The sequence below is a fragment of the Onychostoma macrolepis genome, chromosome 22, assembly GCF_012432095.1.
Source record: "Onychostoma macrolepis isolate SWU-2019 chromosome 22, ASM1243209v1, whole genome shotgun sequence".
Lineage (NCBI taxonomy): Eukaryota > Metazoa > Chordata > Actinopteri > Cypriniformes > Cyprinidae > Onychostoma > Onychostoma macrolepis.
In genome coordinates, this window is record NC_081176.1 from 23,764,502 (window position 1) to 23,834,844 (window position 70,343).

The window sequence follows — 70,343 nt, forward strand, 5'->3', positions numbered from 1 at the left end:
CTTGAAATTCACTATAGCATCTATAAAGACAGCCTTCATGCTTTCAATGTGGAACTAGCCACAGCTAGACAGACCTTCTTCTCAAACCTTATAAACAGTAACTTAATCAACTCTCGCACTCTTTTTGCTACTGTGGAGAAACTGACAAACCCCCCAAGTCAGATTCCCAGTGAAATGCTCTCCGACAGTAAATGCAATGAGTTTGCTTCCTTCTTTTCTGAGAAGATCAATAATATCAGAAAGGAGATTGGCACATCTACTTTTGCAGAGGTCACACAGATTCGACCGCAATTTCAAAAAGAAGTGACTATGTCTGTTTTTGAAGCAATTGATTGCAAAATTTTGAAAGAAATAGTACAGCGCCTTAAATCATCAACCTGCTATCTTGACACACTTCCCACATCTTTTTTCAAAAGTGTGCTTAACTGTTTAGAAGCAGATCTCTTAGAAGTGGTGAACGCTTCACTTCTTTCTGGGACTTTTCCAAACTCCCTGAAAACTGCAGTTGTTAAGCCCCTTCTGAAAAAGCGCAATCTTGATAACACAATGTTGAACAACTATAGACCAATATCAAATCTTCCGTTCATAGGTAAGATTATTGAAAAGGTAGTTTTTAATCAGCTGAACAACTACTTAAACTTAAATGGATACCTGGACAATTTTCAATCTGGTTTCCGAGCACATCACAGCACAAAGACAGCACTCATTAAGATAATAAATGATATTCGCTTCAATTCTGATTCAGGCAAAATATCAGTGCTGGTACTACTAGATCTTAGTGCTGCGTTTGACACTGTTGATCATAACATACTTCTAGAGAGACTGGAAAACTGGGTTGGGCTTTCTGGGATGGTACTCAAATGGTTCAGGTCATACTTAGAAGGGAGAGGTTATTATGTGAGTATAGGAGAGCATAAGTCTAAGTGGACATCCATGACATGCGGAGTCCCACAAGGCTCAATTCTTGCACCGCTCTTGTTTAACCTGTATATGCTCCCACTAAGTCAAATAATGAGAAAGAACCAAATTGCCTGTCACAGCTATGCTGATGATATGCAGATTTACCTAGCCTTATCTCCAAATGACTATAGCCCCATTGACACCCTCTGCCAATGCATTGATGAAATAAACTGTTGGATGTCCCAGAACTTTCTTCAGTTAAATAAGGAGAAAACTGAAGTCATTGCATTTGGAAACAAAGATGAAGTTATCAAGGTGAATGCATACCTTGACTCTAGGGGTCAATCAACTAAAAACCAAGTCAAAAATCTTGGGGTGTTTCTGGAGACAGACCTTAGTTTTAGTAGTCATGTCAAAGCAGTAACTAAATCAGCATACTATCATCTCAAAAACATTGCAAGAATTAGATGTTTTGTTTCCAGTCAAGACTTGGAGAAACTGGTTCATGGCTTTATCACCAGCAGGGTGGATTATTGTAATGGTCTCCTCACCGGCCTTCCAAAGAAGACCATTAGACAGCTGCAGCTCATCCAGAACGCTGCTGCCAGGATTCTGACTAGAACCAGAAAATTTGAGCATATTACACCAGTCCTCAGGTCCTTACACTGGCTTCCGATTACATTTAGGATTGATTGATTGATTTTAAAGTACTTTTACTCGTTTATAAATCTCTAAATGGCCTAGGACCTAAATACAATGGAGATATGCTCACTGAATATAAACCTAACAGACCACTCAGATCATTAGGATCGAGTCAGCTAGAAATACCAAGGGTTCACACAAAACAAGGGGAGTCTGCTTTTAGCTATTATGCCGCCCGCAGTTGGATCCAGCTTCCAGAAGAGATCAGATGTGCTAAAACATTAGCCACCTTTAAATCCAGACTCAAAACTCATCTGTTTAGCTGTGCATTTGTTGAATGAGCACTGTGCTACATCCGAACTGATTGCACTATGTATAATCACTTTCTATTCTTAAATGTTTTAAATTCTTTTAAAATCAATTTTTAAATCACTTTGTTTTTATTGTTGTGATTTTTATTATTTTTAATTTCTTATTATTTTTAATGACTATTTCACTTCCTTTTATGTAAAGCACTTTGAATTACCATTGTGTATGAAATGTGCTATATAAATAAACTTGCCTTGCCTTGCCTTGCCTTGCCTTGCCTTGCCTTGAAATGGCCAGCCTGCAGTCAGGGGCCTCATTTATAAAATGTTGCGCAGAAACCGTCCTAAATTTGATCTTACGATCGTTTCTCAGAAATGCGTACGTGCGATTCATGGAATGAACATACGAACAGAAAACAAGCATAGGCGCGTATTTCAGATGTGAAATCTATGAATTGCAAATTATCTTGAACTTGCGTGCAATTGAATGGTTTCAGCTCTCTGCCTTGTAAACGACTCCTAATTAATATCACCAATCATCATAATTTAGAACAGCGACCTGCAAGAACAGCTTACATTTGAAAAATTCTGCATTACTCCGACAATAAAAAGTGCGTACGTCTGCTCGGACCCTGACGTGACGTTAAGCACTTTTCCACGTCAAAGACCGGTTTTATAAATATGAGCGTTGGCGCGGATTTAAGCGTACGCACACTCTAAGATCAAATCTGTGCGTACGCACGCTTTATAAATGAGGCCCCAGATCTTTCACCGATAGAAAACATTTGGCGCATCATAAAGAGGAAGATGCGACAAAGAAGACCTAAGACAGTTGAGCAACTAGAAGCCTGTATTAGACAAGAATGGGACAACATTCCTATTCCTAAACTTGAGCAACTTGTCTCCTCAGTCCCCAGACGTTTGCAGACTGTTATAAAAAGAAGAGGGGATGCCACACAGTGGTAAACATGGCCTTGTCCCAACTTTTTTGAGATGTGTTGATGCCATGAAATTTAAAATCAACTTATTTTTTTTTATGTTGTATTCTGAATAAAATATTGAAATTTGAAACTTCCACATCATTGCATTCTGTTTTTGTTCACAATTTGTACAGTGTCCCAACTTTTTTGGAATCGGGTTTGTACATAGATCAATTATAATGGCAGATGTCATTAAGTCCCCACACCACGCCATCCGACGTCCAACCCAGAATTTCACGTATAAACATATAGTTTGTCTTCATTATGATGCCATATACAGTTTTGGGTGTTTCATTTCTAATTTTATAAAAGCTTCCAGTGCAGTTAATTATTTGTCATACTATAGGTGCAAACAGATGAAGACGTTGTTAAAGCCATGCTCTTTTGTTTGTCATCAAATGGTTGACCGCTGCCGTGTGTATATCCTGTCACAAAATGCTGTGAAAAGTCCTACATGACAGTAATAATGGTAATAATGTGATTAAAGTGTGTACATGTCTATACTGCATTTCAGTAATGTGACTAAAATAGGAATAATCCACATGTCTTAATTCGATTTCTGTTTACTTCAGATATGACTTTAGCCGGATTAAGGTCATCAAAAATCTCTGTTTACATGGTAGATTCTTAATCGGAGTATTGTGTTAATCGTGTTAAAATCGGATTATTGTTGTCCTTGTAAACATAATGACTCTAAGCACACAAATAGAATAGCTTAAAGACAACTGTGAATGTCCTTGAGTGGCCCAGCCAGAGCCTAGGCTTGAACCCAATCAAATTATGCCCCCATCACAATACGTCTTCCCCCATCCAACCTGACAGAGTCTGAGAGGTAAAGAGGTGAGGATAAGAATGGCAGATAATTGCCAAATGCAGATGAGCAAAGCTTGTCACATCATACACAAAAATACTTGGTTGTAATAAGGTGCTTCAGCTAAGTACTAAGTTAAGGGTATGAATACTTATGCAATGTACTTATATCAGTTTTTTATTTTTTTATGAATTCACGTAGTTGTGACAATTCTGTTTTTGCTTTGTCACTATGGTGTATGTAGATTGATGTGGGGAAAAAAGGAGGGGTATGAATATGTTCACAAGTAAAAAATCTTGTTCTATGTAAAAAAAAATAAAATAATAAAAAAATAATAATAATAAAAAAATATATATATTAGTGCTATCAAAGTTAACGCGTTACCGCAAATTCATTTTAACGGCACTAATTTTTTTAACGCGCGATTAACGCAGCGCGTATTTTCTGTTTGACCCGTGGCCCAACCCGAAGTTGGAGAAATGGAGATGCACAGTGTTGCCAACTTAGCAACATTGCAGACTCCTTTAGCGACTTTTTCCCCTTCAAAAAAGCGCCCAAACCTTAGTTAGTTTCTGAGAATCGTCTGTACTGCCGCGCGAGCGTGAGGTCTTGCTTTCCCAGCGCGCCCACACCTCTCTCTCTCTCTCTCATGTTGGTTATGTTGTCTTAATGGATCGCGTTTCAGTCACTATTTCATTTTCATTCAACAGAAACAGTAAAATATACCAATGAAAACAGCTTTATTGAGAATTTAGCTTCATCTAAATACAGTATGTGGGCACAGAGAGGGAAACAAATGTAATAATAAATAATATATGTACATTTTGCATGTTCAGAAGAAGAGCTGCCCTGTCATGCAAAAATATAAACAGGTTAGTGTATATATATATATATATATATATATATATATATATATATATATATATATATACACACACACATATATATATATATACATATATACACACACACTATAAATATATACACACACACAAAACCAGTCTTAAGTCGCTGGGGTATATTTGTAGCAATAGTCAAAAATACATTGTATGGGTCATTGATTTTTCTTTTATGCCAAAAATCACTAGGACATTAAGTAACGGTCATGTTCCATGGAGATATTTTGTAAATTTCCTACCGTAAATATATTAAAATTTATGCATGTATACACACACAACAGTACATCTGTTTAAATACTTTTCAGCTACTATGACTTAATTCTTTGGGAAAAATAGTTATTATACATCTGAAATGGATGCAGTCACCACATAACTAATGTCTATATTTTCAAAAATGTACAGTAGTCAAAGGGATTTTAAATCAGTGGATTTATTAAATACAAAATAGAAAAAATTCAATTCAGGTTAATACAGCTACAGCCAAAAATGTAAAAGAAAGCAAACAAAGCACGATTTTAGGATTTCGACATGTGATGTGTGTGAAAGTCTTATCTGTAGTACATCAATGTCCAAACACTTTCCATAGCTGAAGTTGGCTGATAGCAAATTAATAATCCCAACCTTTTGTGATGAAAACATGCCACAGCTCTCAAACACCAGACTCTTCCTAACCAGGAACAGTCAAAAATAGTCCAGACTATGGTCTCACGTCGAAAAAAACTTTAAATCCATATTCAAACCGAACCATGATGTGGTAACCTCACCAATGAAGAGTCCTTCTAAAATGCATACATACACTGTCTTAAACTCTTAGCATTAATCCAAACATAGGCCATACATACATGTACCATCTCTGCAAAAACCTTCAGCAATGTACACTTTTAAATAGGGAAAAAAAGAAAAAGAAAAAGAAAAGAAAACTCCTTTAGATTGGGCTTGAAATGACACATTTCCCAACCAGGACATAGCACAATGTTCAGCAGATGAACCATGTTAGCTACTACTGCTGCTGCTTGCTAGTTCTTCTTCTTCTCTTGGTTAATGGCGGATTGCAAACAACTTTTAGGTGCATACCGCCACCTACTGTACAAGAGTGTGTAACATCATGTCAACATAACATAGTTAGCAATAGCAACTAGCAAGCAGTTTCTTAATGACACAGGGTTAATGAGAAGAATATGAGCACAGTTAAAATGATCCATTCCAGGATCCCTGGCCTATATGAATCAACAGGTTCTGAAAAGGTCTCTTTTGGTTTGATCCATTCCAGTTCAATTGAATGACTAAAGAATGGCCAGTCAATGTTGTTTGTATTCTCCTAGTTACATTACAAGGCCACATGGGCCCAAAGGACACAAAAGTTGCTCTGGGCCCGAATGGGCTGGCCCACACTATTCTGGCCCATCATGGGAATAATGTGGACAGTCCGCTTGTGCGGGCTGCTCACAGAGAGCCTGCAGTGGGCCTCACCTGGGCAAGCCCGTACTGGGCCTGTTTAGGTTTGGTATGGGCTGGCCCTAGCCCACTGTGCCCGCAAAAAGGACATGTTTGCAGGGAAGATAGCTTCCAAATAGAAAAACGAAGATACACTGTACTACAATCGCAAACCACTCAACAGCACAGGAACCTTTCATGTGTCCTTCCTCAAACAGCATGTGCTGAAAAGAAGAACGGTCAAAAAATGTAACCTCCCCTTCATATCAGCCATTACTATTTTTTTTTCAAGGTCAAAGGTTTGTGTGGATCCCTGTGCAAGATATACAGTAAAGATGGCATTGCATTGGGTTTATTTTACTACACCAACTGACTAACAGGTATGTTTTTCTTTGAATCAGTGTTTTGCCTTTCTAGCTTTTACATGCTTTAACTATTTTAAGTCCTCAGAGGCCATTTTTACTTGACATGCACTTCGAGACTCAAGGTGGTGGTCATATCTAATTTATGCTTGAATTAAAAGAGAGAAAGTAGCACTGGTAAGAAAGAAATTGATTTCATGGATGAGTGTTCTGTATGAACAGCTATTTCAGGTGATGCTAATTCTAAGACATGGTTCTATAATTCCACAAACTATTTAGACTTGTATTCACTCGTTTAGCTTGTGTAGGTAAATGCCTTAATATTCAGTATCTGAGAGTCTTATCTAGTGTCAGGTTAGGTAGTATTTCATAGTATGTGTCCCTTGTATTATTTTTAGTGCTCTTAAAATATTATAAGAATCTGTCATTGAAAAACTCATTGTTGTATGTCCCCTCAATATCTATAGTGGTTACAACAGAAGTAGACAACAGTAGGAAATATAGGGCACCAGTTGTTAAAAAAGTTGTCATTATTCAAATTTTCAGAATGCTTATTCAGATTTATTGAAAATGAGGCATTATTTTACAGCAGAATTGTATAAGGTGCTACTGAGCCAAGAAGTGGGTTTAAGCACACTGTTCACTGCAGCGACAGGCCACATGAGCATCTGTAGTCTCGCTCAAGTCTACACTCTTCTCATAGATTCCATCAAGCATGTTGAGGTTAGAGACTGTAACACAGAATAAAAAAATGCATATGATGTTTAGAAACCAAAATGATATATTTTCTCACTCAGCCTATGTTAATCAGTTTGCTTTTTAAGATGTAAAACCAGGAGACAATCACTGAACTAGAGTCATGTCAGCCTTCACTTACGTGTGGACAGGCAGTGGTATCCAATAGTGACAGGGGTGGTTCTGATTGGTGAACAGCCTGACAGACAGCGCAGCACAGGCTCAACAGAGTAGCATTTAGATTCCTGGCCATTCAATATCACCTGCTTCTCTAACTTCACAGATTCAAGTTTCATGCGGCATTCTGATAAAGGAAACATATTTATTTTTAAAAATGTCTTTAAAACATATGATAATTTTTTGTAATAAGTAGTGTCAGACAAATCTTACGGCTGGCATCACGGCAGCTCTCAGCAGGAAGCACCCATGAGTGGGCAAAGCTGACTGAACTCTTGGTCAGGTATCCACTGGGTGTGGTGTACTCCTGTCTGATCTCTCCATCAGCCCTTCCACAGAGTCCACAAGTCTTTCCTTTCATCCAGTCTGCAACTTGGATCTATAAATGAAAAATGACATACTCAAACTCTGGATGATGGGTTTTTGTTGCAGAAACACAGTATCTGATAAATGCTTATTAACTTCCAGTCACCTTCCAATGACCACTGGCAAAGTAGACTTCCTGAAGCCCATGACCAGAAGCATAAAGTGACAAACCATCAGCCTTCTCCCGGATCTGGATGGAGCCTAAACAAGAAGGGAAATTTAATTTACAGTACATTAGCTGAACATGTTATGTGAAGTAATTCAAAGAGACCAAATGGACCTTAGAACCTACCTGAGGGATGCTGGTAGGGAAGGCTGCTGATGGGGACTTCCATTTCATTAATTTTAACCTTTGCGTGGGTGCCCAAAGCATACAGGTCGACATTGCTGTTAAATACAGGTGATCGACTCAGTGCAGTGGTAATGAAATGATAAACACAGTAAGCAAACCTGCATATTACATGGAAACCAGTTCAAAAGAGAGGGAACTTACATGTCAGCAAGTTTAATATTCAGGTGGTTTTCTTCAGACTCCTCATCCTTCTTCAAAAGAACAACAAATTTCAGCTCAGATGTGCAGTCCCAAGCCAAGACTTGGTAGCAAGAAATGGGCATTTCGTTCTTGTACCTCCTGTTGTTGAACGTAGTGATTGTGTCCTGCATCATGCTGCATCGTGCTAAAAAAAAATAAAATCAAAATCAAGTGTGGTTATGTGTGGTTTCAGAATATATTTAATATATTAATGTGTCATGTCAATGTGTCAATACATTAGCGTGTCTTGTTATATATTTGTACCTGTGGTGCAATCATAGATATAGTTCTGGACTCTGAACAGAATGTCTTGATCAATATGAATAGAAAGCGTTCCATCTGGATTGATGGGTACAGAGAAAGGGAGAGGAATAGCCATCCTTGACAGTGTCATCTAGAACAGCAGAAAATTGTTTCAGGATTTACAGTACTTTTTCTTATTTTATCTCTGAGTGAGTTAAAGTTTAAATATTACTGGCCACTCACCTCTGGAACCCTTACTATGACATTCAGGGACCTTTGACTGGGCAGGGCCACAGTCAGTTCAATCTCTTTCTTACTGTTTGTGGCTCTTTCAAACCTGATCCCTGCCTGTAATGCTGCCATAGGAATATTCTTAGACAGCCTGTTTAAAAAGTGATACATAAGGGGAAAAAACATTTAAAATATAACATTTATGCAGTTACCACAAAATAGTTCTTGATCATTGTGCTTACTTTTTGGCATAGGTGGTGATTAAAATTGGAAGCCTCTCCCATTCCCACTCTAGACGGACAGCAGGGAATTCTCCAAGGAGTCCAGCTTCAGCTTTAGTAATGACTGCATATTGTTGACACTCTGTACCCCAAGCAACCTTGGTCTGAACAAAAATGTATCTACAATTTAGACCATCAGATCATCAAGGACAAAATTAGAATTTTTTAGGAATATCAGCCACATGAGCTCTGATCTTACAGTGACTTTGTGCTTGCTCAGCAGGACACCATTAACACACAACTTCCAGTTGTCATTCTCAGCAATGGAAGAAACAATGAGCTGCACCCTTGCAGTTGGTTTGTCAAAGAAAGCTGCAAGCTGGTAACCCAACAACTTGCGATCCACTCTAACAGCACGGGCAATGATGGCAAAAACAGGTGGAACATCATTCCCAAGATATTTAGCCTGAAAGAATGAACAAGTATTTAAAATTCCATTAAAGAAGTTTTAAATTATTTTGTAGATTTTGTTATGGACAAAACAAATCACAGAAATTGATTCACCTGCTTCTGGATATGCTCAGATGCAGCGCTTCCACTGCTAACTGCCTTTGAAGATCCATGGTGTGCCATGTACTACAAAGTTTTTGTATAATATTAACTGAACTAGAAGGGACTCGGTCTCTCCAAATAAAGACACACAAAAGTAATGAGTAAACAGTATTATTTAGTAATTGCCTGATCTTTGTGGAATTTCTTGAAGGGGTCCATGGGACTGGCAGTCTAAAATCCCATAAGAAAAGAATGAGAATTAATTTTAAAAAATGTTAGCTACCAAGCAAGATCCATTGTCCTCACCTCAGTCACACGAGAGCTGGACTTGGAGAAGCTTGAACTACTGCTGCTGCTCCTGCTGGTGTTGCTGTTGCTTTCAGAAGAGATGGGATTTTTTTTATCTTCAGTCTCCAGGATTTCCCTCAATTTCAACAAGAAGGCCTTTCCATCTGGAGTCTCCTCATCAATGAGACTGATTTGCTTAAGGAGCCTCTCAGCAGCTCTAGGACCAACTTGGACTTCAAGTTCCAGTCTTTCAACTGTAGGACCTTCAGCTAAAGCCAAAACGACAAAACAAATGATCATTATCTAGAAATACATCATGCAAATTCAAGTAATTTTGTTTAAAAAAAATACCTCTTGCCACTGTTGCACGTGCTGAGTGTTGTCCAATTATGTAGAACAGAGGATCATTTCTGATAAAAGCAGCATTACGAGAGTGCACCTCAACGCATCCCTTGATTTCAATGTATGGGACAGCAAGACAGAGAGTCTTGTCAAATGGAGCAGGAGCTCTCACAGGATCCTCAGGTGACATCTCAGGATCAAGGACCTCAGAAGACTGAAAAAAAAAGAATAACCATTGTAACATCAAAAGAAGTCTTCGCGTACTTCCACATGCAGTATACATGTGTGGCTTACCAATCCAGCAAGATGTGTCTGGCAGTTTGGTAGGAACAACTCTGGTACCAATGGAACAATTCTCTCAGCAGTAGGATCTTCAATATTTCTGGCCACAGCAAGAGTCTCAAAGCTGTCAAAGCAAGAAAATATTGGAAAAAACTTTAATTTTTAGAGAAATCCAAATTAAAGTGCTGCTATGCTGGCATGACTAAGATTTTGTTACCTCACATCAGCGACATGTTCAGGAACCTCAACAGGCAGAGCCTCCACCTTGTAGTTGCCCTTGAGAATGTCTGCTCTTACAGCCACTTTTCCAGGAGCAATTATATGCATCTTTCCTCTCATCATAACAGCAGCTTGGATCAAGGCAGTGTTCACTCCCATCACAGCAAATTTCTGCACAGCAATACTGAAATAAGAATAAGAGAGGTTATGTTTTTGAAAACCATGTTTGCATACAGTATGTAATGCATTTGTAAAAGTGGTCTAGCATTTGTACCTTGCTCTAGCTTCAGCTTGGAGTTGAACATCAGTCTCTTTCAGCTGCTCAAGAGTCATAGTCTCAATCTCCTCAGGGAGAGGAGGTGTAATGGTGGCCTGAACTAGAAGGATGAACAGAACAATATAAAACTAAGAAGTGAATCCCTCATTTCTAAGGAAACATTCTAAGCGAAAAAAATCTCACCATTGATGGATGCAGCACCAACAGCAGCAGAGTACATACTGAGCTCCATGGGCAAACCAACTGCTGTTGGCAAGATACGACGCACTTCAGCTACAAGCAGGGGTTTGGCACGCTGGAAAGCAATTCCTTCCTGCAAGGCTTTAAGAGCCCCCTTCAGCAGTTCACGTGATTTGGGTCCAGTGGCAAGCTGGGGATAGTGTTAATGAAAAGACACAAAATAAATCTAAAAAGAATTTTAGAATATAATATCTGAAGGAATATGTCAGGATGAGATTGACCTTAGAGTTATGCTCATAAAAGACGATACATTAACTTAAACACAGTACCGATATTGCTTGTTCGATGATGGTCCTGTCAATTCTGGCAAAAGCCACCTCCTGTCCAAACAGTTTGACATAGGCTGAAGCCAGTGGCTGACTGGTTGGCAGAGTCTTCCAATTTATGAGCTGAAGGAGCATACAGAAATCATTGGTTTATTTTTAATGTCATGTCTTCAATTTATTAGCAAACAATAAAATACAAATAACTTACTGCTCTCAGGGTGCGCTTAATCTTTGTGATACGGTCAACACTTTCATCTGCAGCAGGAGATTTCAGAAGAGCTTCCTGGATTCCTTCAGTTCTCACTCCAATCTGTTTCAAAGTAGCAATTGAGTGAAGACTATCAAAAGATTGTAAACCAATCAATTAGATTTCAATAATAAAATTGATCAAATTGGGGAAAATAAAAAAAGTAATGATTTTTTGACAGTCCACCTCAAGAACATCAGCAGCAACTCCAGCCAGATAAGCACGTGTTTTAGCCACAACAGCTCTGGGCAGGATGGTGGCAGCATCATTGATCATGTAGGCACTGCCAGCAGCTCCAACCATAAGAGGAGCTGCATAGGAACACAGGTAAGAAAACAATGAATGGGTAGGTATTTTATGAAAAGCCCAAAGCATGCTCTCTTATGAAGGGAGACTTTACAAATGTCTTGGTTTTCAAGACTTACTCTGATAGATGTCAAACTTAAGGGCTCTGCTGAAACGGAAACTAAGCCTTTCCAGCTTGGGACTCAAAAGCTTGATAGCAACATGAGCCGCACCAGCACTAAAATGGATAAACAGCTTAACATCAGCTTCTGATCAAGTGAAGAGATGAGATAAAACATACAAATAATTATGCTTACACAGCTGCCATATCGGGAGCCGTGATTCTGGTCAAGGATTTGATGTGGGAATAGGTAAAGCTCACAACCTGCATGTTAGTTTCAGTCTTTAAAGAACCAGCAAGACTTGACATAAGAGCCGCTGAGGGCTTGGTTTCAAACAACACAATACAAGCAACCATGCGCACTTCTGGGTGGAGAGATCTATCCAATACAAGCTGCAGGGCCACTGGCTGAACCTGTGGCAAGAAACAAGGTCAGTTTACTATTGGAAGAAAATGTGCATAATCATATATTAATAATTCCTTTGATGTTGGCCTTTTACCAGTTTGGGCTCTTTCTTGGCAATGTTCCTCAGGGCCAAGATGGCATCAACATGGACTCTAAGGGGCAGAGATGTAGCTGCACTTCTCAGTCCAGGTATGAGCTTCATGATGGGTTTAAGACTAGCAGGGTGACCAGCATTGCCCAGAACTTTAAGAGCCAAAGTGATTTCAGGAATGTTATTCTTAGCAATGGCCTCTGCAGCAATCTCATGGATGGGCTGATGAATGTGATACACATATAATTAGATAACAATAAATGACAAACCCCTATCAGATATTTAAGGCTTTAATTGTTTACCCTGAGGAGGTTAGGAGAGCAAGTGGGAACTGCAACACAGTACTTGGCAATCATGGAACCATATCCAAGCATTACAACTTCACGCAGAGCTGGGATTGTGGAGATTTTCTTGTGCATAGCCAAACTCTGTTCAAAAGGACATGATAATGATTCCTTTAGTTTAGCAACATATATAAAACAGCACTTTTGAGTATAATTATATATACGCACAGCTGTCAACTGGATGGTGTCCAAATCAGCAGTGATCATTTGCAAAGCAACCACAAGAGCCTGAATGAACTCGGGAAGGGTAAGTTCACCAGCTAGGAACTTCTCCTTGATGAATTTTACAATGACTGGTGTGCTAACAGCAGGAAGAGCATCTAGAATCCAGTGCCTAACAGATTCATTGTTTAATGCACAACATTTTTAAGGATTCTCTTTAACTAAAATTTGCTTACGTTTTCCCCAAAATTCTACCTGTAAACTGGTTTATTCTTGAACTGAGCCCAGATAGACTCAATATTCTCCAGGGTGGCAGCACGCAGGAGCTGAACAAGCTGAACAAACTTAAGTGGAGCGTCATCATGGACCATGTCTACATTGTTCACAACCAAGTGCTTCAGGACCTCCACAATCTAGAAAAAGGCAATGGTCAGGCATCATATCTTGACAGTTCAATGTGGATGGATTTTCTTACAATCAAAAACTTTGATGCATTACAGGTAAATTAATCTACACCTTTACCTGCGCTGGTGCATTGCTGATCTTTATGAGTTGGATGGGGGTCTGAAGAATCTCAGTTGCAAACTCATATTGCAGGGATCCACGGGCCATGTAATCAGCTTTGTTTGGAACAACAGGTGTCTTTTCAATCTTAACAAAAGCCAAGGTTTGTCTGTAGCACACACACAATTGTCTCTGTACATTACCCAGACAGCAAGCAGTGTCGGCCCATGGATTTGGGCCAAAACTATGTTGCTGTCTGGGTAACCTTTTTTGAAAAATAAAAAATGAATTATGATCAATCATACTTTGCTTCCATCATTGGTGCACCATGGATCTCATTGAAGGGTGAAAACTGATGCACTTCCTGAACTTTTGCCTCAGTGATCAGTACACCAGTGGAAGATGGTTTCATGATGTAGCTGTAAGTTGCAATTTCAATCAGACTCTTGACCCTCTGTTGAGAGAAAGGTAAGTATCCATTTTTTGACTCTAGATAATGATTTATTGATAATCTTTTAGAAGTGCAAGATAAATCATCAACATTTTTGGTCTATGTTCTCAGAAGATAAATACTTTAAATCTTTAAGTCCATTTCTGTCTTTTTCTTTACCTTTGTGCATTCATCACACCTCTCAGTGTATGCCAAGCCAACATCCTTAATGATTCTGTCCTGGCAGAAGCTCAGGTCCTTAGACTTGGTGACAGTAATGTGGTTGGCCTTTGGATACTCACTGATGACATAGTGTGTCCTGCACACTCCCTGAGCTCCAGCCTGTGTTGACAAGCCAAGAAATAAGATTTCACAAATTAAATTACTTTAAAAAATGTACTAGGATTACTTTCTCACCTCTTGCAATTCATAGATGTTCTGGGTCTTCTTGAGGTTGAGCTGAAAGATGTTGAGGATGCCTCTGTACAAGTTCATGATTGTAGGGGAGACTCCTGCAGGGGCAAATACCTTTCCAACCACACCATTAGTATACTCAAACTTGATGGGAATCTGAAGCTGAGCAGCCAGTGCTGAGGTGAGCTTAGCGGCAGGAACAAATGGATCATTGGGCCAAATACCAGCATACTCGTGGATTAGAGGGTCCTTGAGCTGTAAGGGGACATTTTCCATTGAAATGATTGTGTCATTGCTTGTAACAGTACTGGCTAGCAGGGACTTGTGTGTGTGTGTGTGTGTGTGTGTGTGTGTGTGTGTGTGTGTGTGTGTGTGTGTGTGTGTGTGTGTGTGTGTGTGTGTGTTTTAATAGTCATTACCTTCATCAAGAAGGTGTTCTTGTTGACAGCACTGAGGTAAACCTTGCTGTTGACTTTTATACCTGCTCTGGCCAGACCTTCTTGAGGAAGACCGCCCAAGAGAAGAGCCTCATAGTTGTACACATAGGTCTTATCGAGGGCAAACTCTGGAACTGAAACATAATTTATATTGACTATATTTTATTCTGTTTTAAGACATTTATTGTGTTGTAGATGCATAATTCATTTGTCGCTTAAAAGAAAACCAAATCAATACTTACCAAGGTTAATCTGTTGACTCGCTACAAGAAACAAATAAGTTAATTAAACAAAACCCTGGAAATAAAGCTTTTCTATATAATAACATTTTTTAAACATTGAGTTCTCAAAAATCTGACTTACCCACAAAGGCTAGAGTCAAGGCAAGCACAACAGCTCTCATGGCTGGTGGTTTGTGAGGAATGCAAGAAAAGGACAGACCTTTATAGTTTTTGTTTTTGCTGACCACATAATAATTCAAAAATAATGATTAACAAATGTTTCTATGATTGCATCTTAGAACTGAGACTACGCTTTATTTGGTTAGTTGACAAATAGATATCAATTAGAGGTTATGTTACCCTGGCCTCTCATCATGTCATCCTTAGGCTAAAGTCCACACTGAAACATAGTATTTTCTAATTAAATATTTAATTATTTCATTTAATAATTCATTATTTTGTTTAACAATTTCATTATTTCATTTACAAAAATGTCCAATACAAATATTTCGGTTTCATCAAGTTTTATCGAATAACTGGCTGTCACTATTAGTGAATAAAATACAATAGCCCCTAGATATATTTTCAAGGTAATTTTAAATGGTCATTTATTTATATACTGTATGCTCACACTCATTGAGCCTATCAAATTTTGAACACTGTTCAATAAAGTTTTCAATAAATTGAAATGATGTTTAGTAGTAGATAGTTGTAAATAGATAAAAGGTGACAGGGCAATGTCGTGATGTGCATCATGCAATTTTGACTTGGAACAGCAAACAAATCAAGAAGTCATGGTAATTGTTTTTAATATTGATTAACATCAAAATCACATGATTGTCATCTAATATTCATGCATGTAAGAAGAAAAATGCTTGGAAGGGCATTATTCATGAAACACTAGAAGTATATGGACCCATAGACATCATTATTATTATTAGAATTAGAATTACATGATGTTCAGTTGTAGAAGCCATGGTGCAGTGGTTGATGCATGTTAAGCAAACTCAAACAACCAAAATGATATATACCTTTGCAGAATGCACAGCATGTAAGAATAATAATAATAATAAATAACATTTTTTATTTTTATTTTGTTTTTGTTTTAACGCACTGGACCTGTTAGACTTCAAAAATGTAACTGTTATAACAGAAAATAACTGATACATTTAAAGAACTGAATAGATTTAGCAATGCTTCAGAGGGCGAAAAAATACAAATTTGTGGCATTTTGGTAGTTTTATTTATTTATTTATTGCATAGCAATATTAGTTACAAAAGTAACCCTTTACAACTGAGCTTTGTATGTTAACATTAGTTAATGTATTAGGAATCAGAATGAACAATTAACAACATTCTTCATGGCATTTATTAATATTGGTTAATGTTAATTTATAAATGTATTATTTTTCATTGTTACTTCATAACGTATTAAGTAATTTTAACAAATACTTTCATGTGTATGATAATGCCTAGACGTCTGATATTGTTGTTTCCAAAGAATACAACAATTGTTACTAAAGAAAATATTTATTGAAATGAAAAAAAAAAAAAAAATGAAAAAACACATTTTCACAGATTTAGAATCTTTATATATATGCTGCTATTTTGCAACAGCAGTTAAACACACTCTGTACAGTGATAGGCCATGTGAGCTTCTGCTGTTTCTCTCAGATCTTCAGTCTTCTCATAGTTGCTGCTCATATTTGCAGAAGGGTTCAGTCTTAAGTCTAAAACAAAAGCATCAAAATTATACTGTAGCTATTGAACACATTGGTGAAATGTTAACTGAAAATGTGGTGGACGGAGGTCTTACTAGAAGGCAGGCAGTAGTATCCAACAGTTATATGACTAGTCCTGTTTGGCAGACAGCCAGGCAGACAACGCAACACAGGCTCAACAGAGTAGCATTTGGACGCTTGCCTATCTGACCTTTGCTTCTCCAGTTTCACAGTTTCAAACCTCATGTAACACTCTGGGGAAGATGGTATACAATAAAAGTGTTTTACTGGAGTGACTTATTGTCATAGAATGAGCAGTAAAACACTTACGGCTGGCATCACGGCAGATCTCAGCAGGAAGCACCTATGAGTGGGCAAAGCTGGCTGAACTTTTGGTCAGGTATCCACTGGGTGTGCGATACTCCTGTCTGATTTCCCCATCAGCTTTTCCACAGAGTCCGCATGTCTGCCCCTTCATCCAGTCCACAACATAAACCTGAAAAATCCAGGGAAAATATATATTATTTAGAAATATCAGCATTAAATTCTCAAAGTGTTTGTAACATCAAATGAAAATGTAAAATTGTTAACCTTCTTATACCCTAACAATTGTACTTACATTGCCTGCCATTATTTGGCAAACATTTAATTTTTTGACTTACCATCCACTGGTCATTGGCATAATAGACCTCTTGAAGACCATGGCCTGGGGCATAGAGAGCGATACCTTGACCTTTCTGTTCAATTCGTATGGTACCTACATTAAAAAAGCCTAATAAATGTACATGAAAACACTCCAAGACTCCCTTCCCAAGGCAAAGGCCAGCATCCCAGCAAAGTCATATTTAATTAAAATATCTCAAGAAACATGTCAAGACTAAAAAAGGGTAATTGCTGAGGCAAGCAACAGACTTTTATACCAAAATAATGTAGAAAGAACTACAACCTGTTGGGTGCTGGTATGAAATGTTGTTGGTTGGCATTTCAATTCCATTCATTGTAACCTTCATTGCACTCTTCTGTTGGTATGTCAACATCACTGTTGTGGAAGAAAACTGAATTTTGTAGGCTACTTTTGTATAATGGTACTAGTAAAATCAGTACGCTGGACTTACATGTCTGCCACCTTAATGTTTAGGTCTTCATGCTCAAAGTCATCATCCTTTTTCATTAGGACTATGAATTTATGCTCTGAAGTGCAGTCTTGAACTAAAACTTGGAAGCAGGAAAGAGGAATTTCATAGTTGTACTTCTTATGGTTGAATGTAGTCAGGGTGTTTCTGATCTTACTGCATTTAGCTAAATAGTGAGATAAACAAAACATTTAGTGAAAAAAAATATCAATTCATGAAAAACAAAAGGCCATCTTATTACACTTTACTAACCTGAACTAGCCTCTATATAAAGGTTTCGAATTATGTTTGTGACATCCTTTTCTGGATAGGTCTGGATAGCCTCAAACGGCAAAGCAATTGGAAGAACCACGTTTGACATTGACAAGGTCATCTGCAAATTTACAAATCTTAGAAAGTGCTTTCAAAATGGCATTGTAAACCAATCATTAGATTGTTGCTCACTGTTGGGGTCTTAATAATGATGTCCAGGGTCCTTTCAGTTGGGACAAGTATGATCAGTTCAATCTGCCTCTCAATGTTTTTTTCATTGCTAATAGCCAATCCAGTCATTTGAGCTACACCAGGAATGTAGTCAGCCACACTTGAATAGGAAAGGAAAAGAAAAATTTGTTAATATGTTGACATTTATGAAGTGGAACATTGGCGAAATTAAGAGTAACCAAACCTCTTGGCATAGGTGGTGATAATTGGGGGCAACTTCTCACACTTGACTTTAAGATAGGACATAGGGCTTGGACCTTGGTGGCCAGTCTCTGCATTGATAGTAATTGCATATTGTTGGCACTCTGCACCCCAAGCAATCCTTGCCTAGATAGAAGTACATTTTGAATGCTTTATCCTAACGCAGTGTCCAATCCTGCTCCTGTAAAGGTCACTATCATGCAGAGAATTAACACATCTGAACCAGCTAGTCAAGGTCTTCAGGATTACTAGAAACTTTTAGGCAAGTGTGTTGGGGCAGTTTGGAGCTGAACTCTGCAGGTTATTGGCCTTCCTGAAACAGGATTGGACACCACTGACATAACAGAAAACGATAACTGAAATTAATTTGATCAAATTTCTTACACCAACGTTGTGCTTGCTCAACATGACACCATCAGCGCACATCTTCCAGTTGTCCTTCACTGCAATGGAGACCACAATGATCTGCACCCTTGAGGTGGGCCTGTCCAGGTAAGCAGTGAGCTGGTACCCCAACAACAACACGTGCAATGATAGAAACCACTGAAGGAACCACTGAAGTCCCCAAGGAATCTAGACTGCAGTCACGTAAAGACATTTACCACTTAATTAAAAGTCAAACAAAAAATAGAATTAAAGGGTTTATCAAAAATCTGCTGATTGAAACTGCATTATACCTGAACAGGCTTGAAACTTTCACTGCTTTGTCCACTGGAGAGTTCCTAGAGATCCAAAATAAAAATAAAAAGTTGCAGAGGCAAATCGGTGCTTGTACACGAGTGAAGATTTCCATGATTGAATTATCAAAGAGAGACACACAGATCCATCAATGCCCAAAAGGTATTTAGCAAGTTAAATGTTTAGAAACATTCCTATTTTTATTTATTTTTGGTATTTTTCCCTTTGTTATGGTAGGACAGACAGTTGTGTAGTGTGAAAACAGCAATCCAACAACTTTCGACAGATCAACTTTTCAACTCACTTTAGACCAGGGGTGTCAAACTCAGTTCCTGGAGGGCCACAGCCCTGCACAGTTTAGATGCAACCCTAATTAAAAACACCTGATCCAGCTAATCGAGTCATTAAGGCTTATTTGAAAACTACATGGTATGTGAGTTGGAGCAGGGTTGGAACTAAATTCTGCAGGGCTGTGGACCTCCAGGAACTGAGTTTGATACCCCTGCTTTAGACAGCTGTGAGTTGGAAGAGTAAACAGAACTGCTGGAACTAAAGCTGTGGCTGCTGGTGCTTTGAGGAGAAAATAGTTTATTATGGCTGAAAAAAACTGGAGTTACTGTTCCTCTGTTCACCCTCCAAGATTTTCTCATTTTCCTTGGCCTTTACCTTGGGAGTGTTTGCATCGGCAAAGCTGATTTCTTTAAGGATCTTTTTAGCAGCTCTTAGGCCTAGTTGGACCTCTAGCTCTAGTTCCTCAACAGCAGGACCATCAGCTGTCAATAAATAAATGATAAAATAACAAAATTTTCAATAACAATTTTTCAGTACCAATTAAAAAGCGAAATTATGATGATGTGCAGATTTGATTTCAGACACTTGCCTCGAACTATGTTAATATGCACTCCATGCTGTCCAATCATGTTATAAAGGGTGGTGTTTTTTATGAAGGTGGCATCACAGGACATAACCTCCATGCATACATTAACTCCAATTTGAGGTAAAACAGAACAAAGAGTTTTGTGAACTGGAACACTAGTCTTCGGTTCAGGTTCCTCGGCAGGTGCCATAACAGTTTCACCGGTTTCAGATGACTATGTAGTGATGAATAAAGCAAATTAGATTTATTAGAAATTCATTTTTAACAGTATAGCCAATCAACAAAAATGATCCCGCACATTATCAGTCCATGCTAAATATAGAAATTTATTACAAAAGACAGCTACGTTTCGGTCCACTGACCTTCATCAAGATGAAGGTCAGTGGACTGAAACGAAGCTGTCTTTTGTAATAAATTTCTATATTTAGCATGAACTTCATCAAGCTTGATGAAGGTCAGTGGACCGAAACATAGCTGTCTTTTGTAATAAATTTCTATATTTAGCATTTCTATATTTAGCATGACCTTCATCAAGCTTGATGAAGGTCAGTGGCCCGAAACGTAGCTGTCTTTTGTAATAAATTTCTATATTTAGCATGGACTGATAGTGTGCGGGATCATTTTTATTGATTGGATTCATTGTTGGAGTGTTTTTCCTACGCACCTATCAATTTCTCAGGTGTGCTGAGTTTGTGTTGATTGAGTAACAGTATAGCCAACAAATTTCTACTTATCTTACCAAATCTCCAGGTGAAATCATTGAGGTAAGTGTTTCTTCAGAATGTTTCACAACTACCGTCTCTGGTACCACTGGTGTAATTCTCTCCGCATTAGTCTCTTTGATATTTCCAGCTGCTGCCAAAGTTTCAAAACTAGTGTGGGACAAGAATCACAGTAGCCACATTAGTAATGCGACAGACCATGGTGAAAAGATTAACAATGACTCTGTTCAAAATATTCTGTACCGTGCTGTCGAAGCATGCACTGTAAGTACAACAGGAAAAGCTTCTATCTTGACATTAGTATTTGTGATGTCAAACTTTGCTTCCACTTTTAGAGGCAAAAACGTATGGATCTTTCCTTTGGCCATGGATGCAGCTTGAACAAAACCAGTATTCAGTCCAATTACAGCAAAAGTCTGTAAGGCAATGCTTGGTGAAACTTCAGCGGTTAACTTCACAACTGTCTTCATCAGATGAGCAACACTGATGCTTTCAGTTATAGGTGGTGTAATAAGAGCCTGGACTGTACATGATGACAAATAAGAAAAAAAATGTTTCAATATTAAAGTGCATTCTCTATTAAATATTGTGCATTTGCATAAATGCCATTCCCTATTTCCAATCAATCTTTAAATAGACTGCTGTACTTTTGAGACTCTTACCCTTCAAATTAGCAGCAGCCACTGCAGCGGTGTACAAACTAAATTCCATGGGTACACCGGCTACTGATGGCAAGATGCGACGCACTTCTGTCACCAGCAGGGGTTTGGCATACTGGAAGGCAATGCCATTCTGCATTGCTTTAAGAGCTTCCCTTGCCAGCTCAGGTATATAGCCTCCAGTAGTAAGCTTTCGATCAAATTTGATGGTTAGCTTCATTTTGAACATTCTTCTCGAAGTTTAGGAGGACAATGCAAATTAGTTTGTTTTTTGGTTCATATGAAGTGTTATTACCACAATATACCTGTGTTGCCTGTTCAAGAACGGCATTGTCAACAACTGCAAAAGCAATCTCTTGTCCAAGAACTTTCACATAGATCGATCCCAGGGGCTGCTTCTTTGGCAGGACTTTGAATGTTTTAAGCTGCAATATGCCAAATAAAAAATAACCAAAAATATGTAACTGCTAAGAAACACTCCATAAATTACATTTATAATATGCCACACTTACAGCCTTAAGAATTTGTTTCATCCTGGGCAGCCTGTCCTCATTCAGAAAAGGAGATTTCAGAAGAGCCTCCTGAATTCCGTCAGATCTAATGCCAACCTGAAAGAAAGTACTTCAGTGAGTTCGGGTAGGAATTTAAGAATACAATTACTGAGTTCTCCATCTTTTCCTGTATATTATTTACTCACCTCAAGAACATCAGCAGCAGGTCCAGCCAAGTAAGCACGTGCTTTAGCTACAACAGCTCTGGGCAGGATGGTGGCAACATCATTGATGATGAAGGCACTACCAGCAGCTCCAACCATGAGAGGTACTAAATAGTGAAACTAATGGGTGAGTTTTCAGAAGAAACCATTTCCTGGCATTCAACACCATTGGAGATCAACAGAACTTTCTTACCTTCGTAACCATCAAAGAGAAATGCTTTGCTGTAACGAAAGCTAAGTTTGTCCAGTTTTGGGCTTAATATCTTGATGGCAACCCTACTGGCCGAGGCACTGAAAAAGACCAAGATAGATTGTCGACGTTAAAGTTTTAAGCATCTATATGTTGCAAAACCATTTTCGCATTTGTTAGCATAAACTCACATTAGAGCAAACTCATGGTGTGTGCTCCTTGTCAAGGCTTTCATGTGTGAGTACACAAGACTGGCCACCTGTAGATTTGCTTCCTTTTGTAGAGCATGTGCAAGAGTAATAACCAGACCCATGCTTGGCTTTGTCTCAAAAAGCACAATCCATGAAACCATGCGCAGCTCTGGGTGGAGATCTTTGTTTGCAAAAATCTGCAGAACTACATTCTGGACCTGAAATGCAAAATGAAATGCATGTAGTAAACCAGTGTTACTTAACTCCAGTCCTTGGGACTATATACCAGAACATTTTAGATTCAAAACACATGATTCAACTCATTGGTTTGTTGTTTTGTTAAACTGGGAGGTGGGTCCCAAGGACTGGAGCTAGGAAACAAAAGTTGAAGTAACTCACAATCAGTATGACAAAGCATGACTCAAAAATATCTGACTAACCAGTTTGGGTTCCTTTTTGGCAATAGTCTTCAGGGCCAAAACTGCACCCACTTGAACTCTCATGGGAAACAGAGGTATTTGGTTCCCAGATACTGGTAGAAATTTTGTAATGTATTTAATGCTAGCAGGGTGACCAGCGTTGCCCAGTACTTTCAGAAGCAAGATGACCTCTGCAATGTCAGCCTTAGCAGTCACCTCAATAACAGTCTCATGGAAGGGCTTGGAAAAAAGAGGAAGTTGTCCACACTCCACACATAGTCAAGCAAAACAATTATTGAATGATCTTCTTTACCTTCAAAAGCTCCACTGGGCATTCAAGAGATCCACTGCAGTACCTGGCAATCATTGTTCCATAGCCAAGCATTGCAACCTTACGTAGAACAGGTGTTTCTTGAACTTTGTGACTCAAAGCCAGACCCTTTGATTAAAACATTTGCAAAACAGGTTCAGAGGATATTTGGCATGCTAAATAAGTCGTTTAAGCTTTGCGTCAATCATCAAATACGCACAGAGTACATCTTAATGGTGTCCAAATTAGCAGTGACCATGTGCACGGTGGACAGAAGGACCTGAGTGAACTCAGGGATGGAAAGTTCGCCTGCCAAGAAGGTCTTCTTGATGAATTTTAATGCAGCTAAGGTGCCAACTGCAGGAACAGCATCTAAGATCCATTTCCTTAGAAGAGTAAAAAATGAATGACAATCTGCAAATAGCTGTTTCAGACTGTTAAAGTGAATATTGTGTACCTGAAATTTGGTCTTATTTTAAATTGAGACCAGATTCCTTCAATAGCATCCATTGTTGCAAAACGCAAAAGCTGGATGAGCTGAATAAATTTCAGAGGAACATCCTCATGGACTTCTTCCATTTTTTTTGTAGCCAGATGATCCAGAGCATCTACTATCTTAATGAATACCAGTAAAACAAAAACAGTTAAAACATAACTATATTAAATGTATATTACCGGTAATAATAATATGAAATATGTCCTTACTTGAGCCTGTGGATCACTGATTCTTATGAGCTGAATTGGACTCCAAAGAGTCTCAGTGCTAAATTCATAGTGTAAAGCCCCACGGGCTAAATATTCAGCACTGATTGGAATTATGGAAGATACTGTTTTGTCCAGAAAGGTCAAAGTTTGTCTAAAATATTGAAAATATACTTGGGTTACCACACACCCAAAAATGAACACAGATATAATTAATTCCATTCGAGAGTGAATAAGCAAATGTCTTGCCTAGTTTTCATCTGGGTAGCATCACGAATCTCATATAGAGGTGTAAACTGATGAAACTCTTGGACTGTTGCTTCAGTAATCATAACACCAGTTGGAGTTGGCTTCATGGTGTAGCTGTAGGTTGCAGCTCCAGAGAGACTCTTTACCTTCTGTTGGATTATATAGTTTATTGAATATTTTAGTTTTTTAAGGTCACAGACCCTCTGTAGTACCTTTACAAACCCCCAGTTGAAACCCTGGAAACAAAAGCATTAATAAGACATTTTGACCTGACCTGTTGACATTCAATGCACTTTTCAGTGTAAGTCAAGCCAACATCCTTCATTATCCTCTCAAGGCAAAGTGTAAGATCCCTAGACTTGGTGATGGTGATGAGGTCTTCATCTTCACTGATCAGATACTGAGTCTCGCAAATGCCCTGAACTCCATCCTACATTAGAATGAAGATTCAGATTTAAGATCTAGATTCATTTTATTGATAATCAAACTTCATTTCAACAAGTATCACCTCGTGAACCTCATAGATGTTCTGGGTCTTCTTGAGGTTGAGCTGAAAGATGTTCAGAATTCCCCTGTACAGGTTGATAATGGTAGTTGGGACCACAGAAGGTGCGAATACCTTTCCAACCAAACCATTGTTGTACTCAAACTTAATAGGAATCTGAAGCTGAGCAGTCAGTTCTGAGGTGAGTTTAGTTGCAACAAACATATCCGTGGGCCAGATACCACTATACTCAAACAGCTGAGGATTCGAAAGCTGAAACAAATAGGCCAACTTTGAATAATTATGTGCTTCTTTTCAATTTCAATAGCTCGGGTCAGTAACAGAGCAAAGCTCCATGTTGGCATTAAACTCTTCTGGTACCTTAAGAAGGAATGTATTTTCAGTTACAGCACTGATGGAAACCTTGCTGTTGATCTTAATGCCAGCTCTGGCCAGACCTTCCTGGTGAAGACCACTGAAGAGCAAAGCCTCATATTTGTACACATAAGTCTGAGTGCCTGCCAACTCAGGGACTAAAAGTGCATAATAGCGTTTTAGATAAGTCACATAGTAAAATCTTATTTTGTCATTGTTAAACACACTAGTAAAATAGAATAAACCACATTGCTTACCAAGTTTCACATGTTGACTTGCTGAAATATCAGAGATTGTTTAATAGTCATTTAATATAAAATTCTGCAGTGTCTATTTTGTCAAATTATGACATGCAAATGGTGACATTTAAAACAGCATTGCAGGTTACTTACCCACAAGGGCTATAGTCAAGGCCACGACAACAGTTCTCATGGTCAGCGATTGTGTGTTTTAAAGTCAAGCTTTTGCTGGCCAAATACTGATCTCAAAATGTATGATTAACCAGTTGTTTAGCAGAACCAACCGGTTGTGTTCCTACTCCTGCCAGCTCATTGGTATAACATGACAATCCAGGGTAACCTGGACCTTAGTGCTAATACTAACTACTAAAAAAAAACAATCAGATCTTATTAAATATTCATTTTAATTTAGTTAAAAAAATTTTGCAACAATGACCAGCTGACTGACATTACCCTGCCTGCTGGTTGTTTACTTACCAAAAAATAAATGAATAAATATCAAATATTGATTTGTGCTGTAATTATTTTATTATACAATTAGAAAGAGTGACACATGAGAAAACCACAGTGTAGGAAATCGGCTGCCAAGGGCAATGGTCAATTTAAACTATTTTGATATACCAAATGCAATAACATGATTAGCTCACCAGAGGCAACAGTGTGTTATTTGAACCTTACAGAGGCATAGTGCACACACTCTGTTTCTGTGGTGTCTGTTGGATATTCATCTGTGGGGATTGAAGATGAGTGTTTTGTTTTAAAACTAATGCTGGAATAATGAATGTCTTGATTGTCGGCATCTGCTTTCTGCGTGAAGTCAGAGGGTGTTGTGTGCACCGAGTCATACTGATGGGGGAGAGACAGTGAGAGAAAAGTCAGCATTTTTAAATAAGTGTATGTAAAATTAAATTTATTGTCAGCCATCTTTACCTGAACCTCCTCCTCCCCCTTTTCCATCCTGTGGGTTTTAAACAAGGTACACCTTCTCCTCCTTAAAGAAACACAGCTATTTAAATAAAGTATATAGTATAATATGTGGTCCGAGTCCACTATTTTAGATTTTCTAAATGTAATACATTTTTGTGTTGCATTTTATATTATCAGATTATATTTATCAAATTATATTTAAAAATGTCATTTCATTTGTAACATAAATAGTGCAAAATCTTAAATAGTTCTTTGTTTTATCGCATATTTTACTGTTTTTATTATTTTTTAATCCCAAAACCTAAGATACAATTTACTGACCTATACCACAGGACTCCTATGAGTGCAAGAGTCAAAAACACACACAGTATGACTGCAGTGTTTCGTAGCGCTGTGTTCTCCTTACGGTCTGTACAACAGAAATTAATAATATCTGAAATCAAGATCAGTTGGACTCACCAACAGACTGCAACAATCATTTTGCATTAAACCACATGTATCATGAGAGATGTGTTACCTCTTGCAGCACAGGAATACTGTTGAAGCTCTTCATTGCTGACTGAGTCCAGGTACAGCTTGTTGGTTTTAGTGAATCCATCTGTTACCTGTCGTCCGTTCTTGTACCAGATGTAAGTATGTTTATCGTTCAGAGTGCATTTAGTTGAACAGATTAATATGACCTTTTCTCCTCCTAAAACAGTGTCTGGGTTACTTGTCACCTGCGTATCTGAAAAACAGAACTGAAGTACTTCAAACTGAGCCTAGCATTAAATTGACTGACACAGAAAACAAAAACTCATTCATCATGATCAGTTACCTGTAACAGTAAGAATGACTCCTGGTGATCCAGAGTATTTGCCGTTCAAGTCAGTGATGAACCTGAATCGATATTCTCCAGAGTCACTGATCTTAAGATCTTTGATTCTCAGTTTGTTCCCCACATACTCCACACGACCAGCAAACTGATGCTCCTCACGCAGATCCTTGAAGTCTCCAGGCTGAACGTAATACCAGAATGTTTTATATACAGTATAACCAGAGGGATGTGAGTATGTGCTGGAAATGTCTACTGTTGAGCCCACCGAAGCACAGACTCTTCTAGAGGTGTAAGTCACATCCCAGCAGCCCCTCTGAGAAACACCTGAAAGAGACACTGATTTACATGCAAAACTCACACTTACTTGAAATGCATCTGTTTAAATATATGTATGAACAAACAGCATCACACTGTGTGTATTATATGAAACTCACAAACAGAAGAGGAGGGATGTGCATGATGTGAATAAAGAGAACAGGAAAAGCTGCCGGCATCTCTGCTGACTGACACGGACATGTCTGGGGACTGTGTATATATCAAATGCTTTCTATCCTTCATCCAGTCATACCAGACTCGAGAGGTGAAATCACAGGAAGCATCACAGCTCAGTTTAACTGTCTGATCTGTCAGGTCTATAGATGCAGGATCCATCCTCACCTGCAGGACTGAATTAAAGTAAAAATTATGAAATCTTCATCACAAGTCAAATGAAAACAGCTGAACTGACCAGAACCTAAACTCAGTTTCACCTGTGACTGTTAGACTGACGGCTGCTGAGCTGAGAAGTTTAACTCCATCCTTCATGATGAACATGAGCTGATATTCTCCAGAGTCTCTCTCTCTCACGTCTGATATTGTGAGTGTTGAAGAGCTGCTTGAGATCTGATGTTTCACTCGTCCTGAGTAATCTGAGTCTAAAGTCAAATCTTCAGGTTCATTGTTTTTTCTCCAGTTTGTACTTTGTTTCTCGCTGAACCAGAACACAGTTTTGATGTTGCTGTTGTAGTCATAAGAGCACTGCAGTGTCACTTCTGTCTCCTTCAGAGCACAAATACTCTTTTGACTACAGCTCACAGAGAGCTGGTCTAATGTTACAGGGCCTGAAGAAGAAAACATTTCATTATAGAGATGGTTTACATACAGTCAGAGTACAGATCCTCTTCTGCAACAATCCAGTGTTCATACCAGCAAATATGACTAAAATAGCTGTGCATCCAGACGAATCTGCTGGTCACACCCATTCAACCATGTTGCTTAATTTAGTTCAATTTTAAATACTGTCAAAAAGTCTGTTTTAAATGTATATATATATATGCCTATATGACGGTTCAACTGATCTTAAATTATTTTAAAGCTTGAAACTACAGAGCAATAATGATCAAAATAAATCAAGATAATCAGTCTTGGAACATGTCAAGAATAATTAGAGCCACATTTAAATGAAAACATTACAAAGAAAAAAAACACACAATAATGTTCAAACCTGGAATGAGCAGCAGCAGGATCAGCGGCGAGAGTCTGGAGTTCATCTTCTTCACTTTGTGTAAATTCACAAATACAAAGAAAGACACGGAGCTGCTTATGCTGAAAAAAAAGACACTTAGTCTCACTATGACACACTTGAAGGGTCATAACAGTCTGTTGTAGAAGCTGTTACGGACTTTCTGCTGATCTTGTTTCCTTCCCTTTTCTTACTGACTCTTACTTGGGGGATTAAGTTATTTTTAATCAAAGAAAGGAGATGCTTACTCTTCAGAAAATGTTTGCCGTCAAACTCAACTCAAGTTACATGAGCTCTTTAAATCACTTTAAACCTTGAGATATTTCCTTGTTAATATCACAATATACTCACAATATCAGACGTGAGAGAGAGAGACTCTGGAGAATATCAGCTCATGTTCATCATGAAGGATGGAGTTAAACTTCTCAGCTCAGCAGCCGTCAGTCTAACAGTCACATTTTTACATTTTTATTTTTGGGTGAAATATTGCTTTAAGTTGGCTTCTGAGCAGTGGACTTACCAGAGTCTGCTTTTATGCAAACATTACGTTTGATAATTTTTCTTGCAAAAACTTTGGTAAATGTAAAATATAAGTTCAAGGAAACACACACACACATGTTTATTTATTCATTTAATTTCAACTGCATCGTAAGATGCCATTTAATTTCTTTTTATAGGCGTATGATTATGGGATATCACAGGCAGCAACAGACACATCTTCAATAACCAACAAATAAATCTTAGAAGACAGGATGTTTCATTAAGTTGTTTTTCTCTGACATACAGTAAATATCAAAAACTAAAAGGTAATAAAATGTATTGTATTTTAGTAGCACAACACAAAGCCTCATAGTCAAAACTAAACAGAAGTACATATCTAAGACTGCTCTAGCTGGGGTTCAACACACAGTTTCTGGAAGCCAGCAGCTTTATTCACTGCTACATTCAGCTGGACCTGCAGCCGAACAGACAAACCAAGATGAGAGAGTCGAGCAAAAGAGAGAAATTTGAAGCAAACAAAAACAGTTCACTAGATGGCGCTGTCTCCAAACTCCCAGAACACTTTCAGAACATTTTATTTATTATACTGTTGTTATGAACACATTAACATATGTTTTTTTCTTGACCAATAGGTGGTGCTGCCTTTTCAGGAAATCACAGATCCATGAAGTAACTCTACCAAGTTTACAGGTGCTGGTCATATAATTAGAATAATTCCCTCCATCCTGGATATTTTCCTCACACGATGCTCCAGCAAAGCCAATAGTATCGTGAAGGACTCCACACACCCCTCCCACAGTCTCTTCCAGCTTCTACCATCAGGAAGACGGTACCGGAGCATCAGAGCCCGCTCTGCCAGACTGCTCAACAGCTTTTTCCCCCAGGCTGTGAGAGCCCTGAACTCAAATCACCCCGCCTCTCTGAACCCCATACAAACCCCTACCTCCTGTAACATGTAACGTGCAATTCGAAGTGTGCTACACACAGGTGAGTGGGCCTGTACAAACCACCTGTAGTAGCACACTCTCCTCCTCTATGCGCACTAGTCACTTTTCACACACACTGCTGTGTGTACACAAATCCCACAAAAAGAACTCCGTAATATATGTATGTTTACATGCTCATGCACTACAAATCATCCTGCACTGTTCCCCAGCCAGCTGCTTGAACTCAATGTTTCTCCTTGCACATGTACAGTACTTATCTGAAGCATTCGTATAGTTTGTATAGTTTGTATTTTTTAGTTTGTATAGGTACTTTTTTATAGATAGTATATTTATATTTATAGTCAAAATCTATCAGTAGGATAGTTGTGTATAGGTTTATATTGTTTTACTTCATTGTTGTATGCCTGTATTTATGTAGCACCGTGGTCCTGTGAGGCACGACATTTCGTTCCACTGTATGCCCCACATGTAGCGGAATGACAATAAAGCTCAACTTGACTTGACTTGATATCATCAAAAAGTTGATTTATTTCACTAATTCCATTCAAAAAGTGAAACTTGTATATTATATTCATTTATTACACACAGACTGTTATATTTCAAATGTTTATTTCTTTTAATTTTGATGATTATAACTGACAACTAAGGAAAATCCCAAATTCAGTATCTCAGAAAATTAGAATATTTACATTTGAGTTTCAATTAATGACAATCCCTACAGTATAAATTCTGGGTATCTCTTGTTCTTTGAAACCACATTAATGGGGAAGACTGCTGACTTGGCAATGATCCAGAAGACGAACATTGACGCGGTATCCCTGTTCTTAATTGGCCAGCAAACTCGCCTGACCTTAATCTTAAGAAAATCTATGGGGTATTGTGAAGAGGAAGATGCGATCTGCCAGACCCAACAATGCAGAAGAGCTGAAGACCACTATCAGAGCAACCTGGGCTCTCATAACACCTGAGCAGTGCCACAGACTGATCGACTCCATGCCACGCCGCATTGCTGTAGTAATTCAGGCAAAAGGAGCCCCAACTAAGTATTGAGTGCTGTACATGCTCATACTTTTCATGTTCATACTTTTCAGTTGGCCAAGATTTCTAAAAATCCTTTCTTTGTATTGGTCTTAAGTAATATTCAAATTTTCTGAGATACTGAATTTGGGATTTTCCTTAGTTGTCAGTTATAATCATCAAAATTAAAAGAAATAAACATTTGAAATATATCAGTCTGTGTGTAATGAATGAATATAATATACAAGTTTCACTTTTGAATGGAATTAGTGAAATAAATCAACTTTTGATGATATTCTAATTATATGACCAGCACCTGTACAAAGCAGTTCACACAGATCACATCACTGCTTGGTCCCAAACTATAAAAACACAAAAGTTTTATTGATGTTGCTGGGGGGGGGGGGGGGGGGTTTTGTTTGTTTTTTCCACACAAAAGGCCTGTTCACACCAAAAATAATAATTGTAACCATAAAATTGTAAAAACGGTTGTGATCACTTCCAGACTGTTTTGTTTTTTTCAGCTGATGAACTATAAAAACACTGAGAGCCAATCAACATCCATTTGACTACAGACAGGCACTGTCGGGTAATTCTACTGAATTATAAAATATGAGAGTGCGCAATATTACCAAAATAAAGAACCAATAATATCATTATAATCCGTGCAGGTTTCACCCCTTCATTTAAGTTGGATCCTTTCATAATCTTTACAGAATAACAATAGAATGAAAATAGTGCTTCTCATTTCAATGGTAAAAATAATAATAATAATTGCTACTACACAGTATGAATTCTGAAGAAAGACTTGTACTATAAATAAATCTGAGCATTAGATTATGCAAAACAGACAGTCATTGATGTGTCATTTTAATGTAAAGCTTAATTGAAATGAAAATATTACTGTACATACATTACATGCTGTTGTGTTACAGGCTCTCTGATGTTAGCTGCCGTTTCTACTGCCTGTTTTAAAAGATACGTTGACGCTGCTGGTGTTATTTCCTTCTTTTTGTCTAAAAGAAACTCTTTAAAATAAAGTTGCTTATTGTCTTTGCCTTTACGTATTGTGATAGCACTGAAAGTGGCAGTTCACTATTAGCTAATACTGATCCAATACTGACTATTAGAATACTGATCCAAATAATTAGTAATTCCTCTTGAAGGATGTAGTAACACTTGAATAATTACTATCCAATACTTTACAAAACCATCAAAAACGAATGATTTCAATCTTCACTAGAGAGTTATCATGTTATTCACTTTAGGACACTGATCCAAATAATTAGTAATTCCTTTATTTGGAAATAACTGAGTCATTACTAGTGGGTTACCATGACCTTTACTTAAGAATTAATTATACATTATGCATTATTCATATTAATTATGAGCCTGTATACAGTAGTTCTTAGTAGTTCTCTGTGAGGCATATGAAAAAAAATAAACCGTAGTTACTGATTAGCTAATATAGTGAACTACCACAGTCGATCAAACACTATTACTTACTAATACATGAACCAGAGTTTCTTGTTAGTTAATAGTAGTTACTAGAGTGCTAATATTGCGTTACTCCTGTGTTCCTGTGTAGTTATTAATGATGAAACAGTATTCTAAAGTGTTACCTTGAATTCTTTTCCCACAGTAATAGCCATCACTATGGTTAAAGTTAATCTGCTGAAGTATAAAACCTGGACAATCGTTTTGTTTTAGTTTTGTTCATTTATGCAGACTGGACAGTCATTGATATGTCACTGTCTTTGGCTTCACTGTATCTCTGATGATGCTGTTGACATTTCTGACTGTTGCTAGGTGATGGTGTCACAATGGAGGAACACAATGGAAGCTCTGATGGACAGACAGCAGACGTAGATGAAGACATCTGGAGCATCAGAATCTGAGACAAAAAGATGACGATAAAACAGATTTAAAACTTTTTTGTAGCCATTGTATTTCAAATATTATAGCACATTATATGTATCAATTATTTCTCACCTCTTCATTTTTTGTTTTCAGTTTGGTTATGAAAAGAGATTCTGATGAAATACCTGTTGAATCATAATTCACATTCTTATAATCTGAATTCACACTAACGGTGTCTAGTAAACACGGACGAAAAAGATGAAGTAAAATGGTCTTTAATAATCCACATAAAGGTATATCCACGGGCAGGTATTGCAAGCACTTCCTGTGTTTATTTGCCTGTTTATGATGAATGCAAATGAGGACAATTAATGAGACACAGGTGAAACAACTAACAAAATCAGAAGGGAGACAGAAACTAGGTCACACAGGAAGACTAAGACAATAATAAGACATAGACTGTGACAATTTCATTATACGTCATGCAATTAGATATTTTACTCACCACATCCACAGAGGCGCTATTATGAGAAACTGAGGCAAAAACACCAGCAGAGTGACTGTATAATGGCTGAACGCTGTGCTGTTCACTGGATATTCACAACACAAAGAAGTGAATCATGACTATCAGAGAAACCACCTGAACGCTGCAAACATTTCACACTGAAGCACATGTACCATGAGAGATGTGTTACCTTCTACAGCACAGGAATACTGTCGAAACTCTTCATTGCTGACTGAGTCCAGGTACAGCTTGTTGGCTTTAGTGAATCCATCTGTTACCTGTCGTCCGTTCTTGTACCAGATGTAAGTATGCTCGTCGTTCAGAGTGCATTTAGTTGAACAGATTAATATGACTTTTTCTCCTCCTAAAACAGTGTCTGGGTTACTTGTCACCTGCGTATCTGAAAAACACAATGTAAGTACTTCAGTCTGAGCCTAGCACTGAATTACATGGAAAACCAAAACTTGAAGGGGAGTGAGTTAAGAAATCAAATTTCCCTTGATCTTTTGACATATAAGAGGTCATTGTACTATTAGAAAATAAATAAAAATCTTGAAAGTTTCAGAACTCAAAACTTCCTCATAGGTTCAAAAACAGCTTTTATTAAAAAAAACAAGCTGCTCTAACAGTTCATTTGTGACGCAAGACTGGCTCTGCCGAAGAAGATCATCAACTACTTTTAAATCATTTAGCCCCGCTTGAGATTTGACACAATACACCATGCCACATATAGAGGCGGACTGGGACACAGTTTCAGGCCAGGAAATATAACACTCACCCAAGCCATCCTATACACCCACAGCAAATTATGAAACCACAGACAACACTATTATTTGTATGGCCATCACATAAAAAAGGTCTAAATCCTCAGGCTGGGGTCTTGAAAAATAATTAAAGGTTCTCTCTTGAACTGCACCTTCACTTCTTTTTTCCTTTTCTTCATTTTCCCAATATCTCTGTCTCTCCCTTGTGTATGTGTGTACTTTTTCTTCACCAGCAGGTCTACTGAACAGAACTGCGTCCAACTTGTTGCAAAACAACCATCTCCTTATAATTTGTTTGCACAGAATTTTGTTATTTATCTTAAAATGACATAAATACCCAATATTTAGCAAACCTATATGTCATACAAATATATTAAAACAAATTTTCTGAAGTGCCAAACTGTCAAAATGAGTAAAATAATTTTACTGAAAAATCCTAATACTGAACACACTATTGCATTATTATGACTATTATACATTTTTTACAGAGTGACAAAATTGGAAATGATCACATCCAGGCCACCGAATTCTCCGAGTGCTACTGATGGCCAGTCCGTCCATGGCCACATGTAATGTAGACCGAATCACTGATTATAATAGGTTTGATTGTCTTTAGCTGCATCGCACCACTCACGTTGGTGTAAATACTGTGAAACAGCAGGAAAGAATGGAAGAACTTTTTTCTTATAGTTCCAGATCGTGTCAGTAAGACACTGTTCATTTGTTCACTTCATTTTACTGCAGATTTGTTTTTAAACAAGATACAGTTTGATGCAGGCTTTTCAGAGAGAGTGAAAATAAAAGAAAGACTACATAGGATCCAACAGTAGCCTAATGATATAACATTAACGAGTAACCTAAATGACCCATATTGTTTTCAGAGTACATCCATCTATTATTTTAATATGCAAAACTGTTACCCAGTAATATCAGTGGGTGTTCACTTCCAAGTCTTGAATGCAGCATGCCTATCAAACCGATGTGTTTCAAAAAATATAATCAAAAACAGGATATAAAATAGCCTGTTTATAAGTTGTGATGTTGTTTGATGTCTTGCTAACATTAAAAGTAGATTAAGAAATTATTTAAAAAAAATTAGACATTATAAAATTTACAGCATGCAGTTCATGACCCCTTTAATACAATGGCACCATAACAGTTTGCCGCCATCAGTTACAACAATTTATAATTATGCAGCATCATAATCAGATACCTGTAACAGTAAGAATGACTCCTGGTGATGCAGAGTATGTGCCGTTTAAGTCAGTAATGATCCTGAATTGATATTCTCCAGAGTCACTGATCTTGAGATCTTTGATTCTCAGTTTGTTCCCCACATACTCCACACGACCAGCAAACTGATGCTCCTCACGCAGATCCTTGAAGTCTCCAGGCTGAACGTAATGCCAGAATGTTTTATTTACAGTAAAACCAGAGGGATGTGAGTATGTGCTGGAAATGTCTACTGTTGAGCCCACCGAAGCACAGACTCTTCTAGAGGTGTAAGTCACATCCCAGCAGCCCCTCTGAGAAACACCTGAAAGAGACACTGATTTACATGCAAAACTCACACTTACTTGAAATGCATCTGTTTAAATATATGTATGAACAAACAGCATCACACTGTGTGTATTATATGAAACTCACAAACAGAAGAGGAGGGATGTGTATGATGTGAATAAAGAGAACAGGAAAAGCTGCCGGCATCTCTGCTGACTGACACGGACATGTCCGGGGACTGTGTATATATCAAATGCTTTCTATCCTTCATCCAGTCATACCAGACTCGAGAGGTGAAATCACAGGAAGCATCACAGCTCAGTTTAACTGTCTGATCTGTCAGGTCTGTAGATGCAGGATCCATCCTCACCTGCAGGACTGAATTAAAGTAAAAATTATGAAATCTTCATCACAAGTCAAATGAAAACAGCTGAACTGACCAGAACCTAAACTCAGTTTCACCTGTGACTGTTAGACTGACGGCTGCTGAGCTGAGAAGTTTAACTCCATCCTTCATGATGAACATGAGCTGATATTCTCCAGAGTCTCTCTCTCTCACGTCTGATATTGTGAGTGTTGAAGAGCTGCTTGAGATCTGATGTTTCACTCGTCCTGAGTAATCTGAGTCTAAAGTCAAATCTTCAGGTTCATTGTTTTTTCTCCAGTTTGTACTTTGTTTCTCGCTGAACCAGAACACAGTTGTGATGTTGCTGTTGTAGTCATAAGAGCACTGCAGTGTCACTTCTGTCTCCTTCAGAGCACAAATACTCTTTTGACTACAGCTCACAGAGAGCTGGTCTAATGTTACAGGGCCTGAAGAAGAAAACATTTCATTATAGAGATGGTTTACATACAGTCAGAGTACAGATCCTCTTCTGCAACAATCCAGTGTTCATACCAGCAAATATGACTAAAATAGCTGTGCATCCAGACGAATCTGCTGGTCACACACATTCAACCATGTTGCTTAATTTAGTTCAATTTTAAATACTGTCAAAAAGTCTGTTTTAAATGTATATATATATATATATATGCCTATATGACGGTTCAACTGATCTTAAATTATTTTAAAGCTTGAAACTACAGAGCAATAATGATCAAAATAAATCAAGATAATCAGTCTTGGAACATGTCAAGAATAATTAGAGCCACATTTAAATGAAAACATTACAAAGAAAAAAAACACACAATAATGTTCAAACCTGGAATGAGCAGCAGCAGGATCAGCGGCGAGAGTCTGGAGTTCATCTTCTTCACTTTGTGTAAATTCACAAATACAAAGAAAGACACGGAGCTGCTTATGCTGAAAAAAAAGACACTTAGTCTCACTATGACACACTTGAAGGGTCATAACAGTCTGTTGTAGAAGCTGTTACAGACTTTCTGCTGATCTTGTTTCCTTCCCTTTTCTTACTGACTCTTACTTGGGGGGGGGGGGGATTAAGTTATTTTTTTAATCAAAGAAAGGAGATGCTTACTCTTCAGAAAATGTTTGCCGTCAAACTCAACTCAAGTTACATGAGCTCTTTAAATCACTTTAAACCTTGAGATATTTCCTTGTTAATATCACAATATACTCACAATATCAGACGTGAGAGAGAGAGACTCTGGAGAATATCAGCTCATGTTCATCATGAAGGATGGAGTTAAACTTCTCAGCTCAGCAGCCGTCAGTCTAACAGTCACATTTTTACATTTTTATTTTTGGGTGAAATATTGCTTTAAGTTGGCTTCTGAGCAGTGGACTTACCAGAGTCTGCTTTTATGCAAACATTACGTTTGATAATTTTTCTTGCAAAAACTTTGGTAAATGTAAAATATAAGTTCAAGGAAACACACACACACATGTGTTTATTTATTAATTTAATTTCAACTGCACCGTAAGATGCCATTTCATTTCTTTTTATAGGCGTATGATTATGGGATATCACAGGCAGCAACAGACACATCTTCAATAACCAACAAATACATCTTAGAAGACAGGATGTTTCATTATATTGTTTTTCTCTGACATACAGTAAATATCAAAAACTAAAAGGTAATAAAATGTATTGTATTTTAGTAGCACAACACAAAGCCTCATAGTCAAAACTAAACAGAAGTACATATCTAAGACTGCTCTAGCTGGGGTTCAACACACAGTTTCTGGAAGCCAGCAGCTTTATTCACTGCTACATTCAGCTGGACCTGCAGCCGAACAGACAAACCAAGATGAGAGAGTCGAGCAAAAGAGAGAAATTTGAAGCAAACAAAAACAGTTCACTAGATGGCGCTGTCTCCAAACTCCCAGAACACTTTCAGAACATGTTATTTATTATACTGTTGTTATGAACACATTAACATATGTTTTTTTCTTGACCAATAGGTGGTGCTGCCTTTTCAGGAAATCACAGATCCATGAAGTAACTCTACCAAGTTTACAGGTGCTGGTCATATAATTAGAATATCATCAAAAAGTTGATTTATTTCACTAATTCCATTCAAAAAGTGAAACTTGTATATTATATTCATTCATTACACACAGACTGTTATATTTCAAATGTTTATTTCTTTTAATTTTGATGATTATAACTGACAACTAAGGAAAATCCCAAATTCAGTATCTCAGAAAATTAGAACTGTTTGTTTGTTTTTTCCACACAAAAGGCCTGTTCACACCAAAAATAATAATTGTAACCATAAAATTGTAAAAACGGTTGTGATCACTTCCAGACTGTTTTGTTTTTTTCAGCTGATGAACTATAAAAACACTGAGAGCCAATCAACATCCATTTGACTACAGACAGGCACTGTCGGGTAATTCTACTGAATTATAAAATATGAGAGTGCGCAATATTACCAAAATAAAGAACCAATAATATCATTATAATCCGTGCAGGTTTCACCCCTTCATTTAAGTTGGATCCTTTCATAATCTTTAAAGAATAACAATAGAATGAAAATAGTGCTTCTCATTTCAATGGTAAAAATAATAATAATTGCTACTACACAGTATGAATTCTGAAGACTTGTACTATAAATAAATCTGAGCATTAGATTATGCAAAACAGACAGTCATTGATGTGTCATTTTAATGTAAAGCTTAATTGAAATGAAAATATTACTGTACATACATTACATGCTGTTGTGTTACAGGCTCTCTGATGTTAGCTGCCGTTTCTACTGCCTGTTTTAAAAGATACGTTGACGCTGCTGGTGTTATTTCCTTCTTTTTGTCTAAAAGAAACTCTTTAAAATAAAGTTGCTTATTGTCTTTGCCTTTACGTATTGTGATAGCACTGAAAGTGGCAGTTCACTATTAGCTAATACTGATCCAATACTGACTATTAGAATACTGATCCAAATAATTAGTAATTCCTCTTGAAGGATGTAGTAACACTTGAATAATTACTATCCAATACTTTACAAAACCATCAAAAACGAATGATTTCAATCTTCACTAGAGAGTTATCATGTTATTCACTTTAGGACACTGATCCAAATAATTAGTAATTCCTTTATTTGGAAATAACTGAGTCAATACTAGTGGGTTACCATGACCTTTACTTAAGAATTAATTATACATTATGCATTATTCATATTAATTATGAGCCTGTATACAGTAGTTCTTAGTAGTTCTCTGTGAGGCATATGAAAAAAAATAAACCGTAGTTACGGATTAGCTAATATAGTGAACTACCACAGTCGATCAAACACTATTACTTACTAATACATGAACCAGAGTTTCTTGTTAGTTAATAGTAGTTACTAGAGTGCTAATATTGCGTTACTCCTGTGTTCCTGTGTAGTTATTAATGATGAAACAGTATTCTAAAGTGTTACCTTGAATTCTTTTCCCACAGTAATAGCCATCACTATGGTTAAAGTTAATCTGCTGAAGTATAAAACCTGGACAATCGTTTTGTTTTAGTTTTGTTCATTTATGCAGACTGGACAGTCATTGATATGTCACTGTCTTTGGCTTCACTGTATCTCTGATGATGCTGTTGACATTTCTGACTGTTGCTAGGTGATGGTGTCACAATGGAGGAACACAATGGAAGCTCTGATGGACAGACAGCAGACGTAGATGAAGACATCTGGAGCATCAGAATCTGAGACAAAAAGATGACGATAAAACAGATTTAAAACTTTTTTGTAGCCATTGTATTTCAAATATTATAGCACATTATATGTATCAATTATTTCTCACCTCTTCATTTTTTGTTTTCAGTTTGGTTATGAAAAGAGATTCTGATGAAATACCTGTTGAATCATAATTCACATTCTTATAATCTGAATTCACACTAACGGTGTCTAGTAAACACGGACTAAAAAGATGAAGTAAAATGGTCTTTAATAATCCACATAAAGGTATATCCACGGGCAGGTATTGCAAGCACTTCCTGTGTTTATTTGCCTGTTTATGATGAATGCAAATGAGGACAATTAATGAGACACAGGTGAAACAACTAACAAAATCAGAAGGGAGACAGAAACTAGGTCACACAGGAAGACTAAGACAATAATAAGACATAGACTGTGACAATTTCATTATACGTCATGCAATTAGATATTTTACTCACCACATCCACAGAGGCGCTATTATGAGAAACTGAGGCAAAACACCAGCAGAGTGACTGTATAATGGCTGAACACTGTGCTGTTCACTGGATATTCACAACACAAAGAAGTGAATCATGACTATCAGAGAAACCACCTGAACGCTGCAAACATTTCACACTGAAGCACATGTACCATGAGAGATGTGTTACCTTCTACAGCACAGGAATACTGTCGAAACTCTTCATTGCTGACTGAGTCCAGGTACAGCTTGTTGGCTTTAGTGAATCCATCTGTTACCTGTCGTCCGTTCTTGTACCAGATGTAAGTATGCTCGTCGTTCAGAGTGCATTTAGTTGAACAGATTAATATGACTTTTTCTCCTCCTAAAACAGTGTCTGGGTTACTTGTCACCTGCGTATCTGAAAACACAATGTAAGTACTTCAGTCTGAGCCTAGCACTGAATTACATGGAAAACCAAAACTTGAAGGGGAGTGAGTTAAGAAATCAAATTTCCCTTGATCTTTTGACATATAAGAGGTCATTGTACTATTAGAAAATAAATAAAAATCTTGAAAGTTTCAGAACTCAAAACTTCCTCATAGGTTCAAAAACAGCTTTTATTAAAAAAAACAAGCTGCTCTAACAGTTCATTTGTGACGCAAGACTGGCTCTGCCGAAGAAGATCATCAACTACTTTTAAATCATTTAGCCCCGCTTGAGATTTGACACAATACACCATGCCACATATAGAGGCGGACTGGGACACAGTTTCAGGCCAGGAAATATAACACTCACCCAAGCCATCCTATACACCCACAGCAAATTATGAAACCACAGACAACACTATTATTTGTATGGCCATCACATAAAAAAGGTCTAAATCCTCAGGCTGGGGTCTTGAAAAATAATTAAAGGTTCTCTCTTGAACTGCACCTTCACTTCTTTTTTCCTTTTCTTCATTTTCCCAATATCTCTGTCTCTCCCTTGTGTATGTGTGTACTTTTTCTTCACCAGCAGGTCTACTGAACAGAACTGCGTCCAACTTGTTGCAAAACAACCATCTCCTTATAATTTGTTTGCACAGAATTTTGTTATTTATCTTAAAATGACATAAATACCCAATATTTAGCAAACCTATATGTCATACAAATATATTAAAACAAATTTTCTGAAGTGCCAAACTGTCAAAATGAGTAAAATAATTTTACTGAAAAATCCTAATACTGAACACACTATTGCATTATTATGACTATTATACATTTTTTACAGAGTGACAAAATTGGAAATGATCACATCCAGGCCACCGGGAATTCTCCGAGTGCTACTGATGGCCAGTCCGTCCATGGCCACATGTAATGTAGACCGAATCACTGATTATAATAGGTTTGATTGTCTTTAGCTGCATCGCACCACTCACGTTGGTGTAAATACTGTGAAACAGCAGGAAAGAATGGAAGAACTTTTTTCTTATAGTTCCAGATCGTGTCAGTAAGACACTGTTCATTTGTTCACTTCATTTTACTGCAGATTTGTTTTTAAACAAGATACAGTTTGATGCAGGCTTTTCAGAGAGAGTGAAAATAAAAGAAAGACTACATAGGATCCAACAGTAGCCTAATGATATAACATTAACGAGTAACCTAAATGACCCATATTGTTTTCAGAGTACATCCATCTATTATTTTAATATGCAAAACTGTTACCCAGTAATATCAGTGGGTGTTCACTTCCAAGTCTTGAATGCAGCATGCCTATCAAACCGATGTGTTTCAAAAAATATAATCAAAAACAGGATATAAAATAGCCTGTTTATAAGTTGTGATGTTGTTTGATGTCTTGCTAACATTAAAAGTAGATTAAGAAATTATTTAAAAAAAATTAGACATTATAAAATTTACAGCATGCAGTTCATGACCCCTTTAATACAATGGCACCATAACAGTTTGCCGCCATCAGTTACAACAATTTATAATTATGCAGCATCATGATCAGTTACCTGTAACAGTAAGAATGACTCCTGGTGATGCAGAGTATGTGCCGTTTAAGTCAGTGATGATCCTGAGTCGATATTCTCCAGAGTCACTGATCTTGAGATCTTTGATTCTCAGTTTGTTCCCCACATACTCCACACGACCAGCAAACTGATGCTCCTCACGCAGATCCTTGAAGTTTCCAGGCTGAACGTAATGCCAGAATGTTTTATATACAGTATAACCAGAGGGATGTGAGTATGTGCTGGAAATGTCTACTGTTGAGCCCACCGAAGCACAGACTCTTCTAGAGGTGTAAGTCACATCCCAGCAGCCCCTCTGAGAAACACCTGAAAGAGACACTGATTTACATGCAAAACTCACACTTACTTGAAATGCATCTGTTTAAATATATGTATGAACAAACAGCATCACACTGTGTGTATTATATGAAACTCACAAACAGAAGAGGAGGGATGTGCATGATGTGAATAAAGAGAACAGGAAAAGCTGCCGGCATCTCTGCTGACTGACACGGACATGTCTGGGGACTGTGTATATCTCAAATGCTTTCTATCCTTCATCCAGTCATACCAGACTCGAGAGGTGAAATCACAGGAAGCATCACAGCTCAGTTTAACTGTCTGATCTGTCAGGTCTATAGATGCAGGATCCATCCTCACCTGCAGGACTGAATTAAAGTAAAAATTATGAAATCTTCATCACAAGTCAAATGAAAACAGCTGAACTGACCAGAACCTAAACTCAGTTTCACCTGTGACTGTTAGACTGACGGCTGCTGAGCTGAGAAGTTTAACTCCATTTTTAACTTATAATGGTAAGTTATTTTTTAATCAGAGAAAGGAGATGCTTACTCTTCAGAAAATTTTTACCGTCAAACTCAACTCAAGAATTCAATATGAGCTGTTATGTAACATGAGATCTTTAAATCGCTTTAAACCTTGAGATATTTCCTTAAGAACTTATTTTCTATAAGTAATTTCTAATAAAAATCTAAATACACATATTCAGTACACATCTTCAGTAACCAACAAATAAATCTTATAAGACAGGATGTTTCATTATGTTGTTTTTCTCTGACATACAGTAAATAAATATCAAAAGCTAAAAGGTAATAAAATGTATTGTATTTTAGTAGCACAACACAAAGCCTCATAGTCAAAACTAAACAGAAGTACATATCTAAGACTGCTCTAGCTGGGGTTCAACACACAGTTTCTGGAAGCCAGCAGCTTTATTCACTGCTACATTCAGCTGGACCTGCAGCCGAACAGACAAACCAAGATGAGAGAGTCGAGCAAAAGAGAGAAATTTGAAGCAAACAAAAACAGTTCACTAGATGGCGCTGTCTCCAAACTCCCAGAACACTTTCAGAACATTTTATTTATTATACTGTTGTTATGAACACATTAACATATGTTTTTTTCTTGACCAATAGGTGGTGCTGCCTTTTCAGGAAATCACAGATCCAGGAAGTACAAGTAACTCTAACAAGTCTACAAAGCTGTTTAAACAGATAACAGACCTGCTTGATTTTAAACTATATATATATATTTTTTTTAAAACACACAAGATGTTTTCTTCTACTTATTAAAAACTGTTTTCATTGATCTGTCATTTTAATGTAAAGCTTAATTTAAATTAAAAGATTATACTGTACATGCATTATGCTGTTGTGTAAGATGCGAAATGATCTCCCCATGATATCAAAGTCCAGGAACTTGCACAAAACAGATGCCTTCTGAAATCGTTATTTCTAGTAGATTAAAGTCCAGTCTGGTGTTTCCGCAAATCTGCATCCAGGATAGATCATACTAAAGTACCAATGAATTGGCCATTGTGAACATCATTAGGGACTTCTGATTTCTGACTATCGCTGGCTTAAGTTTGTTATGTGCTAGCAGTGTGCAGCCTACTTAAATATATTATAATCACTTTGCATCCTCTGAGTAAGATCACAACTGGCGAGTTTCTGTCCGTGAGTTTACTGTTGGCCAAGTGTTTCTATGCGATACTGTCCTTAATGAACGAATAATTGAAAGTGTGGGATAATCAAATATCTAAATTAATACACACTGTATGTCACACCCTTGAACTGTTTTGTTGTGTTTTCATCCCTCATTTTGAAAATTACCGAAATGAGGGATTTAGATTTTTTGATTTTTACTGCTGGCTTCGTTACTGTCCGGACGCTCTTGCTAACTGCTCCGCACTCCCTGCTTATGTACTTTTCTCAGATTTTTCTAAGATTTTAACTTCAGCACAGTGCTCAAACAACACATTTTTGGCACAAACACTAAACTAAAAACATTTTGGGACTGGAATAATACTACGAAAAAGAAAACAATAGAAGCCCAATAGAAACCATCACAGAAATTCCAATGGTTTCCATTAAAATACCATTATAAACCATTAGCTTTTTCCAGTAAAACCATTACAAAATTCCTTTTTGTAGTGTGTTTTGGGCATTTTTCCAATAGGATTTAACATCCCACCAATAGAATCCATCACATACCAGTAGACACCATTATAGTTTCCATTAAAACCAATACAATTCCCATTATAACCATTAAAACCATTACATTTTCTATTGTGTTTTGGGCAGGGTTCTATTGTTTTTTTTCAGCAGGGAACTCTTTGCCTCCCACTGCCAGCAGCTTACATTCCGGAGACAGGAAAACACAGCTGCCAACATTTAAACAGACGAGAAAGAAAATGCCTCTTGTGGCATCTACTTGCTGCATGAACTGCCACAGACTTCTACAAAGGATTGCGGTTCTTGAAACAAAGTTACTTGCTGGACTTCCAAAACAGGTGGAACACACAGCAGATCATCATCACGGACCCCCTCAGCATACAGCCGGTGTTGAATCTCAACAGTTTATACCAAGTTTATACCAGACTAATCGATGGCACAAACAGGGAGCGAGACCCAAAGGCACTCGAGACATCAGATTGTCACGAGTATCTCGCATTGCTGCCGTAGCATCCTCTACCCCAGATACGGCTATGACAAGACTTGCAAACACTGGTATCCTACCACTCCCTGTACATACATATATATTTAATTATTTTCTGTAATGGCAACGGAAACCATGATACAGTTTTTTCTCTATTCTTTAATGAACAAAAAGGTTGAAGAACATTTTATTTTAAAGAATAGAAAAGAAAGAAAATACATATATAATCTACGGCAGGGATGGGCAACTTCGGTCTCCTGCAGAGTTTAGCTCCAACCCTAATCAAACACACCTGAAGAAGCTAATCAATGTCTTCAAGATCACTAGAAAGTTACAGGCAGGTGTGTTTGATTAGGGTTGGAGCTAAACTCTGCAGGACACCGGCCCTCCAGGACCGAAGTTGCCCATCCCTGATCTACGGGCACCAATTGAGTCACTCACTACAACATTTTGTCCATAAATCTGGGTAAATTCTGTAAAACTACACAAATATACAGGACATTCACAGACACTTGACAATACTGCAGACAGCAACAGTTGGGTTGTTCATTCGGTGTATTTTAAGCTAGGGCTTTGCTAAGGTTCAGCAGAACTTCACAGCAGCATAATAAACATCATCTGTGGTTGACTGAACAGCAGTAGGAGTTGATGAAGTATTCTTTGTGATAGATTGCTTGAAATGAACAGATGAATAATGGACATCCTGATCCTTCATGTGAACTTGCTGTGTGCAGGCCATAGACAAGGCTGCAGCATTATCATACAACACAGCTGAATCCGACTGAGAGTTTGGCCGGAAAAGAGTACAGAACACGAAATATCAGTAACAGAACACAAAACATATTTCAGCATTTGTGAGTGAAATTAAATCTGTTTGTTCTTATCCTCTCACCTGCACACTCCCCTTATTGTCCTCATGTTGTTGAGATGAATTATTCTTTCTCCTCCTGTTTAAAAGGCATCATGTCAAAAGAGAATTTTTTTTTTTTTCATTGATCTAAGAGATTGGGCGAGTTCTTCTCAAACAGACCATCTACTAAATCTAAGCTGCAAATAAAGAGCTTGTTCATAAACTGCAACCCATTAACCATCACCGCCCACATTTACACAGCAGTGACAACTTTCCGAAGTTCAGCAAGATGGCCCACACATTTATGGTAAACCAACAAGGAGGAAGCAAGAAAGACGATATTAGTTTCCCATGCAGTCTTTAATTTTATCCCTTAAAACTCATCTTTAAGAATCAAAATGGCATATTTAAATGTTTTACCGTTAACGTAATTGTCTTAAAATGGCATGAATGTAAATGCACCATTACTTCACTGAGTAGGCCCCAGCAGGTACCAGACGTCTATGTAACGTCAGGTTGACGTTGGACATGACGTCGGACAGATGTTGCATTTTGGTTGAAAATGAAAATCGGGTTGACGTCAATTTGACGTTGACTTAACGTTGGATTTTAGTTTCACAACCTAAAAACAACAAAATCTCAACGTCAGCTGACTTTGGTATTGGCATCAGACATTAGATGCTAAATTTACATTGAATTTTGGTCACCCGACGTCGCAACCGAAATTTAACCAAATATCAACGTCTTATGACGTTGTGTGCCTGCTGGGGGCCTATACGTGTATCCATGAATATGCTAAGTACCTAGTCCCCACCTTTACTCAGTCGCACTAGCTCAGATCTGCTGCACTTTCACTGAGAAGTAAACATTATAAATGCTACAGAACGGCAGTGGCACTCTTGGATTAATGGTTATCACTATGGCATTTTTCGAGAATGAATTCACGAGTGAATGTATCAAGTCAAGTCAGGTCAAGTCAAGTTGAGCTTTACTGCCATTCCTCTACATGTGGGGACATACAGTGGAACGAAATGTCATGCCTCACAGGACCACGAGCTGTCACTCTTAGTCTTAGTTCATCGCAATCTCATTCTGTTGTAATCAAAGAAGCTCTACACTATGCAGTTCACCTCTGATTTACATCGTGTTTCCACCTTGTTTGTTATACTGAGAGGATTCAGGAGCATTTTGAGCAGTGAGTGGATTCTGACTAACAACACCTTTGATTGGCCATTGTGTTCAAGAAATCAACAGATATACAGTATATGTGATTGGCTAGATTACCTAACGCTGCAAAAACACATTGTTAACCTTATACCAGATATGAAAAGCCCCATCCTGCAGGATTGGTTACATGTTTGTGACAGGAAACAGGGGCACTTTAAAATACGTTCATGGTACACCACAGTTTTAAGGAGAAAATACTCAGCAATGGTGTGAAGCAATGAATTTGGACATGGTTTGTCAAAAACTTGAGTTTCACTACAGGGGTCTTTAAAAACGGAAGAAATAAGGGTAGAATAGCGAAAAGTCTGTCAAAACTTATGTTGTTTCTTCTGTGTGTAGCACCTACAGCTCTGCAGATTTTAAATGATCTCAATAGTTGGAAAGAGTTCACATGGTCCCTGATCATTTCAATCTGACTGTAACAACTACATCCAGCAGCATTCACACAGCAAATGAGAAAGCATATTTGCTTGTTTCATATGCAAAGATGATGTTTGCACAGAAGGGCACAGCAGCAAAAAAACATAAGTTGACAAACATAAGTGGATGTCAGGGAAAACCACAATAGATCAATTTTACCTGTACCACAGGACTCCTATGAGTGCAAGAATCAGAAACACGGGCAGTATGATCACAGTGCTCAGTAAAGCTGTGTTCACCTTTGGTATCTGGTTTTCTGAGACTTTAAGAACAAGAAACATGAAACAAACTCAGATACACTCAAAGTAAAAGAGAAATATACTTATGATATTAAAACACTAACCAAATATTAAGCAGTTTATTTGAACGCTGCAAACATTTCACACTGAAGCACATGTATCATGAGAGATGTGTTACCTCCTACAGCACAGGAATACTGTTGAAACTCTTCATTGCTGACTGAGTCCAGGTACAGCTTGTTGGTTTTAGTGAATCCATCTGTTACCTGTCGTCCGTTCTTGTACCAGATGTAAGTATGCTCGTCGTTCAGAGTGCATTTAGTTGAACAGATTAAAATCACTTCCTGTCCCTCTGAGACAAAGACTGGGCTTATTTTCATCTGTGTACCTAACGATAATTAAGGTCTATTAGAAATCATACAGGAAAGATTTTGAACATAGTCATTTTATCATGATCAATTACCTGTAACAGTAAGAATGACTCCTGGTGATCCAGAGTATGTGCCGTTCAAGTCAGTGATGATCCTGAGTCGATATTCTCCAGAGTCACTGATCTTGAGATCTTTGATTCTCAGTTTGTTCCCCACATGCTCCACACGACCAGCAAACTGATGCTCCTCACGCAGATCCTTGAAGTCTCCAGGCTGAACGTAATGCCAGAATATTTTATTTACAGTATAACCAGAGGGATGTGAGTATGTGCTGGAAATGTCTACTGTTGAGCCCACCGAAGCACAGACTCTTCTAGAGGTGTAAGTCACATCCCAGCAGCCCCTCTGAGAAACACCTGAAAGAGACACAGATTACTGCTGTGAAACTCGGAGTTAAGGCCTGTTCACGCCAAGACTAATGTTTGTCATACAATTCAATGTGATAGACATTTTAATTTGACTCAATGGCTGTTAACGAGAGGTGTTCTGAGCTTTTTCTCGCCGATCACACTGAGAAATAAACTGCCCAGCCAATAAGATTTGTGCTTTTGGCCACATAAACAGAGCTTCTACTCATACATGTTACATTACTTGTAACTATGTGAATCAGTTACATTATTTTAATAAAATAATTGAAATAATTACACTACTTATTACATTTTAAATAGAGTAACTTGTCATCTGTAACCTATTACATTTCCAAAGTAACCCTCCCAACACTGCTCATGTGCCCCGAAGTCAAGAGAATGAGGAAAACTTTTCATTATAAGTTAAACATTACAAATAATTTAGTAGTAAAACAAGAAGTGATGCAAATTATATCGGTGTAGAGATCAGTTTGTGTATTCTGTCAAATGTTTGCAACTGCTTCTTAAATCACTTAAGTAGAAGCATCACGATTACTAAATTTACAGTTTATAACACTACGATGTGCGTGCTATTGGGTAATCAAAAGTATTACACACACTTGAGGTCTTAACAGCTAGTTGAACACTTGTGCCAAACTCATGAAATCTATAGTACATCATGTAACTAACGGTCAAGTGCAAAGTCATCACAGCCTTCCTCCAAGTCCATATTTTTTGTGACGTAACGGCACTTTGATTTGAACAGAAAAATGTGGAAATCACAGAATTTCTGTCATAAACATTCATCTTGCAGTGAAAATGACCTTTAAATATGTCCACTTATACTCATATATAAACAAACACTGATATTATATTAATGATCATTAAATAAATATATCAGGTGTCACTCACACACAGGAGAGGAGGAATTCTTAAGATCTGCAGTAAGAAAACAGGAGTAACTGCCAGAAGCTTCAGGATGAACTTCAACGCTCCTGGAATTAATATTTTTTAAATATTGTCCATTTCTTTTCCAGTAGTAATTCTGAGGTCTGGATGTCAAATCACAGGAAGTATCACAGGTCAGTATTTCTTTCTGATCTCTGGCGCCTGTAGATGTAGAATTCTTCCGCACCTGCAGGTCTGAATTAGTGTGAAAATTAATAAAACTTGTCACATGAAAACAGCCGAAGTGACCAGAATCTGGACTCAGTTTCACCTGTGACTGTTAGACTGACGGCTGCTGAGCTGAGAAGTTTAACTCCATCCTTCATGATGAACATGAGCTGATATTCTCCAGAGTCTCTCTCTCTCACGTCTGATATTGTGAGTGTTGAAGAGCTGCTTGAGATCTGATGTTTCACTCGTCCTGAGTAATCTGAGTCTAAAGTCAAATCTTCAGGTTCATTGTTTTTTCTCCAGTTTGTACTTTGTTTCTCGCTGAACCAGAACACAGTTTTGATGTTGCTGTTGCTGTTGCTGTCATAAGAGCACTTCAACTGCACACTGGTTTCCCTCAGAGCACAAATATTCGTACAGGTCACAGAAAGGTTAGAGACCAGAGTTAGAGAACCTGATTTAAAAAAAAAAAAAAGTAAAAGAACAAGAAAAGAAAAGAAAAAAGTCACCCTGAGACATTGGAGCAGAGATTCTCATCTGAGAAACCAAGTGAGTCACTATGAGAGCAGTGAGGCAACTCTCCTTAAAGTCTAAAATGTCTTTAGTCTGTATTGGAACACATTTTATGAAACATTAAAGCAAAACTGCAACTGAATCCATTCAAACAATAATCTTACCTGAAATGTGTAGAAGTAGGATCAGTAGTACGAGTCTGAAGTCCATGCTTTAACTTTCAAAATAATTTGCTTGTTTGTCTAGAGTGAAATAAAAACAACAACAATGTAGTAAGACAGGCACACATTCATTTCCAATCATTTATCGCAACAGATTCTACATTAACTGTTTAAAAAGTTAACATGGTTATGGAAACATGGTGTTCATATTTGCAGCTTAGCAGGCAATCAGATGATCTTATTTCCTTCCTTTTTCTCTCCAGTCTTTTACCCACTTTTTGTTGGGCAACTGCATTTATCCACCCACTTCTTGCGCATCTCTATATTTGGAACTTTCCAGTTCATTTTTAGATTTTACGTTTCCCAACAATGACAAATAAGTATAAATCTTGTTTCAAATGTACAGAAATGTATTTGTTGATTTCTTACGGTTTTTAAAATGGTGTAAAGCCATTTTCAACAAAAGTTAATTTAATGACTCAAAAATGTGACGTAACTGTGACCATCAAAAAATAAAAACTATTTTCTTAACTTCAGCTACTTCAGGCTTTTTTTTCCATTAAAATATCAGTACGAATAATAACTTTTAAAAAAACAAACAAAAAACAAACAATTTGATTGTCCACAATATGATGAATGTGTGCACTGCAATCCAGTTAACAATTAACCAGATCTAATCTGGATCTTTTAAGAGTAATGCTGCCTTCACATGCTGTTGTAATTATCGTAAATATGAGTTTCCTAATCAGAAACTGCGCGTGAATGGCCTCTCAAGTCATATTTTCAACTGAGTAACTCTGAGATAATTTTGATATCCGAGTCGTGCGGGTCTGGGTAAACTTGAAATATGGAAGAGGACAGAAACATTTGATGCATATTTTATGTATTGAACACAGAAAAAAAAAAAAAGCATTGACTTGACAAAGAATGCTTAGCACAGTGAATGTTTATATGGTTACCAATCAATGGGATGCTACATCTTATTCAAAACCTGTGAAATTTTGACTGAATATCATTTATACCTTTTGGTTTAAGACTTCCCCAAGAAACAGGCAAGAATGAACTCATGAATGGGCCGTCCACCATAATTCCTGTTCTTTCAGACAACAAAGCACTTGAATGTGACAAACTCATAATTGCAACTTCAGAAGTGGGAAGCAGGAAGTTTCCCATAGCATGCAAAGGCAGCATTAATATTAATAAGGCTTTATTTGATTGTTTTGTAGACCAGAACTCTGCTGTTTCTTTTCAAAATTGTAAAAAAGGTATACAACGAAAAGTCGCTAAACCCTTACCAATTAAAAGCCATCGATTGCTTTTTAACAAACTTAATTTCATGGTCAGATTAAACCTTGTTTTAATTACTTACTTCTCAACTCAACCCCCTGCTTGGGCCCAAAACATTAGAATACAAATCTTGGTTAATAACCAGTTTTTATTCTTATTTTTTCCTATGAACTTTACTGTGGTTACAGTTCATCCACTGAAATATAAAATAAGGTGACCTCCTATACAGAAATACAGAGGAGCCACCAGTTTATTAATGTGGATCCTTGTAAGATAATTAGAGAATAAAAATGTCGTCTTGCATTTAGGATATGGAGGGGGAAAAAAATAAAACCTGGACTTTGTGACCCGGTTTTGTTTTAGATTTGTTTGATTATGTAGACTGGACAGTCACTGAAATGTCACTGTCTAAGACATCACTGTATCTCTGCTGTTAATGACTTGGCCGCTTGAGAGAGCATGCGTATACACAACAGGAAAAAGGTGCGCAAAAATGTCCAGGTTGGGAAAATGCAGAAGCTATGTGCCCCTTAATGCACACAAAATCCACATTATCTCTTCTGTGTGGTATTTAAGATTATGCATTCATAATGTTCATAATGTTCATAATGTTCAACATTCATATATTACCTGAAATGTGGAGAAGTAGGATCAGTGAAATGAGTTTGAAGTCCATGCTTTAACTTTCAAAATAAGTCACTTGCTTGTCAAGAAGAAAAATAAATAAATAAATAAATAAACATCTCAATTGATCTCAATAGCTCCAACATTAACTATATTTGTTTAAAATGATACATAGTTAGGTAATTTGACATGTTTCTTAACCCTCATGTTATGATCCAGTCATATTGACCCAGAGACTTTCCTTCCTCCTCCTTCCAAATACTGGATTCAGTCTTTTATCAAAAACTGATTTGCATAATCTCAAACCGATGAGTTCCATAAAAGAAATACAAAACTTGTACTAATTGAAAGACAATAAGCTGACAAAAAAATTTAAACCAAAATATTTATTTAAACTTAAAATTTAGATTTTAATTTCCATCCAATTTAGGTAAAGGAATTTCTGCACAGCACAAGGGTTAAACGATCATGTATACTTACATTTTGAAGATTTCTCCAGTTTACAAAATGCTGATACAAAAGTAGTGTTAATTTCTGAAGTTTACCAGGCAATCATATGATCTTATTTCCTTCCTTTTCTTTCCACTTATTTACCCACATATTGTTGGGTAATTATCCACTCACTGCATTTTGTAACGAAGCCAACGAGACGTGAGACATGCGGATCCATGTGCGAGCTTTATTACAAAGGCGTGGTCAGAAAACAAGCAAGGGTCACGCAGTGGCAAACGGGTATATCACAGGTAAGGCAAAGAGTCATCCAAAACGGGCAAGGGTCAGTCGACAGCAAACAATATCCAAAGGGGCTAGACAAGAGAGGTAAATCCAAAACGTGAGCAATAGTCCAGGCAGGGGAAAACACAATCCAAAACAGGCAAGGCAAGGCAAGACTAGGAAACCTATCAGGGGCTCTGTAGAGTAGCTAAAGCTAGGGTAGCGATAAGCGTATACAATACTCGGCAGTGTGGGAGAGAAAGTCCATGGCTTAAGTAACGCCAGTTTCACACTCCACGCATAAGCAGAGCAGAGGCAGCGCAGAAGCGGCTTGTGTTCTGCAAATACAGACGAGTATCGTTCATTCGGTCACGCTTTTCAGGTGTTCTCCTACAGCTGTCTGTCATGTGCTTTGATATGGGCAGTGCTGTGTTTACATTTACATTTAGCAGACGCTTTTATCCAAAGCGACTTACAATTGGGGAATACATAAAGCGATTCATCTTGAAGAGGCAATCCGACAAACGAAGTGCTTGTAACACCAAGTCTCAGGCATTGTTTAAATAAGTACAAGCTAGCAAGGGAAGGAATAAATAAGGAGAAAGAGTTTGTTTTTTTTGTTTTGTTTTTATGTGTAGGGTGAAGTCAAGTAGTGTGAAAAGAGATGAGTTTTCAGCTGTTGCTTGAAGATTGACAGGGATCCAGTACTCCGAATATGGGTGGGAAGATCATTCCACCAGCCAGGAATGGTGAACGAGAATGTTCTGGAGAGTGATTTTGAGCCACGAGGCGTCGCTCACTAGCAGATCTCAGACTTCTGGAGGGGATGTAGATTCTTAATAGTGAGTGCAAGTAGGCGGGTGCTGAGCCTGTGGTTGTTCTATAAGAAAGCATCATTGTCTTGAACTTGATGCGAGCTGTGATTGGTAGCCAATGCAATGGGATAAATAGAGGTGTGACATGGGCACTTTTGGGTTCCTTGAAGACCAGTCGTGCCGCCGCATTCTGAATCATTTGTAGAGGTTTGACTGTGTTTGATGGAAGTCCAGCCAGAAGAGCATTGCAGTAGTCCAGCCTGGAAATGACAAGGGCCTGGACAAGAAGTTGTGCAGCATGCTCCGTCAGAAAGGGCCTGATCTTTCTGATGTTGTGTAGTGCAAACCTGCAAGATCGAGCAGTCTTTGCAATGTGGTCTTTGAAGGTCAGCTGGTCATCAAAGATTACACCAAGACGTGTTCCCCTCTGTCACGTGTATAACATGCTGTACATATAGTTTACGTGAGAAAAAGTAATCTTAAAGTTAATAAATGCCTCTAGTTTTAATAATTTAAACAGGCCTTTGAAGTGGGCAATAACTCCTGGCAGTGATGTGCTTTCGTGTAGTTGATTCTATGCTAAATCTAATATTTTATGTGTTTTTTTTTTTTTTAATGTTGTAGATTTAAGTAGAAAATGAGAATTGCTAAAATTATTGAATATATTTTGAGACAAAGGTCTTCTTAATGATTACCAGTTTGGTTTAAGATAATTAAAGCAACAGTTTTTCAATAACTACAAGAATATGTAAAAATAGCCTAACTTTGCTAAAGTGATTGATTTGAACAAGTATTAACTTTTTTTTAGCTAAAGTATTTATCAATACAGTGTGCCTTTTACCCCGTGATAGTGAAACACGAAACACCTCACATGATTTTACGGTGAAATGTGTCATTTTTCATGTTAATCTGGTCAATTTTGATCAAGAAAAATGCACTGTGGTTTTAATTTAGCGTAAGCGGCGCCGAAACTATCGCGGCACTGCCGCTTCTGCTCTGCTCCTGCTACGCGCTGCCGCACCGCCTCTGCGTGCGGTGTGAATGCTCTAATCTGTTAACATGGGCGCCGAAAAAAATATGCACTGCCTACGCCCTGCTTACGCATGCAGTGTGAAACCGGCGTGAAACCGGCATAAGGTGTGCAAATGGGTATCAGCTGTGTGTGATCAGTGCAATGAGCTGTGTGCGTGTCGTCAGTGCAATGGATGATGGGAACTGTAGTCCGGAGGTGACATGCAACAGTTAGTGTAGTGCAAGAGTAACTGTGGTGAGTGAATGGAAGTTCACAGACCGGATTCATGACACATTTAGACTACAATGACCATGTCGGCCACAACACTTGGAACACTACCACACTGAGCACAGGTGCCCCACATGGATCTGTGCTTAGCCCTGTGCTTACACTGCTGACTCACGACTGCAAGCTCCAACCACATCATCAAGTTTGTGGATAAAACAACTGTGGTAGGTCTCAGTGATGAAACACCCTACAGAGAGGAAGTGGCACAACTGACTTAATGGTGTGGTGCAAACAATCTGTCCCTCCATGTGCACTGTAAAAAATGACTGTGATTTTAATGGTAAAAAACTGTGAAAATGCTACAGTAAAAACCTGTTAAATGGTTAACGGTAAGTTCCTGTAAAATGTACAGGGAAAAACCATAAACTGACGTTCCCAGAATTCCCTGCATTGCATTTCAAATTTTGTTTGAATTTGATGTTTTTTTCTTTGAAATAACTGTTTCTTGTTAGTTTTTTCTTAGCAGTTATGTTTATTAGGGTTGTATGTTACATCTAATGTTGTTAAATTAATGCTTATTGCATATTTCAGTTTAATGAGTCTCACCATGATGGTGTTTAGTGCTTGTGTGAATGACACTGTGCACCTTCTATATATGTTATTATTTAAAAGCTGCTTGTGATGGGCTTTGGTTCATCATGTGACTTTCTCATCACCACCTGCATTTGGTGGTTATCAGTGTATTACAAAGGTACAAAACAGATTTCAGTACTTTAATAGATTGGTATATTAACTAGGGGTGTGCGATACTGCAAATTTTGGCATCGATCTGATACCAAGTAAATACAGGACAAATATCACCGATACCGATACTTTTTCCTTTTTAATAACATACATTTAAATGACCAATTACACTTTGAAAATTAACAATAACTTATGTTGATATGACTAAAATATTACATTCACCTTAAAGCTATGTGGATATTATTTGCCTTTCTGAAAGGAGTTTGCAAGCAGAGGAGCCCAGAATATGAAAGCAATGCGTAAAGTTTCATGTTAAGCATTTTCCTCCCTTTTCTTTATAAAAGAGTTATAAAGAAAAAAAAAACTTAATGTGGCCTAATGCATTAAGAAAGTAATATTGAAAGGCCAACTCAGTATACTGATGATGCAAACTATATGCAGGCAAGCAGCCCATGAACGCAAAGTGCATGCATGTTAAGTGTTTTCCTCTGATAGAAAACCTTTATAAAGAAAGGAAACAACAACAACAACAATGTGGCATAATGGTTGAAGACAGTAATAGTGTTTAAAAAAGCCAAATTCTGTAAATTTAATGGGTCCGGCTTCCAGTCTCATCTGCTTCCAGCTATTTTTTACTGTACAAAACAGCTCTTTTTGCTGCTTGCTTGGTATTGCAAACTGGTGTTTCTTACCATATTATTTTAATTAATTGTCTTAATTATAAACACACACAGTAGATAGCACAAACAATTTTACCATTTATTGAACTGTTATTTTTCTCATGATTTCCCTACCTTGCCTAATGAAGTAGACGTCTCGCACAATCAGTCTATGAAAAAAAGCTTACTTCCACATTGAAAAAGGTGAATAAGTTTGGTGCTGTTGCCACAGTAGCGAATTTCTACAGTTCCATCTCTCCCTGTAGCCAATAATATCCGCTTGCGCTTGGAGCCGCTGAGTCACGTAATGGCATAACAAAACACTAAAGCTGGGGAGGAGCAGTAATGTTTGCATACCAGATCTGAAAAGAGCGGTATATAAACACACAGACATGTCTATTCTTTGTTGAATGTATTAAGCAATATATTAAGTGTAGAGGAGAGAAAATTAACCTAAAGTATCGATCTAATCAGGCTAGTATCGATCCGATACCGATACCAACATTGGTATCGATACTATCAATATTAGGATCGATCCGCCCACCCCTAATATTAACATTACATCAATTAATGAAATTACGGTATTTAACTGTAAATTTAAGTTAAACCCGTAAAACCTAAAATGTTGTTACCGTATTTTTTACGGTAGAATTCCAGTAACCACAGCTGCCGGTTTTTTACCGTAAATTTTACGGATTTCTTTTTACAGTGTGGGTAAGACTAAGTAGGTTGTGATGCACTTCAGGAGAAGATCTGTTGACCACCGCTCACTGACCATCGACAGCTTGACTGTGGAGAGACTCAGCAGCACTAACTTACTTGGGGCTCACATCACAGAAGATCTCACCTGGACCACCAACACTACATCACTCTCCAAGAAGGCCCAATAGTGCCATAACTTCCTGCACCGTCTGAAAAGAGCAAGTCTCACTTGACTCATCCTCACCACATTCTACAGGGACACTACTGAGAGTGCGCTTGTCCAGCTGTATCACTGTCTGGTATGGGAACTGCAGTGCTGCTGACCGCAAGACCCTACAGCGGACAGTGAACTCCGCCAGTAAGATAATTGGTGCCCCTCTCCCCTCCATCCTGGAAATATTCCTTGCACGATGCTCCGACAAAGCAACCAGCATTGTGAAGGACTACACACTCATCACACAGTCTCCTCCAGCTCCTGCCATCGGGAAGACGGTACTGGAGCATCAGAGCCCGCTCTGTCAGACTGCTCAGCAGTTTCTTACCCCAGGCTGTGAGAGCCCCAATCACCCCACTCCTCTCTGAACCCCATCAAACTCCTTCATCCTGAAATCGAAATATAGTAGTCGACATTTGAAGTGGATCAAAAAAGTTAATCAAAGTTGTCCTAAGAAAAGAACTCATTTTGGTTTTAGGTTTTAGGACAACTTTGATGAAAGGTTAAGATCCACTTCAAATGTTAACTACTGTATTGATATTCCATAGGGGCAGGTGACAGCGAGACGGCAAAAGTAGTAATTTGAGCCACAGCAGCAAATTTAGCCACATATTAAATTTTTGTCTGGTTTGCTGTCACGTAGTGTTGCAGACAGACAGGCTGAGATACTGATCTGGTATCAACACAAAGCCTTTGATAAAAATGCAGGAGTAAACTGTTTATCAATGGACTTCTTGCACTGAGCCTTGTGACGCACTTCTGTTTTGAAATAATACAGCTCAGTTATTTCTGGTTATGTATATTTTCAATGTGCTGTAATCATCTAGTTGACTTAAACGCCTAAATGAAAGTCCGTGGGATGATTTAAAAATCGGGACATTTTCAGAGACAGGAGAAGAGGTATTCTGGGTGTCAGTGCTCTAAACTAGTAATTACAACACAGCGGTGTTTGTGATATCTGATGAATAAGATCAGAATTAACATTTATTTATCTGTATTAGTCACTATTCTATGACATTTTTCATTTACAGTTATTTCACTGTTTGTAATGCCAAAATACAAATAGTCAAAGTAATTGCACTGTCAACACGTTATTGTTTAAAATTACACTCTTAAAAAATATGGTGCTATATAGCACTAAAAGTGGTTCTTGGCTTATAATCATAGAGGAAACACTTTTGGTGCTATATAGCACCATATCTTTAAAGGTGCTATACAGCACCTTTGTCAAATGGTGCTATGTAGAACCATAAGAAGTGCCATATTGCATTGCATTTCTTCAACAGAAATGGTGCTAAACAGCACCAACAGTGGTTCTTTGGCTCGTAAAGAACGTTTAAAGGGGCTTAACAGGTTCTTTGTACGGCAGTGGTGCTATATAGCACCTTAATCACCCCAAAGAACCACTGAAGAACCATACAGCAGCTTAACAGGTTCTGTATATCGCAGCGGTGCTATATAGCCCCTCAGTCATGCCAAAGAAGAACCACTGAAACACAGAGATTTGGTGCTATACAGCACCAAAAGTGGTTCCCCTATGATTACGAGCCAAAGAACCACATTTAGTGCTATATAGCACCATTTTTGTGTGTGTGTGTGTGTGTGTGTGTGTGTGTGTGTACTTAAATGTTTAATATTAAGTTTCTTTAAGGCAGTTACCATACATTCATTCAGCCATTTTAAACACTGGAATAAGATCATCAACTCACAAGCAATATTGCTCTAACGAAAATTAGCCATAGTTTTAGTATAAATAAAACCAAAAAAGTGCAATAAAACTAAAATCAATAGGTATGAAATATGATCAGTAAGAGAAAAATAATGTTAATGAGAGAACAAGCACTGATGCAGCAGGTTAGTGGGGAAATGTATTTATTTATTATTCAGAATGAAAATTTGGAAGGGAAATATATTTATAGCAACATTTCAGCAGCTTGAAGATCATTCATGTTAATGCAGAGAATGATTTTCTTTTTTCTTTTCTTTTTTTAATTTGCCAGTCCTAAATCATTGTAATCTGCATTCTCATGAGAAACTCTGTAGGTGCGCTAAACTCTGATAGGAAACTCCCAAGCTGTACTATATAGAACGCAAAAGTAGTTGTGCAAGTAGTCCATTATTTTGTTTTCAGTTTGGTTTTGAAATGCGATACATTCTGATGAAAACCCTGTTAAATCATACTTCACACTCCTTTTCTTATTATCTAAATGCATTATGTACAATTTATATAATGAAATGTAATTAGATATTTTACTCACCACATCCACAGAGCCGCTATTATGAGAAACTGAGGTAAAAACACCAGCAGAGTGACTGTATAATGGCTGACCGCTGTGCTGTTCACTGGATCTTCACAACACATACAACTACAACTTAGAGTTAATCACAAACAGACTATTTTACTGGACCTGGGCTGATACCCACATTTGCGGCCTGGGCCACTTGAGAGAGCACATGTATGCAACAGGAAGTAGGTGCCAAAACTGTCCAAGGTCGGAAAAATGCAGAAGCTCTGTGCCCCGTAACGCACAATAAATCTACATGATCTCTTCAGAGCAGTATTTGAGATTAAGCGCATCCCAACATTAATAATGTTCAGGAACTCGTGTGCCTTTATTAGAAATGTCTTAATGGGTAAATAAAGCTCTGTAAAAAGTTTACTTGCAATTTTACAACACTGTGATGTAAGTGTATCCCATTGTGTAATCAAATGTTTTACACACACTTGAGGTCTCTGAGCCCATTTCAACACTTGGTCTAAACCCAGGAAATATGTAAGCAGACTAGTGTTCAAGTGCAAAGACAGCCAGTGTGTGTATTGGGATGGGCTCCCTGTCTAAAATTGCACAATAAGTGCTTGTGGTCTTCCTCCAAATCCACACCTTCATAATGCCATTTGATTTAAACAACAGATCATATGAATTTTCATGATGAACATTAGTCTTGGTATAAAAATACTGTTACATCCGACTCAAGGAAGCAACAACAAAAAGGGTCTGAAGTCCAAAAGTACGCTATATTAAAGCAGAAAATATTTAAGTCCAGGGGTTTAAATGATAAAGATAATAAATGAACAACAAAGAAACAAACAATTAACAAAGTGAAGGTCCATCTTCTGAGCTCAACTGCAGGACAAGGAAAAAAGCTCATCTTCCAACAAAGGCCAGACACCTTAAATACAGTCCCCAATTGGTAACAGGTGTAGATCCTTATCTGGTAACCTATAAAACAAGAACGAACGACAACAGGAAGAAAACCAAAATAAAACGAAATCATAACACCTCCCCCCTTAAAAGGGAGAGATTCTCTTTAGAAACTCTACCTTATACAATTTCCAAAACCCAAATATACCCAAAATTAATTTCAAGAAAACAACCCCAACCTTACCAGAGTTATCACAAAATCATTAGACCATTACAACTTGCCCCCTTCTTCACACCCATCCTGGATTCAAAACCAGCAATCTCCCGGCGCCTGGAAAAAGCAAAATTTAAGGAATTGAAAACCAATAACAGGAACCAAAAGGGGAAAGAAGGGTTAAGAATCTTCTCAACCACATGGGGCACGAGACAATGCATCAGCTAAGACATTGTCTGTGCCTTTCACATGACGAATCTCCAAAGAGTAAGGCTGCAAGAAAAGGGACCACCTAATAAGACGCTGATTAGGACTCTGCAAAGAGTGAAGAAAAGTAAGGGGGCTATGGTCTGTGTATACCACAGTTGGCATATTCCCACGAGACGCATAAACCTCAAAACGTTGCAGAGCCCAAATCAAAGCTAAAGCCTCTTTCTCGATAGTAGAATAATTGTCGAAGGCATCTTCACATTTAAGAGTCCATGCAAATTTAGCCTTTGTTTGCAACAAATCCGTAAGCGGGGCAACAACAGAAGAAAAGTTAGGACAAAAACTCCTATAGTACCCTGCCATTCCCAAAAATCTCATCAGCTCACGTTTTGTCTGAGGCCCAGGAAATTTGTCAATTGCACTTTTCCCCATCCCAACAACCTTGCCCAGATATGTCACAGTCGCCCTGGCAAACTCACACTTTGCCAGATTGACTGTGAGTTTGGCCTCTGCCAAACGTTCCAACAGTGCACGAACTCGGGCAATGTGTTGATCCCAGGTGTCACTACAGACAACGATGTCATCGAGATACACTGGAGCATTTCTGAGACCAAAACTCATAACAGTAAGAATACAATCCAAAAGGTGTAATGAAAGAGGAAATTTCCTGTGCTCGGGTGGTCAAAGGCACTTGCCAGTAACCTTTGAGCAAGTCAAATTTACTGACAAACTTAGCTGATCCAACTTGATCTACACAGTCCTCAATTCTAGGCAACGGATACGAGTCCGGTCTAGTTAGAATATTTACTCGTCTATAATCTGTGCAAAAACACTGCGTGCCATCTGGTTTTCCCACCAGTAAGCAAGGCGAAGCCCAATCTAAAAAAGGATGGCTTTGCAATGTTATTTTCAAGCATGTAATTGACTTCAGACTCTAATTTCTTACGTTTATCAAATGATACACGATAAAAACGCTGACGGACAGGTTTAGCATCTCCTACGTCTATATCGTGCTCAATCAAGTGGATACGAGAAGGAGTATCTGAGAAGAGAACAGGGAATTCAATCAACATATACTTCAAATCAGATTGTTTTTCACAAGTAAAATGTTTTAATGATTCTTCTAAATTAGCCAAGGTTTCAGAGTTTTTTAGACGAGGTTGTAAAATTACATCATCAGGAGGTTTCACATCCGGTTCTAATTCACCTGCAGGCATCAAACTGGCTAGAGCAACTGAGTATGCTTCCTGCGCTTAGGGGTAGAAAATATATAATTGTGATCAGACTCTTTTCAAAGCACAGTGTAAGGTCCTGAAAACTTTGCACAAAAAGGAGAACCTGGTAAAGGAAACAAAGCTAACACCTGATCTCCTGGGCTAAACAGGGCGAATCTCTGACTTGCGATCAAACCAACATTTCATCTTTTCCCCAATTTTTCACTTGCCAATTCCCCAGCCAGAACTAAACGTCGGCGAAAACCGTGTATATACTGAATCGAACTCTGTGGTGGCTCCTCCTGTAAAGCACCATCACACAGTACACCCAACGGTCCCCGTACACAATGTCCAAAGACTAACTGATTGGGACTAAATCCCAAGCTCTCCTGGACAACCTCACGTGTGGCCAACAGCAACCACGGTAAACCTTCCTCCCAGTCGCCCTTTAACTCTTAACCTATAAAACAAGAACAAACGACAACAGGAAAAAATAAAATAAAACGAAACCATAACAAGACCTTTAAAAGTTACACGCGTGTGTAAACAAACACTGATGTTATATTAGTGCTCATTAAATAAAAATATCAAGTGTCACTCACACACAGGAGAGGAAGAACACGTAAGATCTGGAGTAAGAGAACAAGAGTAACTGCCAGAAACTTCAGGTGAAACTGTAATGCTCCTGGAAAGAGTTTTTGAAAATTGAATATTGTTTTTTGTTCTGTTTCTTAACCCTCATGTTGTGATCCAGTCATTTTGGCCCAGAGACAATTTTCTCAACGTTGTTACATTTGTGGTGTACTTTTTTATTATTACCAGATATTATATTTAGTCTTTTTATCAAAAACTGAGATGCATAACAATGAGTTCAAATTGTTGACAAAGGTTGACAAAAAGACCGAATTGAAAAGTTGGTGATGATATAGCATAAGATATTTACAATCAGTTTTTAAAAGGCTGGGCATATTTGATCAGGAACACCAACTTAGGTAAAAGAATTTCAGCACAACACAAGAGTTAAACTGAAAGTAAATTAGTGATTTACATTAAATGATCATGTATACTTACTAGTGCTGTCAAATGATTAATCGTGATTAATCGCAGTTTTTGTTTACATAACATATGAGTGTACTGTTTATATTATGTATAAATACACACACATGCATGTATATATTTAAGAAAAATATGTCATGTTTATATATTAAATATTTTTATATAATATAAATTATATGAATATAAATATATACATGTAAATATTTTCAAAATATATACTGCATGTGTGTGTATTTATATATACATAATAAATATACAGAGTACACACACATATATTATGTAAACAAAAACTTTTATTTTGGATGCGATTAATCACGATTAATCGTTTGACAGCACTAATACTTACACGTTGAAGATTTCTCCAGCATACAAAGAATTGCTGTTACAAAAGTGATGTTCTTTTTTGAAGTTTACCAGCAATCATGCAATATTTCCTTCCTTGTCTCTCCATTTTTTTTTTTTACCACTTGTTGGGCAATAGTAGATAACCACCCACTGCATGAGCATCATAGTTTCCGGTTCATTTTTTTACTCAATTTTTCAATTAGTTGAGTCAATGACGAATTATGAAAAGTTTCAAATTTGCAGAAATGCGTTTGTTACTTTCATATGGTTTTGATAACTTTTACACCATTTTCATTGAAAGTTAATGACTCTAAAACGTGATGTAACTGTAATAATAAAAAAACTACTTTATTTAAACACTGAATATCAGTGAGTGAACATCTTAATCATTATCTCTAGAAATATTTCAAAATAAATTTCAAGCTTTTTTCATGAATGATTCATTCATAAATGTAATTATATTTTGGGGTAGTCACACTAAATGACATTTTACAAAATAAAATAACCTTGCTTTTTCATAAAAATATCTTTCTGCTACCTGAAGTGACTTATTGACATTGCACACAGTAAATAGTGTCTGCCAGGGTCCTCTAAATTATTATTATTTTTTCCTTAAATGTTAATAAGCAGTTTTGAGAATAGTATTTAGCTTTTTCTTCATTATAATAGTAGGATAGTTAATATAAATAACTTCAGAAATTAAAAACATACTCATAACAAAAGAAATATGCTCATGTCATTATAGTGCAAGTGATAATACTTTTTGGATTTTTTTGTGTTCAAGTGCATGATGGAAGATTGACATAATATTATGAAAGAAGAAGAAAAAAAAAAAACAGTTCACCTGACTGTCCACAATATGATGGAAACCAGTTAACATTTACCAGACCTAATCTGTAACCTCAATTTATTGAGTCTTCTGCACTTTAGTTACTAAAAGTAATTATTTAATATTAATCTCAAGCCTTGAAGGATCTTTTAAGAGTAAATATAGGACAATTTCATAAATACAGGTTAAGAAATCACACACACACAGGCTACAAGGAAACTTTATTTGATTGTTATGTAGACCAGAACACTGCAGTTTCTTCCCAAAAATGAAGTTTACACCTTATATACACATCTATACACCTAATATTACTTTTGAAAAAACATAGGAAAACCCACAAAACCCTTACCAATACCAGGTAAAAATCATTCTTTCCTTTTTAATAAACATATTAATTAAAACAGGACACAGAATTGCTTGGGGCTAAAATATTAGAACACAAATCCTCGTTAATAACCAGTTGTCTGCTTATTGAATTGTTTTATTGATTTTTCTGTGCCATTCAAATATAAAATAATGTGTACACATATAGAGAAATAAAGAAATCATTACACAAATCACACAGTGACTTTTAAGTGGATTCTTAAAAGATATTTAGAGAATAAAAAGTTTATTTTTACATGTAGAAATTGGAAAATATATATATATATATATATATATATATATATATATATATATATATATTATATATTATATATTATATATATATATATAGCTAAACCCTGGACTATAGTTTAGTTTTGTTTGTTTATGAAGACTGAATGTCATTGATGTCACATCACGGTAGCTCTGATACCATTTTGGATTCAAAGTACCTTTTGTATTAGAATCTCAGCCTCCCTTAGGTGAATGCATAAGTCAGATGCAGGCGTTATGAGAATCCCTGCAGTGTTGGGAACGCCATGTCGAGACAACACGAAGTCTTAAAACACAGTAATTGTGTGCCTTTGAATTATTAGCGCCCGAAGAGACGTGGCTGGATCCAGAGAGTGAATTTGTGATTTCATAGCTGATTTGTTGGGTGCACACAATGGATATTGCAGTTATGAGTCTAAGAGTAAGGGAAAGAAAATGACTGAGTGAAGAACAGGTGCATGGAAATCATTAACGATAAGTCACAATGGAAGAACACAATGACATTACTCCAGCAGATGTGATGGACAGACAGCAGATGTACACAGACTCTGAGACAGACAAATACAAATACATTACATACATTAACATAGAATCTCTTATATCATATTTCAATAATATATTCAATTCAATATAATATTTCTGTCATGACAACTCTTGGAGGGATTGGCATGGTAATGTACATGACAATGTTAATGTATTTGGTCTTGGCGGAATAGATCTGGTACGCTGTTGCTGCAGCAGAGCAAGTACCAAGACTTGCTACTGCCAATACATCCACAACATGCTGCTGTGAGCATGTAAGAAATACTGCTGCTGCACATATAACATTTATGAATAAGCCCCATAGCATACATGAATCACCTCTTAGCAGATCTATACAGGTGGAGCTGGGGAAGGTGGAGGGTTTCTGAAGTGGACTGCAACTGCTACAGCAAGAACTAGCCAAGTATTTGAATGTTGAGCAGCGAGCTCATTAATTGGCTACCGATACAGGGGAGAACCAATCAGCTATGCCATGTGATAATGGTGACATTATGTCAGATTGAGTTAGACCTATCAGCCTGCGCCATCTAGAGTTTCTTGCCAGAATATATGCATAATTTCTTACCTTAACGTTTGTTTTCAGTTTTGTTTTGAAATGAGATGCATTTTGATGAAAAACCTGTTGAATTATAATGCACACTCTTATAATCGGAATTCATGTCATGTCATGCAATTAGAAATTTTACTCACCACATCCACAGAGCCGCTATTATGAGAAACTGAGGCAAAAACACCAGCAGAGTGATTGTATAATGGCTGACCGCTGTGCTGTTCACTGGATATTCACAACACAAAGAAGTGAATCATGACTATCAGAGAAACCACCTGAACGCTGCAAACATTTCACACTGAAGCACATGTACCATGAGAGATGTGTTACCTCCTACAGCACAGGAATACTGTTGAAGCTCTTCATTGCTGACTGAGTCCAGGTACAGCTTGTTGGTTTTAGTGAATCCATCTGTTACCTGTCGTCCGTTCTTGTACCAGATGTAAGTATGTTTGTTGTTCAGAGTGCATTTAGTTGAACAGATTAAAATCACTTCCTGTCCCTCTGATACAAAGACTGGGCTTCTTTTCATCTGTGTATCTGAAGAACAATAGCGTATGAGAAATTATACAATAAACATTTTGAACATAATCAGTTTATGATCAGATACCTGTAACAGTAAGAATGACTCCTGGTGATCCAGAGTATGTGCCGTTTAAGTCAGTGATGATCCTGAGTCGATATTCTCCAGAGTCACTGATCTTGAGATCTTTGATTCTCAGTTTGTTCCCCACATACTCCACACGACCAGCAAACTGATGCTCCTCACGCAGATCCTTGAAGTCTCCAGGCTGAACGTAATACCAGAATGTTTTATTTACAGTATAACCAGAGGGATGTGAGTATGTGCTGGAAATGTCTACTGTTGAGCCCACCGAAGCACAGACTCTTCTAGAGGTGTAAGTCACATCCCAGCAGCCCCTCTGAGAAACACCTGAAAGAGACACAGATTACTGCTGATAAACTAACAATTAAGGTCTGTTCACACCAAGATGAATGTTTGTCATGAAAAATCAGTGTGATAAATATTTTAATTTGACTCAATTAAGTTAATTGAAAGTTAAAGTTCAGTTAATGGGAGACCTCTTTCATCGCACTCTGAAGTAAATTGTCCAACCAGTAAGATTTGTGCTTTTGGTCACATAAACTCATACACAGATTTAGCTGGGTCTGGGCCTGGGCCGATACTCACATTAGCGGCACAGGCGCACAAGACTATCGCCGATTGGGAAAAAGCCAAAGCTCAGTGACCTTAATGCATACTAAATCCATACATAATACTGCTTTGGAACAATTGAAATCACTTTTGTGGCAGAACCACTCAGATTGAGTCACTAAATGCCTCGCAACTTGTCTGCCACTAGTAGGAGAATCTGTTTCCATTAAAGGTATTTGGACTCAACAGTGATCCTTACATCTTATCAGAGAACCAGTGGTCTATGGACATTGACATTGTGGTGCTCTTCTGAGCCCAAATTTTTGCAATGAACATTAATCTTGGTGTGAAAATGACCTTTAAGTATGTCCACTTACACTTATACTGATATTATATTAATGATCATTAAATAAATATATCAGGTGTCACTCACACACAGGAGAGGAGGAATTCTTAAGATCTGCAGTAAGAAAACAGGAGTAACTGCCAGAAGCTTCAGGATGAACTTCAACGCTCCTGGAATTAATATTTTTTAAATATTGTCCATTTCTTTTCCAGTAGTAATTCTGAGGTCTGGATGTCAAATCACAGGAAGTATCACAGGTCAGTATTACTCTCTGATCTCTGGCGCCTGTAGATGTAGAATTCTTCCGCACCTGCAGGTCTGAATTAGTGTGAAAATTAATAAAACTTGTCACATGAAAACAGCCGAAGTGACCAGAATCTGGACTCAGTTTCACCTGTGACTGTTAGACTGACGGCTGCTGAGCTGAGAAGTTTAACTCCATCCTTCATGATGAACATGAGCTGATATTCTCCAGAGTCTCTCTCTCTCACGTCTGATATTGTGAGTGTTGAAGAGCTGCTTGAGATCTGACGTTTCACTCGTCCTGAGTAATCTGAGTCTAAAGTCAAATCTTCAGGTTCATTGTTTTTTCTCCAGTTTGTACTTTGTTTCTCGCTGAACCAGAACACAGTTGTGATGTTGCTGTTGTAGTCATAAGAGCACTTCAACTGCACACTGGTTTCCCTCAGAGCACAAATATTCGTACAGGTCACAGAGAGGCGGTTCAATGTTAGAGAGCCTGATTTAAAAAAACAACAACACTGAGACCAAAAGGTTTGCATCGACGAAGGAGAGATTCTCATCTGACAAACCAAGTGAGTCACTATGAGAGCAGTGACGCAACTCTCCTTAAAGTCTGTGTAAAGTCAATTCTGAGAATTGTTTCTAAACACATTATATATTAGAAATGCATTGCTGAAACATGTTACAAAGACTGTGAACTATCTAGTACTTAATTGACTGTTAAACAGTTTTTCGTGTTCAGGATTTTTTGAGTGGGGCTAAAATCATGACTTGATGATGCAATCGAGTCATTGAGTACGGCCCGTATGTTCGACTTGAAGCAGCACTGCGCAGATCGACATCAAAGTATAGTGAGAGCTATAGAGAGCAGACGGCTCCTTATGCTTTCGAATCACTCTCATGGTACTTTGATGTCATTCTCTGATGGCATTCTGCGCAGTGCTGCTTCAAGTTGAACACACCTAATAGCTACAGCCAAAGTCTCTTTAAGACAAGTCATGTCACTCGGCGGCTATCTTTGAAACGCCTCTCAGGCATCCAAGTGCAGCTCCTATCTCTTTGAATGGGGAAACATCAAATTCTCCAAAACTGTTCACTAAGCTTACGATTAAATTTCATATTTGAAATCACCAAAGAAATCTGACAACAACTGTATCATAAATGTTGTTTCTTTTGCTCAAATAGCGTTATAAAAAGCTTATTTTTCAGGCTAGATCAGCCAGTGCGCATGCACAGTCCTAAATGCACGTCTCAGAACGCTGACTGTTTCTATAGCAACCGGGACTTCTAACGGCAGCTGCAGTGACGCGCTGACTTTACCGATTAGTAATTGGCTCTTTCATTCAGAAGGCGGGGCTTCCTGTGATTGAGCGGCCATATTGACCGTTGCATTTTTCCCCATTCAAAACTATACGAGTGACACGTCTTCGGTATTCTAATAGTCTTTGCTACAGTGGTTCGCCCACTCAATCGCGACTTATTGTCATTAATGTTACCATTACTACAGCCTACATCTATGCCTTCATCACTTAAATATAAAGCCACGGTCACACTAGACTTTGAACATGCAAAATCGTTTTGCATGCTGCAACAGTCGTGATATGACGTCACGCTGTGCAGCGTCTTTTCAAAAACTTAAATTCAACACAAAACAAATTATAATACATCTAAAATGTAAAAACATTCAATGTACTCCACTTTTCTGCAGCGCTGCAGTTTTAAATTTATGTTCTTTTAATTCAGATAGGAGGTATATCGATCTGCTGTTGGTCACACAGTGTCACGTGATGCGAATTCGCAGGCCAGAGTTCACCAAGCTTGAACTTTGCTATGCAGCGAAATGCAAAATATCTATTTTTGGCTTGCGTTTCCAGTCTAACGCATTCGCATGCGTATGAATGGAAGTCAATGGAACGAAAAGTCTAGTGTGACCGCAGGTTAATTCCTGGTTGCAATAATTTACAAAACTGCTTGGTTTCCTTATTTAAAGGGCACCTATTATGCAAAATTCGCTTTTACATGTTGTTTGAACATAAATGTGTGTTGGCAGTGTGTGTACACAACCCTATAACGAAAAAAATCTGCCCGCTCCTTTTTTTAATCCCCATAAATAATAAGCAGTGTCTCAGAGCTTACCGATCACACTTTACAAGCCCCGCCCATGACTGTTGACTGACAGTGTCATATTAGCAGAGACCCCACCCTGAGCGAGCAGTAAACGCACAATCTGTCATGTTTATCTTCACACTAGAGCATTTAAAAGCAGCATTCAAGTAAGAAATGTCTTCTTGTTACAGAGACAGAAGTTGCTCAGTTCAGAGCAGTGAGTGATTTTCTGCTTTTATTTTATTGTTTGGGTCATTAACCTTTGGGTTTAACTTCACAGACATTGCATTACA

At 37.7% G+C, this 70,343-nt stretch overlaps 6 protein-coding genes across 16 annotated transcripts in view; all 6 read right to left on the minus strand.

Annotated features, from left to right (window-relative positions):
- Positions 1 to 6,701: 6,701 nt before the first annotated feature.
- LOC131530894 (vitellogenin-like) lies at positions 6,702 to 15,160 on the minus strand. Its single transcript, XM_058761397.1, has 34 exons — positions 15,112 to 15,160; positions 14,991 to 15,011; positions 14,731 to 14,882; positions 14,315 to 14,566; positions 14,078 to 14,239; positions 13,773 to 13,921; positions 13,486 to 13,636; positions 13,219 to 13,376; positions 12,970 to 13,135; positions 12,760 to 12,885; positions 12,461 to 12,679; positions 12,157 to 12,374; positions 11,980 to 12,077; positions 11,741 to 11,865; positions 11,516 to 11,617; positions 11,311 to 11,430; positions 10,985 to 11,171; positions 10,799 to 10,901; positions 10,523 to 10,708; positions 10,318 to 10,429; positions 10,033 to 10,237; positions 9,700 to 9,950; positions 9,580 to 9,624; positions 9,406 to 9,477; positions 9,101 to 9,307; positions 8,863 to 9,005; positions 8,633 to 8,771; positions 8,411 to 8,540; positions 8,108 to 8,291; positions 7,907 to 8,001; positions 7,721 to 7,815; positions 7,462 to 7,627; positions 7,214 to 7,375; positions 6,702 to 7,067 (listed from the first exon to the last, which is right to left on the minus strand). Exons 1-34 carry the CDS (start codon positions 15,149 to 15,151, stop codon positions 6,964 to 6,966), a joined length of 4,845 nt encoding a protein of 1,614 aa, XP_058617380.1. The 5' UTR covers positions 15,152 to 15,160; the 3' UTR covers positions 6,702 to 6,963.
- A 1,020-nt stretch (positions 15,161 to 16,180) lies between these two features.
- vtg8 (vitellogenin 8) lies at positions 16,181 to 25,650 on the minus strand. Its single transcript, XM_058761403.1, is given in 34 exon segments — positions 16,181 to 16,699; positions 16,786 to 16,944; positions 17,021 to 17,186; positions 17,353 to 17,447; positions 17,637 to 17,719; positions 17,721 to 17,729; positions 17,806 to 17,989; positions 18,076 to 18,196; positions 18,268 to 18,406; positions 18,491 to 18,633; positions 18,892 to 19,027; positions 19,029 to 19,080; positions 19,175 to 19,229; positions 19,692 to 19,790; positions 19,792 to 19,958; positions 20,066 to 20,276; positions 20,802 to 20,934; positions 21,028 to 21,307; positions 21,447 to 21,633; positions 21,749 to 21,868; positions 21,956 to 22,051; positions 22,141 to 22,265; positions 22,352 to 22,449; positions 22,540 to 22,757; positions 22,980 to 23,198; positions 23,272 to 23,397; positions 23,489 to 23,654; positions 23,726 to 23,883; positions 23,974 to 24,124; positions 24,220 to 24,368; positions 24,494 to 24,649; positions 24,728 to 24,976; positions 25,085 to 25,356; positions 25,471 to 25,650. Coding segments are annotated over 34 exon segments (4,872 nt in total). The 5' UTR covers positions 25,511 to 25,650; the 3' UTR covers positions 16,181 to 16,589.
- A 159-nt stretch (positions 25,651 to 25,809) lies between these two features.
- LOC131530895 (sialoadhesin-like) lies at positions 25,810 to 28,689 on the minus strand. 4 transcript variants are annotated; one of them, XM_058761400.1, is made up of 9 exons: positions 28,545 to 28,689; positions 27,811 to 28,161; positions 27,496 to 27,726; positions 27,327 to 27,397; positions 27,062 to 27,242; positions 26,762 to 26,971; positions 26,566 to 26,653; positions 26,248 to 26,308; positions 25,810 to 26,163 (listed from the first exon to the last, which is right to left on the minus strand). In XM_058761400.1, exons 1-9 carry the CDS (start codon positions 28,588 to 28,590, stop codon positions 25,981 to 25,983), a joined length of 1,422 nt encoding a protein of 473 aa, XP_058617383.1. In that variant the 5' UTR covers positions 28,591 to 28,689; the 3' UTR covers positions 25,810 to 25,980. The 4 variants fall into 4 exon arrangements, with proteins under 4 accessions (XP_058617383.1, XP_058617385.1, XP_058617382.1 ...); XM_058761402.1 differs by having other exon boundaries at positions 25,811 to 26,163; positions 27,327 to 27,385; XM_058761399.1 differs by having other exon boundaries at positions 25,811 to 26,163; positions 27,062 to 27,385.
- A 2,750-nt stretch (positions 28,690 to 31,439) lies between these two features.
- On the minus strand, positions 31,440 to 37,010 carry LOC131530681 (sialoadhesin-like). Of its 2 annotated transcripts, none has more exons than XM_058761092.1 (8): positions 36,859 to 37,010; positions 36,119 to 36,469; positions 35,804 to 36,034; positions 35,370 to 35,693; positions 33,583 to 33,792; positions 33,393 to 33,477; positions 33,020 to 33,072; positions 31,440 to 32,921 (listed from the first exon to the last, which is right to left on the minus strand). In XM_058761092.1, exons 1-7 carry the CDS (start codon positions 36,902 to 36,904, stop codon positions 33,024 to 33,026), a joined length of 1,296 nt encoding a protein of 431 aa, XP_058617075.1. In that variant the 5' UTR covers positions 36,905 to 37,010; the 3' UTR covers positions 31,440 to 32,921; positions 33,020 to 33,023. The 2 variants fall into 2 exon arrangements, with proteins under 2 accessions (XP_058617075.1, XP_058617074.1); XM_058761091.1 differs by having other exon boundaries at positions 35,370 to 35,705.
- Positions 37,011 to 37,512: 502 nt separating this feature from the next.
- LOC131529719 (sialoadhesin-like) lies at positions 37,513 to 59,861 on the minus strand. Of its 6 annotated transcripts, none has more exons than XM_058759571.1 (10): positions 59,718 to 59,861; positions 52,378 to 52,450; positions 50,464 to 50,541; positions 49,887 to 50,240; positions 49,580 to 49,810; positions 48,353 to 48,676; positions 48,068 to 48,277; positions 47,810 to 47,912; positions 46,046 to 46,100; positions 45,396 to 45,934 (listed from the first exon to the last, which is right to left on the minus strand). In XM_058759571.1, exons 3-10 carry the CDS (start codon positions 50,507 to 50,509, stop codon positions 45,737 to 45,739), a joined length of 1,521 nt encoding a protein of 506 aa, XP_058615554.1. In that variant the 5' UTR covers positions 50,510 to 50,541; positions 52,378 to 52,450; positions 59,718 to 59,861; the 3' UTR covers positions 45,396 to 45,736. The 6 variants fall into 6 exon arrangements, 5 of the variants coding, with proteins under 5 accessions (XP_058615557.1, XP_058615554.1, XP_058615555.1 ...); XM_058759572.1 differs by lacking the exon at positions 59,718 to 59,861 and adding an exon at positions 52,852 to 52,931 and having other exon boundaries at positions 52,378 to 52,446; XM_058759573.1 differs by lacking the exon at positions 59,718 to 59,861 and having other exon boundaries at positions 48,353 to 48,533; positions 48,618 to 48,676; positions 52,378 to 52,759.
- A 5,251-nt stretch (positions 59,862 to 65,112) lies between these two features.
- Positions 65,113 to 70,343, minus strand: part of LOC131530597 (sialoadhesin-like) — an 8,112-nt gene continuing 2,881 nt past the window's right edge. The window contains exons 2-9 of one of the 2 annotated variants that reach the window (XM_058760956.1): positions 68,096 to 68,440; positions 67,789 to 68,019; positions 67,075 to 67,133; positions 66,810 to 66,990; positions 66,530 to 66,739; positions 66,340 to 66,424; positions 66,215 to 66,268; positions 65,113 to 65,521 (exon numbers count right to left, since the gene is read on the minus strand). In XM_058760956.1, the coding sequence (XP_058616939.1) occupies positions 66,229 to 66,268; positions 66,340 to 66,424; positions 66,530 to 66,739; positions 66,810 to 66,990; positions 67,075 to 67,133; positions 67,789 to 68,019; positions 68,096 to 68,440 (1,151 nt within the window). In that variant the 3' untranslated portion in view covers positions 65,113 to 65,521; positions 66,215 to 66,228. Of the gene's footprint in view, positions 65,522 to 66,214; positions 66,269 to 66,339; positions 66,425 to 66,529; positions 66,740 to 66,809; positions 67,134 to 67,788; positions 68,020 to 68,095; positions 68,441 to 70,343 lie in introns of both variants that reach the window. The other variant, XM_058760955.1, reaches the window with a different exon arrangement.

Bases quoted from the DNA above. Each gene is read 5' to 3' on its own strand.
- LOC131530681 (XM_058761091.1), bottom strand. From the start codon at position 36,904: ATGAACTCCAGACTCTCGCCGCTGATCCTGCTGCTGCTCATTCCAG. The intron at 36,035-36,118 runs GTGAAACTGAGT...ACTTTAATTCAG, and splicing joins CGTCAGTCTAACAGTCACAG to TCCTGCAGGTGAGGATGGAT. The intron at 33,793-35,369 runs GTATCTGATTAT...TGTGTTTTTCAG, and splicing joins AGTCATTCTTACTGTTACAG to ATACGCAGGTGACAAGTAAC.
- LOC131529719 (XM_058759571.1), bottom strand. From the start codon at position 50,509: ATGGACTTCAGACTCGTACTACTGATCCTACTTCTACACATTTCAG. The intron at 49,811-49,886 runs GTGAAACTGAGT...ACACTAATTCAG, and splicing joins CGTCAGTCTAACAGTCACAG to ACCTGCAGGTGCGGAAGAAT. The intron at 47,913-48,067 runs GTAACACATCTC...TTGTTCTTAAAG, and splicing joins GTATTCCTGTGCTGTAGGAG to TCTCAGAAAACCAGATACCA.
- LOC131530895 (XM_058761398.1), bottom strand. From the start codon at position 28,590: ATGAACTCCAGACTCTCGCCGCTGATCCTGCTGCTGCTCATTCCAG. The intron at 28,162-28,544 runs GTTTGAACATTA...TTTCTTCTTCAG, and splicing joins CCTGCTGCTGCTCATTCCAG to GCCCTGTAACATTAGACCAG. The intron at 27,398-27,495 runs GTGAGTTTCATA...CATGTAAATCAG, and splicing joins ACATCCCTCCTCTTCTGTTT to TGTCTCTTTCAGGTGTTTCT.
- LOC131530894 (XM_058761397.1), bottom strand. From the start codon at position 15,151: ATGAGAGCTGTTGTGCTTGCCTTGACTCTAGCCTTTGTGG. The intron at 14,883-14,990 runs GTAAGTATTGAT...ATTATGTTTCAG, and splicing joins GAGTCAACAGATTAACCTTG to TTCCAGAGTTTGCCCTCGAT. The intron at 12,375-12,460 runs GTAAAAGGCCAA...TTCTTGCCACAG, and splicing joins CCAAGAAAGAGCCCAAACTG to GTTCAGCCAGTGGCCCTGCA.